Here is a 72089-nt window from a genome sequence, read left to right as displayed (position 1 = left end):
CAACAGGGCTACCTTTCCCTCCATACCACCTGAAGGCCGTGCTTGGGAACTTTCTGCTCTCTGCTCCTTTGTGTTTTTCTTTCATAAACTTGGAAAAACAAACATAGAATGTTACAGTCCTACAAGAACACTGTATACCAGGGGAGCTCTTTTGGTGGCCCTCCTTTTGGGCTATTCACTTCAACTCCTTTTCCACAGTATTTCTGCTGCTATATCAAAAAACCTTTTCTGTACAAACTGAAACACAAATACAAAACCAAATTAACATCTATTAGGTGACCTTAGAGGTCTCCATCTCCATTCCAATGTTTTGTTTTTGTGATAATGCCCTTAACTTTACATAATGAAAGCTTCATTGGGATACACTGAATGTGTTCTTCTGTTCATTCTTTCTGAAATGCCAACTCTTTGCTAAGATGCTATTATTCTTTATTATTGACACAGACAGGAAAACTAACAACTTGAATTTACAACTTAACAGCAACACAGTATTAAGTTAAGAATAAATAACATGAGCAAACAAACAAAACAACAGCAAACAAATGAATTGAAAATGCATTTAAGAAAACAGAACAACAGTGATCCCTTAAGGTGATTTATATTTCATAGTAAGGAGAAAACCCCAGATAATATCTTATAATTGTTTATATGTTATCACAATAGCACGGCATAAAGTCCATGTGGATTATGTGCATCATTATTCAAGTTATTGTTTGTTTTTTGTGTTCAACAAAAATGATATTGGAAACATACCCCTTAGTGAGAGCCATGTGTGTATTGTATGTAAATAGCAGTATAGTATATTTAAAGAAATCTGAATAACAAATACACTAAAAACAATAATTCCTCCTCCCAAACAAATACAATCTCTATCTTAAATATATATTATACATATACTATGCAAAAATAATAGATTTCTATAATATATATCTCAGACAGAGAAAAGACAACTTCTATATTGTGAAACATAATACACACATGAACACAACAGTTAAATTAAACATCACATCTACATTACACCCTTTCAACATGAGCTTTGCCAGATGTTGAGTTTTCCTTCACAGAACAATTTCGTGAGGTGTTTAGAGATTTCTTTCATTTTCAGTCCATAAACAATTGGATTAAAAAGAGGATGATATAAAACTACTTGTAAGGTCAATATAAAACGTGCAACTTTTGGCAAATTCATTTCTAGTCGAGCTACAATTATATCATATGAACACAAACCTGAAAAGCTGACTAATACAAGCAGGTGAGGTAAACAAGTCTGTGCAGCTTTTTTCCTGACCTCCCTGCAGCTCCGATAGCATATTATAAATATTTTTGTGTAAGTAAAAAGTATAAAAAGCAAAGGAAGAAATACGGTGTTAAGTAAAATAAACACACCATATATGATATATGTTGTTCTTGAGGTGTCACAGTAAAGCTTGGAAATTGCATTATTACAAAAGATTCCATTCAAAGTAAAACTGCAAATTTTATAACTCTGACTCATTACAACTGATGGCACAAGCTGACAAGCAGGCAGAAGCCAAGCTAACCCTAGTAAAACTATGATAGTTGTTTTTTTCATGATGGTTGTATATTGCAGGGGTTTGCATATAGACACATACCTGTCATATGCCATAGCTGCTAATAGAAAGAACTCTGATCCTGTTAGAGAATAATAAATAAATGCTTGAAAGCTGCATAGTGAATGAGTTGTGATCTGCTTGTCTGATAAAAAGTCAATCAAAAGTTCTGGGTAGATATTAGTGCTAAACATAACTGAGTTCAGTAACAACCCTGCAATAAAAATATACATAGGCTCATGCAGGTTTTTCTTGATCCATATGAGACACAATATAGTTGAATTGCTGCAAAGTATTAGAGTATATGCTGTAAACATGATGGCAAAATACAGAAATCTGTATTTGTTCAATTCAACATGCCCACCAAAAGTTATATATGTCACATTAAATTTATCATTCATTTGGTCCATAAAAATAAATGGTCACTAAAGCAGGATGGATATAGAAGTCACACTGTGAGGGTTTCCTCAAAATACAGCCACTTTGAGACTAATTTATTTGAGCTGGACACTGCCTTAACCTCAATGGATCTCATTAAACCCTCCATGTGAACAAACAACTTCAAAAACACTGGAGACATGATGTTTTGATTGACAATATCTCAGTTTTCCTTCTGTGTAATGTAAATTTTATCAGCATTTAAAAAATAATTAAAAAACAGTCAAGTTAAGTTGGCGGGGCATGATTGCAGATGCCATGCCTTCCCTGCATGGCACCACATGCTGCGTACCGCCACACCAACGTAGTTAGCTAATCATTAGACTCAGACTCAAAGAGTCAAGAAGTTTATTGTCATTTGTATGGTGTTACCCAGCCTGAAATGAAAAACTGTTTCTCACCAGCCTCTACGGTGCAATAAACAATACAATACAGTTAAAACATTAAATACAGTTTAAAAAGAATACGTTTAAAAAGAGCAGTAAAAAACGCAGTAATGAATTGCAACAACAGTTATGGATAAATAACATAAAATCTAAGTTCTAACACAAACTCAAGTCACATTTGTTCTGGTAGATAGCAGCAGTCCTTTCGCAGAATGGGATGGTTAAATTAGGCAGTGTGTATATCTAGGGAGTATATTGTATGTGTGTATGTGTGCGTGTGTGTAGGTAGGTGGCATTACAGTCCATTTGTTGACCTCACAGTGTAGCTGTGTGAATAGCTAACCAAACCGACTGCAGGGAAGGTAGCAGCGGCGACGAACAGGTCCAGAGGCCGACAGCAGGGAATGGGGAATGCAGCGACGAAATAGATCTTGAGGCCATCTGCGGAGAAGGAAGCACCTGCGACAAAACAGGTCCGAAGGCCATCTGTGCTGGTGAAGAAGTCCAGTCAGAGGCCTGGAAGGTGGCCTCCAACTCTGAGCCTGACAAGGCAGTGGCATGGCAACCACAGGGCCAGACGAGGCACGGCAGCCGCAAATGATTGAGCAGGTGGTGGCCCTGCAGGCTGGATGGATCCCTCGGACCCTCCAGCGTAGACTGAAGATGGCTGAAAAAGCCCCTCAGACCCTCCAGCGGAGATATGTGGCTGAACGTGCCCCTCGGAACCTCCAGTGGAGGAAGGGTGCTGAACAGGCCCCTCGGACCCTCCAGTGGAGGCAGGCTGCTGAACGGGCCCCTCGGACACTCCAACGGAGGCAGGCTCAGGACCAGCAGACACGGAGACCTCTGGCAGTGACAAGACGGAACCAGCAGGCACAGAAACCTCTGGCAGAGACGAGATGGAACCAGCAGGCGCAGAATCCTCTGCCAAAGAAGAAGCTGGTTGGAGCTCTGCAGGACAGTGGCTCTGCTCAGGCAGTAACAGCAGGATGCAGTCCTTAGCTGGTCAAATGAGCTCACTAGAGCTTCCAGCATAGAACAGAGGTGGCAGAGTTAACTCCCCTGAGCTCTCAGCAGGGACAAATCGCTGAGACAGCCTGGTTGAGCTCCCAGGAAAAACAGTTGCGCTGGCTTCTTCGTTTTCAGGGGTCCAGAGTTCACTGTGGACTGAAACTCATTCTCTGGGGAGGCCCTGGAAAGGGTAACCGTCTCTAAGTAGGCCAGGTCTTGAGGAACAACAAAAGTCTTAATATGTGCGTCTCTCTGCTTATAATTAGTGGTTGAAAAACAGTTCTTTACAGGTTGTATAGACATAGCTTGCAGTACCGGTGGAGCAGGTGAAGGTAATGGCTGAAAAGCTGCTGGAGCTAATGTTTGACCTGCAACCAGAGCTGAAGGCAGTAGTGATGGTTGTAAATCAGGTGGTGAAGTAGAAGACTGAACTGAGGTCAGCTGGGCTGCTGACTAAAATTGAGGGCAGTTGGCTGTGGGGTGACGCGCCGGTGGTGCGGCCGTCGCTTCCGCCTCGGTGATGGCTCCGCTGGGCTGGGCAACTCCAAGTCTGGTGGGCTGGGGAGCACATCCTTTGCCGAGCTGGCTAGGGAAGCGGTAGCAGCTGGGGGGTGAAGGTGAAGCTCATTTAGAAAAAAATGAAGGGTGAAGAAAGTCCAGAAGCCAGGGAAGACCGGAAACCATTCGTTGTAGCCGGTTGACTACAGCACGCTGGAACTCCTCCTCTGGATGATCCAGCCACAGATCACATAACTTATTCATTAAATGATGTCCTTCCGAAGCTCATCAGACAGGGCGAGTGCTGCGGGGTCCATGCAGTGGTCGCGCTGTTCTGTCATGATAGGCTGTGTGACAGGCAGGCCAGATCTCCGATGTTATTCCCGGGATCTGCTGGAGCCACTCGCCTAGCTTGGGAGTCACCGCACCTAGTGCTCCGATTACCACTGGGACCACCGTTACCTTCACCCTCCACATCCTCTCGAGCTCTTCTCTTAGCCCTTGGTATTTCTCCAGCTTCTCGTGTTCCTTCTTCCTGATATTGCTGTCATTGGGAACCGCTACATCGATCACTACGGCCGTCTTCTTCTGTTTGGGCCATCCTCCCAATGTATTCTTGGATGTTCGTTGTCTCATCCTGGACTGTGGTGCTGACACTCACCAGTCCCCGGCCCCTTTCCTTCCGCTTAGCGTACAGCCTCAGGGTGCTTGACTTGGGGTGAAACCCTCCATGCATGGTAAGGAGCTTTCTTGTCTTGATGTCAGTGGCTTCTATCTCCTCCTTTGGCCAGCCTATTACCCCAGCAGGGTACCTGATCACGGGCATATATATATGTGTGTATATATATATATATATATATATATATATATATATATATATATATATATATGTATATACTGAGCAGTGCTGATTTTCTAACACTGGAAAATAACTCAAAATGTTAGAAATATTCCAGTGTTAGAAAATCAGCACTGGTCAGCGTTAGCCATTGTTAATCTTCAAAACTGACTAGGTTACTTTTAAACATATAACACTGTCAAAAGTGTTAATTTAACACTCAACAGTGTTGTATTTAACACTCAGAGGTGTGGACCCATATAGACACTCTCTATTGTTAATTTAACACTGGAGATTTTGCTGTGTCTGTTTGTTAAAGACGATGAAAATATACATTTGAGCTATGAAAGACTGGACTCTGTCAGAGGCTCTCACCCATTATACAGTATGATTGTACTCTTAACATTTATAAGCCAGTCATGGACAATTCTTTTCAGGTCATAGAATCAGGATGCGAGCATATGAATAATATTTCTGTGGGAAATCTTGTTAAAAATGTTTCTTGTGTTCTTCTTCTGAAGCAACTCCCTGTGAGGTAGACAGCCTGTCTGAGGCTCAGCTTTGTCCTGCATCCGTACTATCACTTCAGATGAGGACAGCTGACGCCCAGCAGCCATCTGCAAGTGCAGTCACCAAGCATGTTATGATTGGGTGCCCTATGTGGGATTTGGTGTCAAGTTATAAACTTTTTGTGAAGGCTCCCATGAACAATGATTTGACTGTTTTACATGTGGCCAGACTGGCACAAGTCAGGACTGAAACTCCTTCAGAGTCTGGTGGGGAGTCAGAGGGAGTTGAACTTAGCCCCTTAAAAGCAGCATCAAAAGACAACATGGACAATGTCAAAGACGCCGAATTAAAGTCTGTTCCTAGCGTTGCTTCCATATCTGCTGCTCGACAAACTAATGCTCTGGAGTCTATGAGTTTATCAGAGGGCCAGCAGGGAGATTGAGCCTTCTGACTCATTAAATCAGTTGGGGCTGAGAGCAGTAATTATGAACTAACCCCAATTGGTAATGCAGCAACTGTGTATTCTGGGTATGGATACTTAGACCCTGAGTTGCATGATGGCAGGGCTTGTGTTGTCACCTCTGCCTTTAACAATTATCTGCAGGATGTAAAACCATGTCAAAGACCTACAAGCTGTGTTATCTCAGGCAATCTGACTAGAAAGGTTTCTAGTGTATCTGAATCAGTTGCCTTCAAGACTAAGGTTATTTCAGAAATAACCAGAGATGTAGTCAATAGGCCTCATTATGTAATTCTGGAGCCAGTCTCGGGGGCCAATATTAGTGCAGTGTGTGGGAGCTCAAGCTACGACAAGCTTTCTTTGTCATGGTTTCGGCTGTGTGGCAGGCAGGAATTGGACCCAAACGCAAACTCAAGGGGACACAGGGGATAAACTCAAAAAGCACAGCTTTATTGCTGGAAAAACAGTTCACAAGTTATAGAAAACTAAACTGGGAAAAACTAAATATAAAGCTCACCAGAAAACACAGGGAGAATCACACACAGCATGAGGGAGAACGCAATGCGGACCTAAATACACAGAGGGTTAACAAGGGAAGTGGGAGCACACAGGGAACACAGCTGACACAGATAGTCGCAACGAGACAGGGCAGGAGTGAACACAACATGGCCATACTGATGAGAGACTATCAAAGTAAAACAGGAAGTACACAGAGATTCAGACAGGAGAAGAGAGAGAGAGCACAGACATAACGGACTGGGGAAAACATTGAATGAAACACAAGTAGGGGAGACGAGGCCTCACAGATACAGAGGGGCACACAGGGGGTAAAAGTCACAAGGGGAAATCAAAATAAGGAACAACTTAACAGAGCAATCAGGAACCGTGGCCTAAATGAAGAACAAAATACAAGAATACAGGATCATGACATCACCCCCCCTCAAGGGCTGGCTCCCGACAGCCCAAACCCGAGAACCACAAAAACCAAGAAAAAACGAAAACAACCCACCCAGGGCGGGAGGCGGGAGACCAGGATGGAGGGAACGAAACCAAACAAAACACAAGGAGCACCAAGAGTCCAAAACAAAAAATTCACGAGGAACAGAGGAGGTGTCCTGGGGGCTGACCGTGCGGGCGGCAACGGCGGCAGCTACAGAGCGGGTCCGAAGGCCGGCCGCGTGGAAGATGGCGGCGGCTACAGACCGGGGCCAGAGGCCGGCCGCGTTGAAGACGGCGGCGGCTCTCAAGCGTCGGGCATACTGGTCGAGGCTTGGAGGGCACAGGACCAGACGGTGGCGTGGCAGCCACAGGACCAGGCGATGTTGAAGCTGAAGCAGAGGCTGGACCAGGCGAAGCTGAAGCTGGACCAGGCGAGGGCGAAGCTGAAGCTGACGCAGAGGCTGGACCAGGCGTGGGCAAAGCTGAAGCTGATGCAGAGGCTGGACCAAGCGTGGGCGAAGCTGAAGCTGACGCAGAGGCTGGACCAGGCATGGGCGTCTTGGAGCCGCCAGCGGAGACGAGGAGGTGCTGGCCGGGCTGACCGAAGTCGCCAGCGGAGACGAGGAGGTGCTGGCCGGGCTGACCGGAGTCGTCAGCGGAGACGAGGAGGTTCTGGCCGGGCTGACGAGAGCCGCCAGCGGAGACGAGGAGGTGCTGGCCGGGCTGACCGGAGCCGCCAGCGGAGACGGGGGACGGCTGGAGCGGTTCTCCTAAACCCCCAGCGGGAACAGATGCAGAGCCAGCAGGTGTGGAGACCTCTAGCTCAGCGGACGCCAACTGTAGCTGCACAGGGCACGCAGCCGGCTTGGGACGCAACGGTTGGGGCTGTGCAGTGCAAACAGTCTGTCCAAGGTTTGTCACCACGACGCTGTCCTTAACTGGCTGAGTGAGCTCACCAGAGCTTCCAGCAGAGGATGGCAGTGACTGAACGGGTTGCTGCGCTACTAACTGAGCTGGTGACAGAGTTAATGACTGAGCTGATAACTGAATAGGCAATGGAGCAAGAAACTGAGGTGGTAACTGAATGGATGACTGAGCAGGTAATGGAGCTGATGCCTGAGCTAAGAACTGGGCTAATGACTGAACAAAAGACTGTAATACATGTTGTAGTGGCTGTTGTAGTGATGGCAGTAGTGACAGTGGATGAACTAAGTCTTCTGAGGCTTCTGAACATGAAGAATATGGCTGGACAGACTCGCTTGAGTTTACAGTGGACACCGAAACGGGTGCAGGCATCTGCCAGACACAGGCTGCTCCCACCTGAGGAGTAGGTACGGGTGCAGAGGTAGGCTGTGTCTGGCTGGCCTCAACTCAGAGACCGGCATTGGTGATATGGCAGACCGGACACCAGCCACCCCCACCCGAGGAGTAGGTACGGGTGAAGGAGGAAGTTGAGTCACGGCTGCCCTCACCCTTGGGGCCGGAACAGGCACCGGCAATGGCTGAGCAGCTGCTGCCCCCACCCGAGGAGCTGGTACGGGTACAGGGACTGACAGAGCCTCAGCCGGCCTGGGAGCCGGAGTAGGGACCAGCTGGACCTCAGGTTTCCCCACCCGAGGGACTGAAACGGGTGCAGAGAAAAGCCGGGCCCGAGCTGCCCTGGGAGGAGAAACACAGGTAGACGAAGAGGCAGGCTCAGATAAGACAGTTGTTGAATGGGCAGACTCAGGATTAACACACACAGGGTCAGTAAAAACTTTTTTATCAAAAATCGGTGTAGCCCTTCTGCCACCACGATTTACAGTCTTTGACTTAGCCGTCTTTGGAGGTTTTAAAGTGTGGTGATAGTCCTCGATAAATCCCAACTCAGAGGGAGCTGAATAAAAATAGTTTTCCCAGTCTATGTCGTCGTCCAGCAGGGACACATCAACAGGATCAGGAGTGAGTCTATTGTTTTTAATGTCCATAGAAGAGGGAGAGAAATAATCATTGTAACTCACCACCGGGAGTTGCTTAACACTGTCCAATTTATGGCGGCGTGTGCGCCGCTTCCTTCGGGAAGGGGAAGCGGGTGGAGAAAACAGCAGAGCCTCCGGAATGCAGAAGGGTGACGCGGAGGCTGCATGTGAAGAGACACGGAGAATTCCCACCTGAAGCGGCCATGGCTTGGGTGCAGGTGAAGCAGCAGGTGGGGGCTTTCGGCAGCTCCGGGGACCGCCGAGAGCCAGCCGAGTTCCTCAGAAAATTCACCCGTAGTCAGGAGTGCGCCACGGCCTCAAGCAGAGCTCCTCCTTCAGCTGGGTTTCGCACAGCAAATAAGTAATGTAATAAGTAAAACCGATGAAATGAATTGGTTGTTGTGGATAGCGACTGAAAGTGTAAGAATAATTATCCTCCTCTCGGCCTCGAGTGGAGCAACCGTGGAACGGGAACCTGGGAAAGTGAGGGCCCCCGAATAACTAAATCGAGGTGTGGGATCCTCGTCATAGTTGACAGCCTGCACGAGAGCGGGCCCGAGTTCTTCCGCTGGCTAGATTCAGTGCGGAGGTGGGCGAGGCCATTGCAGCGCCTGTAGATTGTATGTGTGAATGTGAAAAGTGTGAAAGGTCACGTCTCGATTGAAATCGAGTAGTTAAATTCGCCACGGTTGACAGTCTGCATGAGAGTGGGCCCAAGTTCTTTAGTCGAGACTGGTAACCCTGCTCCAGAGTTTTTGACCGGGTTTGTGTATAAAAAAGAAAGTTAAAATTTGCTACAGTTGACAGTCTGCATGGCAGCGGGGCCGAGTTCCTTTGCCGGTTAGATTCCGAGCTGGGTTGGCGAGCCCGCTGTAGTGTTTCTAGACTGTAGGGGTCAATTTTGGGTTAGTAAATTAGACTTAAAGTTGAAATTTGCATCTAAAACCATGTTGGGGTTGCAGAATGAGACACGCGCTCTGTATAGTGTATTGAGTGCGAGGGACAAGGAAGTGTCTCCTAGGGCGGAGTGAAGCAGACTGACAGAAGGAGGAGGAGCAGGTAGCCAAGCTCACAAGGGTGGACTTGAGCGCGAGGGCATAACTGAGGAGGAGTGCCGAGGAGGATAGAAAAAGAACAAGGGTGACATCTGGTGGACGGTGGTAAGTATTACAATTGAAAAGTGAAAAATGGCAGATTTTAATGTAATTATTAGAGAAAAGCCTAGGGCTAAAATGGAAAAGGGAAGCAAATGAAATACCATTGGGAAACAGAAAGAAGAACTGGGAAAAGCTTTGAAGAATACTATCACTGGAAACAATACAGGTAAGGATGGGAAAATATTGGAAAAACGGAAAGAAATTAGAGAAATATGTGATGAGCAGGGGGTGAAGGATGATATGTGCCGCCACTGGCCAAAGTGTTGCTGGAAGCAGCACGAGCTTCTAAAGAAAAGGAAAAGAATTTGAGAAAGAAGATGGAAGGAGGTAAAACATTGAAGAAAAGGGGAATTAAGAAACAACTTGAGGAGGAGGAGAGAAGAGCCAAGCTAATGAGATGGGGATTAGCTGCCAGGGGGTGGAGCACTGGATGAGGGAGCCGGTGGAGGAAAAAGGTAAGCAGGGTCTCCATTCTCTACCGCTCCGGCCCACTGCACCCCCTGCTGTCTATCCTATGCCGCTGTATTTCGGAAATTACCCTACTCTAGTGGTAATTGACGGTATCATGGCGGAAGACGGCACAGTGGTGAGGCTCAATTCTGGGACCATCGATTGTGATTCAAGAGTTGGGAATTCGTCTTGTAATTGGAAGGTTGCCGGTTCGAGCCCCGGCTCGGACAGTCTCGGTCATTGTGTCCTTGGACAAGACACTTCACCTACCGCCTACTGGTGTTGGCCAGAGGGGCCGATGGCGCAATATGGCAGCCTCGCCTTTGTCAGTCTGCCCCAGGGCAGCTGTGGCTATAACTGTAGCTTGCCTTCACCAGTGTATAAATGTGAGAGTGAATGAATAGTGGAATGGTAAAGCGCTTTGAGGGGTCCTGAAAAGCGTTATATAAATGCAATCCATTATTATTATTATGAGCTAGCTAAGCAAGCTAGACCCCTGAATAAAACCTCACCGATGACTTTTAATTCGGGCTCCAAAAAGGCCATATCAAGAATGGACACAGAAGGGAGCCTTAAGGGGGCCTCGCTGGAAGAGGAAAGTTGAGAAGGAGAAGAGTTGGTCCAGTTTCAAGAATTACCCATACCAACTCCGACCCTGAAGGAGGACAGAGGGCGAAGTCCAGCCCAGGAGGAAGAAGAGGAAAAGGAAAAGGTGATACTCCTTCGGTGATAGTTATCTTTGGCCCTTGGCGAAGGCGGTCACAGTTTTCTCATCTCCTCTCCTCCCTCCCTTATCTTCCCTGCTTAGCCTCTTGTGTCCTTGTCTAGTCTTGTGTATTTTGTATAACTTCCTTGGAACGCTCTCTCACAGTCTGTTCTCTAAACCCTAAAGAGGAGTTATGGATTTGATTAACTGGTCCCTGAATGCAATTGACACCCTTATCTCAACGAGAAGTCTGAGCTCGGGTGAGCCTAAGTATTGAAGATATCTACCTATTTGGAACCATGATAACAGAGTTCTTGCTGATGGGAGCCGGCTTGGCCCTGGCTTATTTGAAGATTATAGAAAGTGGAATTGACTCTTCAAAAACCCACAAGGCTGCCAGCTGGGATTGAATCGATGGGACGAGTGGTGAGTTCTCAAAATGGGCTCATACAGGGCTGTTTCGAGGTGACTGACTGGGAAACACTCCGTGAGCCTCACGCCGAGGACATCAATGGGCTTACTGAGTGTATCACAGACTACACAACTTTCTGCACCAACTCCATTGTTCCAGCTCAGACTGTTCATTGTTACCCAAATAACAAGCTGTGGGTGACTAAGGACATCAAAGCCCTCCTCAACAACAAGAAGAGGGCTTTCAGAGGGGGCAATAAAGAGGAGGTGTGGAAGGTCCAGGTGTTACTAAAGGACAAGATCAGAGAGGCTAAGGATAATTACAGGAGGAAGCTGGAGTGGAAACTCCAGCAGAACAGCATGAGAGAGGTGTGAAGGGGCACGAAGACCATCACTGGATTCAGGGGAGCTGTGGGAGGTGAGGATGGAGCTAACGAGTTGAATCTGTTTTTCAATAGATTCGACACCACACCCCCACAACCTCACCTGTAGTCAGCCTGGAATCCAGAGCCACACCACTGTGCCAGCCTCTCTCTTCACATGGCGCTGTTGCCTCCTGTGAGATTACTGACATCCCTCCCCCACCCATCACCTTCACTCAATACCAGGTTGAGATGCAAATGAGGAGACTTCACTCAGGCAAGTCTGCTGGACCAGGCGTCCTCAAGGCCTGTGCCCCCCCAGCTGTGTGAAATCTTTCATAAACTGTCTATGCTGAGTCTGTGTCTGCAGAGGGTACCAGTGATGTGAAAGACATCATGCCTCGTCCCTATTCCAAAGATGCCACGTCCCAGTGGCCCCCAGGATTACAGGCCCGTGGCACTGACTTCCCACATCATGAAGACCCTGGAAAGGCTCATCCTGGACCAGCTGCGACCCATTGTCAGACCACATCTGGATCCCCTTCAATTTGTTTATCAGCCTCGTCTCGGAACAGAGGACACCATCATCTACCTGCTCAATCGTGTCTACCCCTATCTGGACCAGCCGGCAAGCACTGTGAGGGTCATGTTTTTTGACTTTTCCAGTGCTTTCAACACCATCAGACCGACCCTCCTAGGTGATAAGTTAATAGCGATGCAGGTGGATGCTTCTCTGGTGTCCTGGATTGTTGATTACCTGACAGGAAGACCACAATATGTACGTCTCCCACAGTGTGTGTCTGACAAGGTAATCGGCAACACAGGGGCACCACAGGGGACTGTCCTCTCCCCCTTCCTCTTCACCCTCTACATCACAGACTTCAGCCACTTCACAGAGACCTGCCATCTTCAGAGGTTTTCTGATGACTCTGCGGTGGTTGGATGTATCAGCAGGGATGATGAGACAGAGTACCGGGCTGTGGTTGACTCTTTTGTCACATGGTGTGAGCAGAATCATCTGCAGCTCAACGTGGCAAAGGCCAAGGAATTGATAGTGGACTTCAGGAAGACCAGGAAACACTTGACCTCTGTTTCAATCCAGGGTGTTAGTGTTGACATTGTGGAGGACTATAAATACCTTGGAGTACACATTGACAATAAACTGGACTGGGCTAAGAACACTACAGCACTTAACAGGAAGGCCAGAGTCGTCTCTATTTTTTGAGAAGACTGAGGTCCTTCAACATCTGCCAGAAAATGCTCAGCATTTTCTACGAGTCTGTTATGGCCAGTGCGATCCTCTATGCTGTTGCATGCTGGGGGAGCAGGCTGAGGGTCGCAGATGCTAACAGACTCGATAAACTGATTCATAAGGCCAGTAATGTTGTGGGGATAGAGCTGGACTCTAAATCCCCTAGGGAACAATAAAGTATTCTGATTCTGATTCTGATGGTTGAGCGCAGCATGGATAAGATCTTGGAGAAGCTTACAGCTGCCGTGAATACTCAGAATGAGACCTCTGAGCGAAAATAGATTACATCTTGGAGAAGCTCACTGCAGTCGTGAGTTCTCAGAATCTGCTCTTTGAGCACAAGAAAGACAACATCACATAAAATTAAACGTAAGATGGCGCAGAGTATGGCAGCCTCGTCGCGAGCTCCCCCAAGCAACAGCTGTTTTTTGTGTTTAATTTTACTTTTATTTTATTTTTACACAAGTAGCACGTCTCCTTGTGTACGACTGACAAACCTTACTGGAAATAAAAGACGGACTTTCTCATCACTTTTCGGAGTTCAAGTTTTGCAACACGGACCCTCCTTTTGCAGACCCCCCATTCTACACACCTGAGACGCCTGTTCTCTGACCCTGGAGGCCGCAAATGCCGACGCAGAGGGAGAAGATCTGGCGTTCTAGTTCGACTGAGACGGCGCACTAACAGACCACCATTACCCAGTTTATTACTGGCTAATGTGCAGTGTCTGGAGAACAAGCTGTGCGAGCTTTGGGCACGGATCTCATTCCAGCAAGAGATGTGGGACTGCTGCGTGATCTGCCTCACAGAAACCTGGCTATCGGATAAGGTACCGGACTCCGCAATACAACTACCGGGGTTCTCTGTGCACCGTGCGGACAGGTCACAGGATCTTACTGGGAAAAGCAGAGGCGGTGGTGTGTGTTTCATGATCAACAACAGCTGGTGTGATTATCCGAACGTGCACCCGGTCAAATCCTTCTGCTCACCGGACCTGGAGTACCTGATGATTAAGTGCCGGTCATTCTGGCCACCGAGGGAATTTACAGTCGTGATTATTACGGCTGTTTACATTCCCCCACAAGCCAAAACTGACCAAGTACTCAGGGAACTGTACAGCACGAGGAAACCGCACACCCAGAGGTGGCATTTATCACGACCGGGGACATTAATAAGGGAAACCTGAAGACAGTTTTACCAAAACTCCACCAACACATCCATTTCAACACTCGTGAAGACCGGCTACTTGACCACTGCTACACCTCTTTCCGGGATGCGTACAAAGCCCTCCCCAGCGCTCCATTCGGCCAATCGGATCACCGCTCCATCCTACTCCTGCCCGCCTACAGGCAGAAGCTGAAACATCTTCAATGCCCTCTACCAACACAGAGCAGAGCAGCTATCTGAACGCTACCCCAACAGAGGACGATTATCTTGTTAATAATTTCACCTCCTCACTACGTACGACTCTGGATACTGTAGCTCCAGTGAAAACTAAGGTCTCTAATCAGAAGTACCTGACTCCGTGGTATAATTCTCAAACACGTACCCTAAAGCAGATGACTCGTAATCTGGAGAGGAAATGGCGTGTCACAAATTTAGAGGATCATCATTTAGCCTGGAGAAATAGTTTGCTGCTTTATAAGAAAACCCTCCGCAAAGCCAGAACATCTTACTATTCGTCACTGATTGAAGAAAATAAGAACAACCCCAGGTTTCTCTTCAGCACTGTAGCCAAGCTGACAAAAAGCCAGAGCTCTGTTGAGCCAACCATCCCTTTAACGCTAACTAGTAATGACTTCATGAACTTCTTCACAAATAACATTTTTATCATTAGAGAAAAAATTACCAATAATCATCCCACAGATGTAATATTATCTACAGCTACTCTTAGTACCATTGATGTTAAGTTAGACTCTTTTTCTCCAATTGATCTTTCTGAGTTAACTTCAATAATTACTTCCTCGAAACAACGAATCAACGTGTCTTTTAGACCCCATTCCTACAAAACTGCTCAAAGAAGTCCTGCCATTAATTAATTCTTTGATCTTAAATATGATCAACCTATCTCTAATAATCGGCTATGTACCACAGGCCTTCAAGCTGGCTGTAGTTAAACCTTTACTCAAAAAGCCATCTCTAGACCCAGCAGTCTTAGCTAATTATAGGCCAATCCCCAACCTTCCTTTCATATCAAAAATCCTTGAAAGAGTAGTTGTCAAACAGCTAACAGATCATCTGCAGAGGAATGGTTTATTTGAAGAGTTTCAGTCAGGTTTCAGAGCTCATCACAGCACAGAAACAGCTTTAGTGAAGGTTACAAATGATCTTCTTATGGCCTCTGACAGTGGACTCATCTCTGTGCTTGTCCTGCTAGACCTTAGTGCAGCATTCGAAAGTGTCGACCATAATATCCTATTAGAGCGATTAGAACATGCTGTAGGTATTACAGATACTGCACTGCAGTGGTTTGTATCATATCTATCTAATAGACTCCAGTTTGTTCATGTAAATGGAGAGTCCTCTTCACACACTGAGGTTAATTATGGAGTTCCACAGGGTTCAGTGCTAGGACCAATTCTGTTTACATTATACATGCTTCTCTTAGGCAGTATCTTTAGAAGACATAGCATACATTTTCACTGCTATGCAGATGACATCCAGCTCTATCTGTCCATGAAGCCAGATAACACACACCAATGAGTTAAACTGCAGGAATGTCTTAAAGACATAAAGACCTGGATGGCTGCTAACTTTCTGCTTCTTAATTCAGATAAAACTGAGGTTATTGTACTCGGCCCTGAAAAGCTTAGAAATATTGTATCTAACCAGATTCTTACTCTGGATGGCATTACCTTGGCCTCCAGTAACGCTGTGAGGAACCTTGTGTCATGGTCCTGGGTCGGTGACCCAGCGCTTTTAGTTATCATTTTCTGGTTTATTATGATGATGATTATTATTATGGTTTGAGTTCTATGTGTTATATTCGGTCTGCCTTTGAGTCTGTGTCTCTGTCTGTCTGTGGTGTCACCCCATCTGTTTGTGAAGCTGTCTGTTTAGATCTGTGTCTTGTTTGGTTCCCCGTGTCTGAGTTTCCTGTTTTATTATGAAGGTCTCTGTCTGATGTGAGTGTGTTCAGTTTACATTTCCCCTGTCCCGTCAGCTCTGATTTCTCCCAGCTGTGTTGCCCTCCTGTCTCTCATCCCCTGATTACTGGTGTGTGTATTTAAGCCCTGTGTGTTCTCCTGCCTGTTGCCGGTTCGTCTGTGTTACTTCGTGTCAGTCTGCGTTACCCTGTGTTCCACAGTGTCCTGTTCCTCGCCTGCGTCTCTCTGCGTCTCATCCCCTTTGTCGTATGCTCCCAGGTCTGTTATTTTTAGTTCTCCCAGTTTAGGTGTCTTCAGTTATTTGTCATGCCCCACTGCTTGTTTGCCACTACACCTTTGTTAATAAACCTCACCAGCGTTTCATCCACTGCCTGCATCTTGGGTCCTTCTTCCAACTCCACACGGCTCGCCTCGGCGGCCGTGACAGTACGAACCGGCCACTATGGACCCAGCAGCAGTCAACCTGCCCGAGGAGGACATTATTTACTCGGTAGACAAATTAATTAACTTATGGCTGGAGCATGAGGGGAGAGAATTCCGCCAAGGCATAGCTGTTCGGCTACAGCGCTTAGTTTCTGGTCTCCCCTGGTTGCTCAGCTCACTTCACCCGCTCACACAGAATTTTGTTCTGAACGAGCTTCATCTTCTCCCCCTTGCTACCACCCACCCTGCAACTCATGCTTCACTCCCTGACCCGACGGAGAGTGTCCTGCCCGGCCCGTTGGTCCAGCCTTCAAATGGGAAACGGCACTCACGCCGTCGACGCCCCTCGCCACAGTCGGACCCCAGGATATCTGTGGTGAGTAAAACGGATAACAGCTCCGATTTGAACTTTAAGACTTTTTCTTCTGGGGTTGTTCGTGGTGTGTCAGTGGGAGCTAATTCGCAAAGCTTACCTACCTTCGTGGTAACCAATCTCTCCCAGGTTGGCATTTTTAAGAATTCAGTGAAAGCAAAGGGCTGTTGTTCTTCTGAACCTGTTAAACCCATGTCAGCTAACCCAGGGTCTGCTAAAACTGTGGCATATATCCCAGAGACAATTAACACCAGCTCTGATAATACCAGGATTGTTTATTCTTTTGAACTGCAACCTGAAGCTCAGTTAGCCGCCCGGCCTCAAGCTCAGGTAGCCGCCCGGCCTCCAGCTCAGTCTCCTATTCCACCACCGTCGTCATCCCAACCATTGTTTCAGTCACCCTCAGTTCAGCCTCCTGTTCAGCAGCCACTAGCCCTGCATCCTGTGTCACTTGCTACTCCGGTACAACAAGCTCAGTCAAATCAATCTGAAAGGAACTGTGTTTCATCCGTTGGTTCTAAGCAGAGAGACAAACCTAATGATAATGTAATCATTCCTAAAAAGCTGGCCAGTTCAGAGACTGTGACGCGCTCCAGGGCCTCCCCAGAGGCTGAGTTTCAGCCCTCAGCCCACTCTGGACCCCTGGAGGCTAGGAACCCAGCTGAGGACTGTACCCGGCTGTCACTGCCTGAGCAGAGTCAATGCTCTGGGCAGCTGAAGTCTGCTATGTGTTTGCCAGGGGCCACTGTGCCTGCTGGTTCTGTTCTGTCCCTGCCAGAGGCCCGTGTGCCTGCTGGTTCTGTTCTGTCCCTTCCAGAGGTCCCCGCACCTGCTGGTTCTGTCCTGTCCCTGCCGCTGGTTCTGTCCTGTCCCTGCCAGAGGTCCCCGCACCCGCTGGTTCTGTCCTGTCCCTGCCAGAGGTCCCCGCACCTGCTGGTTCTGTCCTGTGTGTGCCAGGGGCTCCAGTGCCCACTGGTTCTGAGACTGTTTTTGCTGGAGGGCCCGAGGAGCCCGTCTAGCCTCTTGCCTCGTCAGCTGGAGGGCCCGAGGAGCCCGTCCAGCCTCCTGCCTCGTCAGCTGGAGGGCCCGAGGAGCCCGTCCAGTCGCCAGCTGCAGCCTCATCATCCTTGCCCGCAGCAGCCTCCTCATCAGCTTCAGCTTCACCCACGCCGTCGCCTGGTCATCAGCTTCAGCACCACCCACACCGTCGCCTGGTCCAGCGTCAGCTCCACCCACGCTGTCGCCTGGTCCAGCTTCAGCTCCACCCACTCCGTCGCTGTGTCCAGCTTCAGCATCACCCACGCTGTCGCCGTGTCCAGCTTCAGCATCCTCTTCGGCATCCTCATCAGCGTCGCCGTGTCCAGCTTCAGCATCCTCTTCGGCATCCTCATCAGCGTCGCCTGGTCCAGCTTCAGCATCCTCTTCGGCAGCTTCATCCTCGTCTGGTCCAGCCTCCGCAGCAGCTTCTGCCTCGTCTGGTCCATCCTCCGCAGCTTCATCTTCGCCTGGTCCAGCCTCCGCAGCTTCATCTTCGCCTGGTCCAGCCTCCGCAGCAGCTTCTGCCTCGTCTGGTCCAGCCTCCGCTTTAGCTTCTGCCTCGTCTGGTCCAGCCTCCGCCTCAGCTTCTGCCTCGTCTGGTCCAGCCTCCGCCTCAGCTTCGGCCTCGTCTGGTCCAGCCTCCGCCTCGCCTGGTGCCACAGGGATCACGCCACCTTCACGTCCCAAATTACCGCCTCAACATCATCGAGCATTTGTCAGGCCGCTTGTTGGGCATCATCACCACCGTGGCCGCCCTCCGGACTTCTGTTGCCACCCCCATCTTCCGCGTGGATGACCTGCTACACGCCGCCGTTGCCGTCCGCACGGTCGGCCCCCGGACCTGCATTCGCGCCGCCGTTGCCGTCCGCAAGGTCGGCCCCCGGACCTGCTTCCTCGCCGCCGTTGCCGTTCACATGGTCGGCCTCCGGAACTGAACTGTTTTGGCCTCCTGCGCTGTCGGCCCCCTGAACTTGGCCATCTGCGCCTTTTTGGACTCTGTCCCTCCGTCCTGGGCCCCCTCCGCCCACCCTGGTTGGGTAGTTTTCTGTTTTGGTTTTGGTCCGTTTTTGTGTTTCTGCTGGGCTGTCTGGAGCCAGCCCTTAAGGGGGGGGGGGGGGGGGGGGGTAATGTCATGGTCCTGGGTCGGTGACCCAGCGCTTTTAGTTATCATTTTCTGGTTTATTATGATGATGATTATTATTATGGTTTGAGTTCTATGTGTTATATTTGGTCTGCCTTTGAGTCTGTGTCTCTGTCTGTGGTGTCACCCCATCTGTTTGTGAGGCTGTCTGTTTAGATCTGTATCTTGTTTGGTTCCCCGTGTCTGAGTTTCCTGTTTTATTGTGAAGGTCTCTGTCTGATGTGAGTGTGTTCAGTTTACATGTCCCGTCAGCTCTGATTTCTCCCAGCTGTGTTGCCCTCCTGTCTCTCATCCCCTGATTACTGGTGTGTGTATTTAAGCCCTGTGTGTTCTCCTGCCTGTTGCCGGTTCGTCTGTGTTACTTCGTGTCAGTCTGCGTTACCCTGTGTTCCACAGTGTCCTGTTCCTCGCCTCGTCTCTCTGCTTCTCATCCCCTTTGTCATATGCTCCCAGGTCTGTTATTTTTAGTTTTCCCAGTTTAGGTGTCTTCAGTTATTTGTCATGCCCCACTGCTTGTTTGCCACTACACCTTTGTTAATAAACCTCACCAGCGTTTCATCCACTGCCTGCATCTTGGGTCCTTCTTCTTCATCAGGAAATGCATGGAAAATGTCGTCCCATCCAGAACAGTTAAATCCTTCCCAAATCAAAAACCCTGGAATAACAGAGATGTTCGGACGGCACTGGCGGCACGGAGCACCGCTTTTGCCGAACACATCGGACTACAAACATGCACATTACCAACTCCGGAAGACGATCAAAGCAGCCAAACGTAAGTACAGGGACAGGGTGGAGCAACAGTTTGACAACCCCCAGAGTATGTGGCAGGGACTAAACACAATCGCAGACTTTAGTGGGAAAACCAGCACATCGCACACCATGGCCTCTCTGTGTGAGGATCTAAAGTATTCTTTGCTAGATTTGACCCAGCGAACACCATGAGACCGGACAGTGTGCGCACCGCAGATGACGTCAGCGTGCACACTGTGTCTGAGGAGGATGTGCGGAAGTGCTTCAGGAAGGTGAACGCACGCAAAGCTACTGGTCCGGATGGGATTCCCGACTGCGTCCTCAAGTCATGCGCAGCTCAGCTGGCTGGAGTGTTCACACACATCTTCAACCTTTCCCTCTCTCTGTCTGTAGTCCCAGCCTGCTTCAAAATGGCCACCATCGTCCCTGTACCCAAATCCTCCACCATCTCCTCATTGAACGACTGGCGACCTGTAGCCCTGACCCCCATCGTGAGCAAATGCTTCAAGAAGCTGGTCAGGGACTTTGTTTGCTCTTCACTACCCGACTCACTGGACTCTCTACAATTCGCATACCACCACAACAGGTCCACTGATGATGCCATAGCCCTGACACTACATACTGCCCTGTCACACCTGGAGAAGAGAGACACGTATGTCTGACACGTAAGTCGTCAGACTGGGCAGCATCACCTCATCCCCCATCACACTGAACACTGGTGCTACACAGGGGTGTGTAGTGAGCCCTCTCCTGTACTCACTCTACACCTATGACTGCACGGCGACTAACAACTCCAACATCATTGTGAAGTTTGCGGACGACAGATGGCTTACAGGGAGGAGGTCAGCGCCCTGACCCACTGGTGTCAAGACAACCATCTCACCCTCAACGTCGCAAAGACAAAGGAGTTGATAGTGGACTTCTGGAGGTGCATAGAAGTACACACCCCCATCACCATCTACGGCGCTGCTGTGGAGAGAGTGAGCAGCTTCTGCTTCCTTGGTGTACATCTGGCTGAGGATCTTACGTGGTCAGTACACATAAATAAAACAGTGAAGAAGGCGCAGCAGCGCCTCTTCTTTCTCAGGAGACTGAAAAGACTTAGCATAAGCCCCCGCATCCTCAGGACCTTCTATCGCTGTGCCATTGAGAGCATCCTCACTGGAATCATCACCACCTGGTATGGCAACAGCACCGCTTACAACCGCAAAGCTCTCCAGAGAGTAGTGCGGTGCTCTGAACGGATAATTGGAGGTGAGCTTCCCTCCCTCCAAGACATCTACAGGAAGCGGTGCCTGAGGAAAGCGGGAAGGATCATCAAGGACTCCAGTCACCCCAGCCAGAAACTGTTCAGACTACTTCCATCAGGAAGGAGGTTCTGCAGCATCCGGTCCCGAACCAGCAGACTGAGAGACAGCTTTTTCCACCAGGCCATCAGACTGCTGAACACTTCATAGACACCTCACCCTTACTACTGGAACTTCAACATTATGCACTCCATACTGTATATAAATACCACTTGTTTTGCACATGTTCAACTACCAACCCTGTATATTTTATATATTTTATTTTATTGTTTACTCTATTTAATTTGTAAAATATGTATATACACACACACACGTAGAAAAACACATTTAGTATACACATCCAGTAATGCATATACTCTTATATTGTACATATTGTACAGATTTAGTCATATATTTTGCTTGTTTTATGTTATTGTATTTTTTTTTTTTTTGCACACCTCTGTTGCTTGTGAAGCTCGCACACAAGAATTTCACTCGCATGTACTGTACCAGTGTATCTGCACATGTGATGTGTCAATAAAAAAGTCATTTGATTTGATTTGATCACGGAGCGTGAGTTTGATAACATCATGGAGAAGCTCACGTCTCTCCAACAGGAGATTGAGAGACATGTGTCGGACTGTTAGAACAGCTTTGACATTCACAAGAGTTGTTCGCATTAAAAGTAAAAACCACCATCACTTCATGCGGCTACCACTTTGGCATCAGCTGTGATCTCAAGGCTGGAGCTGAACAAAAAAAAGCACCCTGATAACGACTGTGTTTAGACTGCTCCTTCCCATTCTATGCAAGGCCACCTGGGTTGGCTGGAAGACGGTTTACTTAGCCTGGCAGGGCGAATGACACTGTCTCAGCTGAAATCTGGACACACACACACATACTGTACTGTTCTCTCTATGTGTTAAACTCCCTGAGTGTGAACATAGATAAACAGCCAGCCAAACTCCTTTTCAAGAGCCAGGAAGGTGAGCGTACTTGCTCCTTTAATGACTCCAAACATGGCAATCATCTTGCACTGACATCATAGAACTGGAGTGAAACTAGAAAAACACATAATACAAAACTCTTAATCGATTGACATATAATCAGCAGGTAAATATATTCAGGCACTTACGCAGGAGACCATGAAATAAGTATACTGTAGATATGCAAACTGATATTACTACAAAGAAAAACAAGCAGGTAGTGGGTGAGCGTACACTTGTATCATTAGCTCAGAAGCTACACCCTATAACTGCACTTCAAAGAAGGTACAAAATAATGTCTCAAAACACCCTATTATTAATTGCTTAATATACAAAGAACTGACAAAACTTACAACTATTACTTTCTGAAGGACTCCTTTGAAGGATTGCTTTGGATTGCACATGATATTGTATATTGTATAGCTTTCTTGTTATATGTAAAATTGTATTTATTTAAATTTTTACTTTTTAATTATTTTACTTGCATTTTTAATCACTTTTATATTTAAATATATTTAAATGTTCATTTGCTATTTATCTAGGGATTGAGAGTAACGCAATTTCTATTCTCTGTATGTCCTGTACATGTGGCAGAATCGACAAATAAAGTTGACTTTGACTTTGACTTTGACTTTGAATTATAACAAAGGTGTAGCCATGCTTTTCCCACTGTTCTCTGCATTTTCTGCTTCCTGTCTATGCACATGTCAAAATAAAAGCCTTCTTGTCTATCCAGATGTCAAAATAAAAGATTCACAATTTTCCGATGTATAACAATAGAAAAACACTTTACACTTATTTGTGTCATTAGCATATGAACATATTGAAAACAGAACACATACACTGATATGCACACACTGATCGCCCCTCCCTTTCCAAATGCCTTCAGGGAGATCGTGGCTCAAGAGTTGGCAGTTCGTCTTGTAATCGGAAGGTTGCCAGTTCGAGCCTGGCTTTTGGGGTCCTTAGGGACTAGTAAAGCGCTATACAAATACAGGCCATTTGCCATTTGCCATTTACCATTCGATGCTTGACCCCTCTCGGGGAAGATGGCGGTCGACTGGACCAGCGCAGACATGCTGCAGGACCGGATGTGCTGTCTACACCGGCTACCCTTTACCCGCCCCTGTTGCTCGTCTTGTGTTTCTATGGTGTATTGATAGTCATGTGCTTTTTGTATGCGCTGACGTGTTTTTTTTCTGTTCTTCTGTTCTCCCTGTTGGAGCTCAGTCTGGGGGGAATTCTTTTTTCTCCTCATCTTTCCTCATGTTGTGTATTTTCCATTGTTATACCTCTCTGGCCTGTCTTCCCCATGTGATGTTTGTGTAATGTATGTATGGTCGGATGGGTAAGATGGTGCTGGCATGGCTGGCAGGCTTAACCCAATTTCCCTCGGGATGAATAAAGAATGATCGATCAATCAATCAATCAATCCCGGCCCCTAAGAAACCGGCAAAGAAATTAGAGGGAGATCTGGAGCAAGGGAGTCAGGGAAAAAATCATAAGGGGTCTACCTCACCGGTGGAGTGGAAAATGAAAACAAATGATAAAGAGTGGGATGATGATTCGTGGGGCGGCTGGGTGACGGCTGCATTGCAGGAGGACGAGCATCCTACTAGATGGCGACTGAATTTCAGCGAGACTGAATATTAGTGTTTTTTAGTGCTAACCCTCCTCCACACTGCTCGACTCCAGATAACTTTCGCCAACAGTTGCGCCTCTACCCGACGTCACTTCCACGCACCCAAGAGGCTTCTGCGGCATGCTCGTCCACCTTCACACATAATGTAATCATGTAAGACAGGGTTTCAGGTAAATCTCTTATCACCAGTTAATCACAAACATTGTTCAATAAAGTACTTATCAATGCCAGGTGCGCCCATCCGAGTCCAAAACTCGACGGAGTATTGAGATTCAATAAATGGTGAGCAGCTGTATGGGCTCACCTCTTTCAAACACACTTTTAAATTTCGGCATCGGTTCTAAGAACAGCTTGAGCCCAGTTTAATGCCTGTCCATGTAAACACGAAAGCAATTTTAGCCCCATAAGTTTCATATGTCCTCCGCAACTGTCTAAATTGGAATTGTCACCTAGGTCAGAAATCCCGCAAGTTGTGTAACTCACCCGAGAAGGGCTCTGGTGCCGGTAAGGATCGCTCCGGGGGTTAGGCAGGAGTGGGTAGAGAAGGAGCTGGAAGCTCAGGCGCCGGTAACTGTGGAGAGACAGATGGAGGAGACTCTGCTGGGGGGGACTCGGCTGAGACCCCCAAAAACATATATCCTCACCCGGGGCAAAATAATCCCCTGATCTATTCAACGAACTGAAGGGTGGTCAACTCCTGAAGTTGAAGAAAGAAGACGAGCAGAGAATCACCCGACCCAGAAGATAAAGGTCATTTCTAAGATAATGAATCTCCTTAGACAGAGGTTCTAGTCTAAGTACAATGTAAGGGATTGGAGAAGTGATCAAAATTGGGTTGCGGGGAAATTGGAGAGTAGTGGGAGTTTTAGGGGTCATTATTGTCGTTACTGTAACTGTGATTTTTCTTGCATGTGAGTTGCCCGGAGACAGACTTCAGATTACGCCAGTCCATGGTGAGACGAACCAATCGCAGCACATCAGATAAAACCGACACCTGTTTAAATTATTACGGTGGCCGAGTTGGACTACGTGGCAGGGTCTATGACTTCGTCCATGTTCGATCTCTGTGCAGCCATACATTATGGTGGCCGAAGTTACAGGACACATGATATTTGGGTCTTATTAAATCTCATTCAATCATTTCTGTCAACAGGGGTGGACACGGTTGAGCGGGAGATGTGCCCGGTCGCAGGTTGTGGGTACACCAAAATCAAGGGAGCTGGGGGGACAGGTTTTATATACAGCGAGATTTTAGGACCCCTCAGAATTTAGTGACTTTGTCGTTGGGGAACTGGATGGCTCCGCCACCCACGGGGATCGCCAATAGGCTGGTTTACTTTAGTTAGGAGTAGATGTTATCGGGGATTGTCCATATGGGGTGGTCAAGGTGAATTTTAGAAGTTCACCACAAAATTTGTCCTCAACCCAAGTAAGAAAATTAGTAGAGAATTTTACAGGGATTACACCAAAATGAAACTTAGACAGCTGATCTCTATGGCTACTGGCTATAGGGATAGTAATTTGTGGTTAGATGTGTCTGATTGTGTGGCCTGTGCGGTGGCCAGACCACATTTGTTTACTGAACCGGCACCCCATTATCTGGAGGACCGTTGGGGATTTAAGTGTATGCTCAGATTAATTATGGAGGCGGTTTCGAAGGGCATCTGCACCACATTAGCCAGTCTGTTTCCCCCAATTGATAATAAAACTGTAATAGGGCCATTCACACCGAGAAAAGCAAATTATACCTGTTTTAACTTTACTGTTTCTGAACCTTCCAGCTATAAGCTCGATGCCGTTGAAATTCCAGTTGATTGGTGTGTGGAGGTTTATCCAGTCAGGGGGACCGCCTCACGGGATCAGGACACATATATTGGTCCATGTGCATGATCTGGTTTGTATTATTACTGTGGAGGATATCGCTTGTTTGTGAGAATTCCAAGGGGAACCTCCGGCCTGTGTGCACTAATGCAGTTGGGGGCTCCATTAATTCTAGTGGGTGAAATGGGGGTGTGACTGGGTAAACCCGGCACTGCCCAACCTATGTCGAGACGTCATGTTTTGAGGAAGCGTTCGACAAGCTTGTTTGACCTTTCTGTGGGGTCACCAACGTATTTAAACTGTATTGGCGTGCCTAGAGGAGTGCCAGACGACTAGAAGCTGGCTGACCCAATTGGATTTGAGAATTTGCCTTTGATTGCAGGAATTATCCCAATTACTCCAAATAAGAATGTGGACCGTATTCATTATGTCCACTACAATATGCTTAGATTGACAAATTTAATCCGTGACACTGTAGGAGGGTTTGCGGAACAATTAAGACCCACTTCTCTTATGACTGTGCAGAATCGAATGGCATTAGATATGTTGTTGGCGGAAAAGGGGGGGGGGGTGGGTGCGAAGTTGGATGATATGTGCTGCACTTTTATTCCTAATAATACAGCCCCTGATGGATCTGTGTAGAGCGATGGAAGGCCTGAAGAACTTATATGAGCTCTCAGGAGTCAATAATCTGTTGGGGGAGTGGATGATCTCTGTCTTTGGGCAATGGAAGGGTTTTATTGTGTCTATTATCGTTTCTTTTATCTACTTTTACAGCTATTCTGGTAACTTGCAGTTGTTGTTGTGTGCCTTGTACCACAGCATTATTGGTCAGGTTGATTAATCAGGCTGTTGGTGGATCTGATACTTGGGCAGCCAACATGACGCCATTCTTGGGAACTAGGGAGAATCAATGTGCTGACATTTTGTTTGATGATTTGCAGTAGGGGGGAATGTTAGAATCAAGTTGTGTGACACAGTAAAGGAACACAACACAGCAGCTGACACAGATTTCTTATGGCCACGGGCCGTAACACCCCCCTTCCCAAGATCAAAACATCTCCTCTGTAGATTTTTTGACAGTTATGGGAAAACATCTACATCCACTAAGTTTGGGCAACCTTGTTAATAGTCATTATTTTCCTGTATAAATCATCAGTTGTTACAATAAAAACGTCAGTTAAATATACTGTATCATATAGGAGAAACACACAGTGATATATGAGAAGTGAAATGAAGTTTATTGGATTTACAGAAAGTGTGCAATAATTGTTTAAACAAAATCAGGCAGGTGCATAAATTTGGCCACTGTTGTCATTTTATTGATTTCAAAACCTTTAGAACTAATTATTGGAACTCAAATTGGCTTGGTGAGCTCAGTGACACCTGACCCCATACACTGGTGAGTATTTAAGGGGGTTAATTGTACGTTTCCCTCCTCTTTTAATTTTCTCTGAAGAGTAGCAACATGGGGGTCTCAAAACAACTCTCAAATGACCTGAAGACAAAGATTGTTCACCATCATGGTTTAGGGTAAGGATAAAGGAAGCTGTCTCAGAGATTTAAGCTGTCTGTATCCACAGTTAGGAACATATTGAAAAAATGGAAGACCACAGGCTCAGTTTTCTCTGCCCACAGCACAAACAGAGTCGCTTGAGGTTTGCTAAAGAACATTTGGACAAGCCAGCTTCATTCTGGAATAGGATGCTGTGGACTGATGAAACTAAAATTGAGTTATTTGGGCATTACAAGAGGCGTTATGCATGGAGGAAAAAGAACACAGCATTCCAAGAAAAACACCTGCTACCTACAGTAAAATATAGTGGTGGTTCCATCATGCTGTGGGGCTGTGGGGCAAGTGAAGGGACTGGGAATCTTGTCAAAATTGAGGGATATATAGATTCCACTCAGCAGATTCTGGAGACCAATGTCCAGGAATCAGTGACAAAGCTGAAGCTGCGCCGGGGCTGGATCTTTCAACAAGACAACGACCCGAAACACTGCTCAAAATCCACTAAGGCATTCATGCAGAGGAACAAGTACAACATTCTGGAATGGCCATCTCAGTCCCCAGACCTGAATATTATTGAAAATCTGTGGTGTGAGTTAAAGAGAGCTGTCCATGCTCGGAGGCCATCAAACCTGAATGAACTAGAGATGTTTTGTAAAGAGGAATGATCCAAAATACCTTCAACCACAATACATTGGAACCTACAGGAAGCATTTAGAGGCTGTAATTTCTGTAAAAGGAGGATCTACTAAATATTGATTTCATTTATTTTTTTGTTGTGCCCAAATTTATGCACTTGCCTGATTTTGTTCAAATAATTATTGCACACTTTCTGTAAATCCAATAAACTTCATTTCACTTCTCAAATAACACTGTGTGTCTCTTATATGATATATTTAACTGACATTTTATTGTAACAACCAACAATTTATACAGGAAAATAATGACTATTAACAAGGTTGCACAAACTTTTGCATCCCCGCTGTATATCGTTTTGGGCCCATTGCGATACTAATAACCTTCCTGTGATTTGAAGCCTCCAGAGTTTTTAGGAGTGTCATGAATTATTAACAAGCTCCATTGAGGATTATGCAGTCTCATAAAACCATGGTAAAAATGTTTAACACTTCACTTTCTGAATTCTGATGAATACATACCGAGTGCATTTCAGAGGAAGGGAAAGAGGAATGATTAAGATCTGTTCTTGTTAACTTTCGCTATTTGCAACTTCTGAGGGAGATTTATTTTCATACAGTTTGACTATATAAAACTATATACTTACCTAGTTACATTTTTTAAATAACTTTTTTAATGAACCCTGGATTAAATATGACATATCTAATTCTTGGTGGACATGTGGAAGTGCAGAAATACAGATATCTCTATTTTATGATACTGTTCACAGCATATATTCTAATAATTTGCTGTAATACCTCTATCATATACCTCATTGTTATTCATAAAAGCTTGCATGAGCCCATGTATATTTTCATTGCAGCTTTGTTATTAAATTCCCTTTTTTTCAGCACTAATATTTATCCAAAGCTTTTGGCTGATTTCTTATCTGAAAAACAGATCATATCTTATCAAGTCTGTCTCTTTCAAGTTTTTATATTTTACTCTTTAAGCTGCTCAGAGTTCTTATTGTTGTCAGCCATGGCCTATGACAGATATGTGTCTATATGTAAACCTCTGCAATATCCAACAATAATGAGAAAAATAACTGTCGTTTTTCTGCTTGTATTAGCTTGGCTTTTGCCTGCTTGTCAAGTTGCAGTTGTGATCATACTAAATATTAATAACAAACTCTGTAACTTTACTTTGAAAGGCATTTTTTGTAATAATTCACTCATCCAGCTTTACTGTGTGATGTCAAGAGCTCTCTCTGTATATGGTGCATTTGTTTTATTGAATACCGGACTTTTTCCAATGCTATTCATAATTTTTACATACACCAAGATAATTTTAACTGTTTATCGGAGCTCTGGAGAAGTCAAGAAAAAAGCTGCACAGACCTGTTTACCACACCTGTTTGTTTTAATCAACTATTCCTGTTTGATAACTTATGACATGATTATAGCTAGACTGGAATCAGATTTTTCTAAAACTGCGCGTTTTTTAATGACACTCCAAATAATAACATATAATCCTCTCTTCAATCCAATTATTTATGGACTAAAGATGAAAGAAATTTCTAAACACCTCCAAAGGTTGTTGTGTCAAAGCAAACTCAACTAGTGTGTCAAAACCACTGTTTTGATTCATGTAATTCAAAAATCTGAAATTGTGAAATTATGTGTATACAACTAACACAGATTTAAGCCTTGTGTTGTCATTAATGATTGCATTAATACTAAAAATCTTACTCAAAATCTTGTGTTAAATTATTCTTACAGTTATAGTGTAATATATTATTGTGTTACTTTTACCATAAAATAATAATTTGTTATTGTGTTCATATTTGCAGTATTGAGGTATTCATTTCTATTTTCTACGTATTTATAATACACATATAATATAGTACTGTGTTTCACTGTTTTATTTGTAGTGCTGGAGATTCAAATAATTATGTTTGAAGTAATGTGGTTATAACTGTACAAAAATCTAATTTAATGTTATTCACACGTTATTTAAAATTACAGATCAATCTTCCTGACATAGCTTTAATATGAAAATAGGCTGGCATAATAAATGTGTTATCTTGTTCCAACTAATTGCTAATGTGTCATTTTATAGATAATATTTAGTTAATCTTTTAACTCAGAGTGCACAGATTAAGCCTGTGTGTCACAGCTGGGGCAGCAGTCATGTGGTGTTGTGAAGGAGGATCAAAGTTGCAGACAATGGCAGTGAAGCGAGTGAGTTTATTTACAGTGAGTGAAAATGAACAGAAGTAAGGACAAAACTAAGTGAGAACCTAAATTTTGTAAAACTAGAGAACAAACCTGAAATCGTACAAACACGGGAAAACGTCACGGAGAGTGTAGAGCAGAGAGACACAGAGTTACACAGACAAACTGTTATGTTGTGGCAGGAATTTGTCCACCAGGGGGCAACAGTTGTTGGAGAGGGTAAAAGCCAGGTTTTGCTGTGAAGTTACACCGTGATAAGTGACTTATGAACTGAGGTTGGCAAGTGGTACCGTTCGACAGCGAGCTGCAATCCTGGGAGGAATATTGTGAGATTTTGGATTACTTCGTTGTGGCGAATGATATTAAGGAGGAGGAGAAGAAGCGAGCGGTACTGTTGAGTTGCGTGGGCGCACAGACCTATGCCCTGATTAGGAACCTACTCAGTCCGGTCAAGCCAGGGGATCGTTCTTATGCTGAGTTGGTGGGATTGTTGAACAATCATTTTCACCCTAAGCCGAGTGAAATTGTGCAGCGGTGGAAGTTTAACACATGAAATAGAAGGCCGGAGGAAAGTGTGGGCGATTATGTAGCGGAGCTGAGGAAGCTCGCACAGGACTGTAACTTTGGAGACTCCCTGACGGTGATGCTGCGGGATCGTTTAGTATGTGGAATAAGCGATGACAGAATACAGCGCAGATTGTTAGCAGAGGATTCGCTAACATTTGAAAAGGCGCTGAAGTTTGCTCAAGCAATGGAGGCTGCTAACAGAGACATTGTGGATTTGAAAAGCATGACGGAACAGTCGCGATTCACTAAAGGATTAGGAGCGGTGAACAAGATGGAGGACGGCGGCTCGACGTCACAACAGGTTGTCAGGAAGTGCTAGATGTGGAGGGCTAAATCATGTGGCCAAGGACTGCAGGTTTGTTTCAGAAAAATGCCACAACTGTGGAAAGGTGGGACACATAAAAAGGGTCTGCCGAATGAAAATGCAACAAAAAGGAGGGCGTGGCAGACAAGGTAAACAAGCCCATTTCTTGGAAGAGGAGAATGTGGAGAGTGAGGAAGAAGGAGCTGAAATCCACCACATAAAGGCAAGTGTGACTATGTATAATGTGCATGAGGAGATTAGCATCCCAAGGGAAGAACCCATCAGACAGAAGCTAAAAGTAAATGGACAGAATGTGACATTTGAAGTAGACACAGGCTGTGGTTACACTATCATGTCGAAGGAGTCATTTAAAAAACTTTTTGAAGGCAGTAATGCGCCCAAAGTAAGCAAGTGTGGAATCAAACTGAGAACGTATGGAGGCCACAAGGTACCCGTGTGGGGAGCAGCCCAAGTGCAGGTGGAATTCAGAGAATGTAAAAAAAAAACTGGATGTGGTGGTGGTTGAAGGGGCTGGAACTAGTTTGATGGGTCGGGGATGGATTAAGGCCCTCCAATTAGACTGGCAACCTGTACATAAGATAGAAGGCAGAGATGATGCCTTACAGCGGATACTGGCCAGACATGAAACAGTGTTTAAGGATGAGTTGGGAACGCTGAAGGGGTTTGCAGCAAAGATACATGTAGCCAGTGATGCCAAACCGTGCTTCTATAAGCCCCGATCAGTTCCGTTTGCTATGAAAAAGAAAGTGGAGCAGGAACTGGAGAGACTGTTGGAGGAGAAGATCATCCCACCAGTGAAATTCTCAGAGAGGGCCGCACCCATTTTACCCAGACTCCAGCGCCAGAATTTGTGGTGACTACAAACTGACTGTTAACAAGGTGTCGCCTGTAGAACAATACCCCATAGCGGGGCTGGCGGGAGGAGAAAAATACACCAAGTTAGATATGAGTCACGCATATCAACAGGTTCTACTTGATAAGGAATCTAGAAAGTATGTCACAGTGAACACACACAGGGGTTTGTTTACATACACCAGGTTGCCATTTGGTGTGAGTTCAAGTCCTGCCATTTTTCAGCGCACCATGGAGAGTGTGTTGCAAGGTCTGACCAATGTCGCAGTGTATCTGGATGGCATCATCCTGATGGGAAAGAATGACAAAGAACATCTTCAAACACTGGATGGAGTGCTGCAGCGCTTGGAGGAGGCGGGCCTGCGCTTAAAAAGGAGCAAATGTCAATTCATGGAGAAGGAAGTGACATTTTTAGGACATCGGGTGGATAAGACCGGTTTACATCCAGTGCCAGCAAAAGTGAAAGCAGTGCAGGAGGCGCCACCCCCAAAATCAGTGACAGAGCTCAAAGCTTATTTGGGGTTGTTGAACTTCTATAATAAGTTCTTGCCAAATTTGTCCACACTGTTGGCCCCACTGCACAAGCTTCTGAGAAAGGGGGAACCATGGTGTTGGGGACCAGCACAGGAGAAGGTTTTCTGCAAATCAAAGGAACTGTTGCAGTCAAGCAGTGTATTGGTACACTATGATGAGCAAAAGGATTTAATTCTTTCTTGCGATGCGTCCCCCTATGGAGTGGGAGCAGTACTAGCTCACTGCATGCCAGATGGTCAGGAAAAACCCACTGGGTTTGCATCGCGTACCCTGAATGCAGCAGAAAAGAACTACTCACAGCTGGATAAAGAAGGATTGGCTGTAATATTTGGTGTACAGTATTTTCATAAGTACGTGTACGGCAGGAAGTTCATGATTATCACAGATCATAAGCCATTGATAAGTTTGATCCATGAGCTGAAGGCTGTCCCTCAGATGGCGTCACAGAGGATCATGCAATGGGCGGTGTTATTAAGAGCCTATGAGTATGTCATTAAATACAGAGAAGGCAAAAATAACAGTAATGCTGATGGTCTGAGTCGTCTCCCTCTTCCAGAGAACCTCCCTAAAGAGGTGGCAGCTGAGGACCAAGTGTTGATGGTAGATCAGGACCATGAGGGCGTGATGACATCTGAGCAGCTGCAAAGATGGACAACCAAAGATCCCATACTCTCCAGAGTGCGTGAGTATGCTTTGAGAGGATGGCCCACTACGCAGCATCCTAATTTTCTGCCCTACAAACAGAGACAACAGGAGCTGAGTGTGCAGGATGGGTGTGTGCTGTGGGGGGCGAGGGTGGTGATACCAGAACGAGGTCGACGCCCCCTTTTGGAACAGCTACATCAGTCACACCCAGGAATGAGCCGCATGAAGGGCCTGGCCAGAAGCTACATGTGGTGGCCGCATATGGAGAATGACATTGAAGACAAGGTGAGGTCCTGCAGTACATGTCAAGAACATAGACACAGGCCGGAAGAGGCACCACTACACCCCTGGGAGTGGCCAGAAAAGCCCTGGAGAAGGATACATATCGATTATGCAGGCCCATTTTTGGGTAAAATGTTCTTAGTAATAGTGGACACCCACTCCAAATGGTTAAATGTGTATCCAGTTCCATCCGCTACAGCAGCTGCAACCATAGACTGCCTGAGAAACTGTTTCAGCACGCACGGCCTTCCTGAGATGGTGGTCTCAGATAATGCCCAGTGTTTTGTAAGGGCACAAACTAAAGAGTTCATGGCAAAGAACGGAATCACTCACGTCACCTCCGCTCCATATCACCCAGCATCCAATAGGTTAGCAGAAAGAGCAGTGCAAACGTTCAAAGAACTCATGAAAAAGAGTACTGGAGACACACAGACAACCAAGTTAAACAGGGCTCTGTTTAGTTACAGAATCACATCACAGTCCACAACAGGGAAGTCTCCCGCTGAGTTGATGATGGGCCGGAAGTTGAGGTGTACTCTTGATCTCATACACCCTGACTTGAAACAGAAAGTGACAGCAAAACAAGATAGCCAAAGACTGTATCATGATAGACATGCCAAGGTGCGCATGTTTGTTATTGGAGACACAGTATATACCAAAAACTATGGCAGAGGACCCAAATGGATACCAGGACTTATACAGGAGATGACGGGGCCTGTTTCCTTCTTGGTGATGCTGGGCAATGGGACAGTGGTGAGGCGTCACGTCAATCAGCTGTTTGCCCGCCTGGAGCTGTGCCTGGCAGCAGGAATGCCTGAAGGCCACCCAGGCGAGCCCCCAAAGGCAGCCCCAAACATCAGCGCTGAGACAGGAGACGAGGATGAGAGACACATGGAGGTGCAAGTTACACCAGTGGTGAAGCCACATATGGAGAGTAGTGATTCACTGGAATCACCTGCCACTGGGTTACGGCGATCGCAAAGAACCAAGAGACCGCCGGAGCACCTGAGAGACTTTGTGCCGTGATTACGGTGAACTGTTATAGGTTAACCTAAGACTGTTGGACTAAAGGTTCATTATTACGGAGTGAAATTTAAATAAAGGCTGGGGACGGGGTTGTTGCATTTTTATAAAGGTGAAGTTTTTGTTTATGGGTATTTTCTGTAGTGATTAAAACTACAGAGTAGTTCCAGTTTAAGGGGGGGAGGAATGTTATGTTGTGGCAGGGATTTGTCCACCAGGGGGCAACAGTTGTTGGAGAGCTTTCACTCTGTGGGGCGCATGTCCCGGTTCTCTTATTAATAAAGAAGTAACTGTGAGCTAAACATGGTCTCCGTGGTTCCTTAGTCTTATGATATCACACAAACCATCAAGGAACACAGGAAGACACACACGACAAATACACGCAAGGTAACGAGGGAATGACACACCAGAGGGGAACACAGCTGAACCTAGTTAGACACAACGAGACACAAACCTTCAAAGTAAAACAGGAAACTCACAGACTATTTTACAACACAAATTCAGGGACACAAACAAAGTATTATGAAACGGCTGTTTGCAGGCAGGAAAAGGACCCAAAGTGCAGACTCGGGAGACAGACGTGAACTCAAAGTGCAGACCAAACACAACCTAGAGATCAAAATCAGAATCAGAATCAGAATACTTTATTCATCCCGAGGGAAATTAGGGTTACAGCAGGCAGCACGCTAATGGCGCATGCGCACTTACAAAGGAACCTTCTGACCAACTTTACACAAACATCACATTGGGCAGACATGTCAGAAAGGTAGGCTGATAGGAAAAAACAACGAAAATACACTACATGAGGTAAGAGGAGGAGAAAAAAAAACTCCACTCAGACTGAGCTCCTAGTGGGAGAACAGTTTGATAACAGAAAAAACACCTCAGCACAAAAGCACATGACTATCAATACACCATAGAAACACAAGACAAGCAACAGGGGCGGGTAAAGGCGACCCCGGACCATAACACTGTGCCTGCTCTTAATTACATGAAGAACAAAAACAAAAGTCAGGGGTCAAGAATTGTATTGTTAATAACTGAAAGATAAATAAAACACTGAAGGGAAGTGTAACCACAAGTGCTTCCGAAATAGAAAAACAAAAGGGCCAGAAATATGAAATAGAGCAGGTAGTGTGAGGCCAAAATAAAATATTATAAAAACAGCCTAATAAAGCACAACTATTAAAAATAACATAAAGACAAAGAAAAAAGTATGAATATAAACATAATTATAAATATCGCTTTGTATTATATCTTACTATGTACAGTATATGAAAGAATAGTAATACAATTGCAAGAAAAAAATGTGAATTTACAAAGCACACAGAACAGAAACATAGCATAATGTTCATAAATTCAGGAGGTCATGGAATTTATCCAGAGAATTGCTGATTTATTCCAAATATGTCCACCATATAAATCCACATATTGTGTGCAATCTAACCTGTTAGATATAGAAAGACGTATTTATTAAAATAATATTACTAAAAGTATTGCGACTCCGTTATGAAGAAAAGAATTCTGTAATACTTTGCAGGGTTTCAGCAAACACATAGTTTAATTGAAAGGAACTCTTACTTTTTCAGAATACTAAGACATTTGGACAATTTTATGCTATCCAAATTTGCCATTTCTGCAAGGCCTTCTTGTCCAACATTAGTGTCTGACCTCAACAATAGGCTTCTGCATGAAGGGCAAATAATTCCCATAAACACTTGTGGAAAACGTACAAGAGTTGAAGCTCTAATAGATCCAAATGCTAGGCCAACTAAGAAAGTAAAATGTTAAGAGAACATTTGTACTAACAAGGCCTTCAGGTTATGGCCTCTAGGGTTGCATGGAAATGGTCACATGAGCTAGTAGCTCAGTTGATGTAATGAGATCCACAGAGAAAAAAAAGAAATCATAAGGTCGTTCCACTTACTGTAATAATTCACTTTCTCAGTCCTGAAACAACAGTGGTTCTCATAGTCTGGTATCTTACATTTGTATGAAATGCTGATTTCATCTCATTTGTTCTCCCTGTTGTACAGTCTGACTGTTGCATTTTTAATTCTATCACTGAATGATTGAAGTTAGTCAAATGTAAAATATAACAATCTCAATTGTTGAAGTCGTAAAAGGTTTTCACTGGCTCTGTTTTTGGGTGGGGAGGTGATATTTTGACTTTTTTATTTAGTTTGCTTTATTTGACATTTAGTTTCATGGAGCAAATGCATGATGAATTTAATGTGACATATATAACTTTTGGTGGGCACGTTGAATTGGAAAAATACAAATTTCTGTATTTTGCTATTATGTTTACTGCTTATATTCTAATACTCTGCAGTAATTCAACCATAGTTTGCCTCATCTGGATTAAGAAAAGCCTCCATGAGCCTATGTATGTTTTCATTGCAGCTTTGTTGCTCAACTCTGTTGTGTTCAGTACAAATATCTACCCCAAACTATTAATGGACTTTTTATCTGAGAGGCAGATTACAACTCACTCACTATGCAGGTTTCAGGGAATTATTTATTACTCTTTAACTGGTTCAGAGTTCTTTCTCTTGGCATCCATGGCATATGACAGGTATGTGTCCATATCTAAACCTTTGCAATATCATACTATTATGAGAAAAACAACTGTCACAGTTTTGTTAGTTTTAGCTTGGCTTCTGCCTGCTTGTCAGCTTGTGCCATCTGCTGTATTCAGCAACAACTCACAAATCTGCAGTTTCACTTTGAATGGAATTTTTTGTAACAATGCAATTTCCAAGCTTTATTGTGCAACCCCCAAAACATACTACTTAATGTATGGTGTGTTTATTCTGTTTAACACTGTATTTCTTCCTTTGCTTTTCATAATGTTTACATACACAAAAATATTTATAATATGCTATCGAAGCTGCAGAGAGGTCAGGAAAAAAGCTGCACAGACCTGTTTACCTCACCTGCTCGTTTTGATCAGCTTCACATGTTTATGTTCGTATGATATAATTATAGCTCGACTGGAAATTGATTTATCTCAAAATACACGTTTCATAATGACTTTACAAGTGGTTTTGTATCATCCTCTCTTTAATCCAATTGTATATGGACTGAAAATGAAAGAAATCTCTCAACACCTCAGAAGGTTGTTTTGTCATCGCGTCTTATGTGTCAAAACGGATGTTGGAAGTGCGGTCATTTCCTTTGTGATTCAAGTTCAAAGGCCTGACTTCTCTACAGTCTAGACATTTCCTTGTACAGCAGATAATTTACATGTTAAAAATTATAATTAGCTAATTTTCAAGTTATCGTAGCCATACTAAAAATGTGTATTATAATCTTATTTGACTTTGGTTACTGACTAATGCAAATTTTATAGATTAGTTATTGTATTGTATTGTAATAGTAATATTACTATTTTATTATTACCATAATTAAAAATCATCTAAATCTTAAACAGTATATAAGTAGTTTCTTATATCTATATTACATTCAGATAAAGTTCTCTTATTGTGTGTTTTTAAGTGTATACCATGTACTGTTCAAACAAGATGTTTTATATAACCCTTTTTCCTGTATATGGACATCATATTTCCTTACTCATACTAAGCTGTAATAACCTATGCATTGTGATATTATTCTGTTATCATATGTTACCTTATATATGTAATCAAAGTAGTTGAAGTATGATACTGCTGTAGATCATATTATACCCTTTAATATAGAGTGTGTGATCTGTATGTAGTTTAGTTCTCATTATACTTTTGAGTTAAAAGAACATATTCACTTATTAGTTTATTAGATAAGTGTGCATCACTCTGTATCCTTGATCTGCTGTGAATGTATTACATGCTTAATTGTTGAATCATGAAGAGAAGGTTGTAAGCAGGAGACTCTGTGTCTAAGACAGGGGAGATAGACAGACCACATTCCACACCCCCACCTTACAGAAAGCAGAGAAACAACTGCCGAGGTCATAACTTAGGCGCTGTAACAGAGAAAGAATGTGATGTTTTGGCTTTTACGACTAGATGGGGGCCGCTAGGAGGTATAAAAGGCTGTGTAACCCGTCACCATTTTGAGACTTGCTGTGACCCTCTGCAGGCAGGTCTCCCCATCATGATGGTCCTTATGCTCTTAAGTGTTGAATTGTATGGAAATAAATGATTGTTGATTGAGCATAAATACACCGAGTATTGTCCTTCCTTCAGCCCAAAGTTTCAAAGAATTGGGAGATTTCAACAGCATGTAATATATGTGTGATGGATGCATCCCTCAGTAAGACTCCAGTCTTGTATACCCCAGATTTTGAGAAACCTTTTATTCTTCAAACTGATGCTTCTGACAGGGGTCTGGGGGCTGTTCTTCTACAGGGACCGCCCAATGAGTGACACCCAGTGGCTTTCATTAGCCGTAAAATGTTCCCAAGAGAGACGAGATACTCGACGGTGGAAAAGGAGGCTTTAGCAATCAAGTGGGCACTTGATTCCCTCAAGTATTACCTCCTAGGCCGGGAATTTACACTGGAAACTGACCACAAGGCGCTCCAGTGGTTGGAGAAAATGAAGGATTCGAATGGACGAATTACCAGATGGTACCTTGCGATGCAGCCATTCCGTTTTACCATTCAGCATATCGCAGGCAGGAACAACTGCACAGCGGACTATCTCTCTCGCTGTTCCAGCTCACTGCTGAAGGGGGGGAGTGTGTGATGGGTGCATGCAACCACACAACTGAGACACTTAGGTAATATTCATTTGGTCTTTTGTCTTATGTTTACGTTATGCTTTAAAGTTTCTGTGATCATAAGTTAACTAATTTGATATTTTGAGGTTACCTGTAATGCATGACAGCACTAAACTATAGCCCAAATGGTGGCATAGACTTTGCTTTGCATTGTTTGTTATTTTATATAGGTATGTTATATTGATTATATTTCTGCTCTTTCTGAGTTACCTGACCTCCGCTCCAGTCCTTCCTAGTTTGGCTGAAAGAGGAGGCTGAGGGTGGAGCTGGTTTAACCCTTTAAGACCTACCATAGAACCAAGTCCGCCAGAGCTTATATTATATTTTTACATGCTGTGGAGCCATTTTTGGGAGCATTTCAAGTTGCTGTACATCAATACAACCATTATAGCCCAGATTTTAATAATATGTATTCATTAAGTGTATAGTAATTACATAAATTGCAAAAAAGTGCAATAAACTACAAAAAAATTGAAAATCGTTTTTGCTTTTTTAACATATATTTGTAGTTAGAGAAATTTAAGAGGTTTATCCCTCAAAACTGTAAATACAAAAAAGTTGCTCAAAATAGTTTCCCACCACAGGAAATTTATTTTGAGTGTCTTCATAGTTTTATTTTTGAAATACACCAATTTTTATATACTGCAGGAAAAACGAAAATAAATATTATACTGCAAATTTGCAAAAAAGCAGCATATGCATCAAAATAAACTATTTCCAGCAGTGCAATATGAGTCCTAAGCATCCCAGAAACGACACAGAAAGTCATAAAGTCAAAGATAACTTTTAAAAAGACCAGTATAGGCCCTGAGGCCCTGATGGTAAAAAAGAGTACATTTCCGCGAAAATGACGTCACTTCCGGTTTCGGGCAGGTAATGGCGGAAATGCAAAAGTTCGCGCTGACATTTATTCCAACGTAGGAAGTGTTATGAACAGCTGATCGGATCGGCAAAGCGTGTTTCTGGAATATTATGTTTTTGTTCCTGCAAGCGCTTTTTATGCAGTTTTTGCAAAGCTTTATGTGGAAGGAAACCGTGACCTAGGACAAGCTGATGGCATTAGATGTAAGTACAACTCCTCCGGTTTCATATGCAAAAAAAATTTTTGCGCTAGCTTACGTGGTTGCAGTGCTACCGGGATTTAAAAATAGTTACGCAAAACAGAGCGTGCCCGCTCCGATCGGCTCTAAAGGGTTAAATGCAGAAGCCAATAAAGTGGACTGGACCATCTATTGTGATCATGCAGGGGGAATGGGGTTCTTCTTGAATGATGGTTATCTGTTATCTCTTTAGTTTTCACCTTTGGTGTATATAATGGTTTATTCATTTGCTATATAACTGGAGCTGTTTCTCATTTGGGCAGGTCAGTTTGTTGAGTTATGTTTTTGTTAAGTGATTTTTGAGTAGCGGTCTGTTAAGTTAACCTCTTTTATGGGCCCACTTGGTTCTTAAAAATTTTATTTTTTGTTATTTTGAATTTTTGTAATCATCTTGTCCTTTTTGGGGGTATAATAAACCCATTTTTGAAGATTACATTTGTGTCTGTGTGTTCCTGGCTGCTTGGATCATGACAATATGTAATAGAAAAAAAAAAACCACCCAGCACACCCCTGCGGGCGGTTTATCCTTTAAGCTCGGGTCCTCTACCAGAGGCCTGGGAGCTTGAGGGTCCTGCACAGTATCTTAGCTGTTCCCAGGACTGCGCTCTTCTGGACAGAGATCTCCGATGTTATTCCCGGGATCTGCTGGAGCCACTCGCCTAGCTTGGGAGTCACCGCACCTAGTGCTCCAATTACCACTGGGACCACCGTTACCTTCACCCTCCACATCCTCTCGAGCTCTTCTCTGAGCCCTTGGTATTTCTCCAGCTTCTCGTGTTCCTTCTTCCTGATATTGCTGTTATTCGGAACCGCTACATCGATCACTACGGCCGTCTTCTTCTGTTTGTCTACCACCACTATGTCCGGTTGGTTAGCCACCACCATTTTGTCCGTCTGTATCTGGAAGTCCCACAGGATCTTAGCTCGGTCATTCTCCACCACCCTTGGGGGCATCTCCCATTTTGACCTCGGGACTTCCAGGTTATACTCGGCACAGATGTTCCTGTACACTATGCCGGCCACTTGGTTATGGCGTTCCATGTATGCCTTGCCTGCTAGCATCTTGCACCCTGCTGTTATGTGCTGGATTATCTCTGGGGCATCTTTACACAGCCTGCACCTGGGGTCTTGCCTGGTGTGATAGACCCCAGCCTCTATGGATCTTGTACTCAGAACTTGTTCTTGTGCTGCCATGATTAGTGCCTCTGTGCTGTCTTTCAGTCCAGCTTTGTCCAGCCACTGGTAGGTTTTCTGGATATCAGCCACCTCCTCTATCTGCCGGTGGTACATACCGTGCAGGGGCCTGTCCTTCCATGATGGTTCCTCGTCTCCCTCCTCTTTCTTGGGTTTCTGCTGCCTGAGGTATTAACTGAGCACTCGGTCAGTTGGGGCCATCTTCCCAATGTATTCTTGGATGTTCGTTGTCTCATCCTGGACTGTGGTGCTGACACTCACCAGTCCCCGGCCCCCTTCCTTCCGCTTAGCATACACCCTCAGGGTACTGGACTTGGGGTGAAATCCTCCATGCATGGTAAGGAGCTTTCTTGTCTTTATGTCAGTGGCTTCTATCTCCTCCTTTGGCCAGCCTATTACCCCAGCAGGGTACCTGATCACGGGCAGGGCGTACGTGTTGATGGCCCGGATCTTGTTCTTACCATTCAGCTGACTCCTCAGGACTTGCCTGACCCTCTGCAGTACTTGGTGGTTGCAGCTTTTCTAGCGGCCTCTTCATGGTTCCCATTCGCCTGCGGGATCCCCAGGTACTTGTAACTGTCCTCTATGTCTGCAATGTTGCCTTCTGGTAGTTCAATCCCCTCAGTTCTGACTACCTTCCCTCTCTTTGTTACCATCTGACTACACTTCTCCAGTCCGAACGACATTCCAATGTCATTGCTGTATAGCCTGGTAGTGTGGATCAGTGAATCGATGTCTCGTTCACTCTTGGCATACAGCTTGATGTCATCCATGTACAGGAGGTGGCTGACAACTGCTCCGTTCCGTAGTCGGTATCCGTAGTGTTGAAATCTCCCAATTCTTTTGATCTTTGGGCTGAAGGAAGGACAATACTCGGTGTATAAATGCTCAATCAACAATCATTTATTTCCATACAATTCAACACAAAGAGCATTTAGAACCATCATGATGGGGAGACATGCATGAAGAGGGTCACAGCAGTCTCGAAATGGTGACGTGTTACTCAGCTTCTTATAGCCGCTAGTGGCCCCCACCTAGTCGTAAAAGCCCAAACATTCACATTCTTTCTCCCTTACGGCGCCTAAGTTATGACCTTGGCTCATTGCTCCTCTGCTCTAGACACAAAGTCTCCTTCTGTTTATGATTCAGCAATAAAACATGTCAAGAACACAGTATGAGACATTCACAGAAGATCAAGGATACAGAGTGATGCACACTTATCTAATAAACTAATAAGTGAAAATGTTCTTTTAACTCAAAAGTATAATGAGAACTAAACTACATACAGATCACACACTCTATATTAAAGGGTATAATATGATCTACAGCAGTATTCTAATTCAATTACTTTGATTACATATATAAGGTAACATATAATAACAGAATAATCTCACAGTAGCCAGTCTTGTTAATGATCTCACTGAGGGGGTTCAGGCCTACGCAGAACAGCAGTGGGGACAGAGCATCTCCTTGGTAGATCCCGCACTTGATGGTAACTTGTGCTATGGGCTTGGAGTTGGGCTCTAGTGTTGTACGCCACATCCCCATTGAGTTCCTGATGAAGGCTCTTAGGGTCCCGTTGATCTTGTACAATTCTAGGCATTCCAGTATCCAGCTGTGGGGCATTGAGTCATAGGCCTTCTTGTAATCAATCCAGGCCACGCACACAGAAGAGAAACCGCTTCTGTCCACCGATCCAGGAACTTGAAATCTTTGCATTTCAGGATACTTTTCTTTAATAAACGGTAAGCATTATACATACTGTCCTTGCAGAGGTGGTTTCTCTTCTCGCAAGTGAAGTAAATTTTTTGAAGGCGTTTATTTTTTTCGAGGTCGCGGATGACGTCAGGAGAAGGTGATTGGTCACTTGCAATGTTGAACCTGGAACAACATTATTTATGATGATGAACAACACCAACACGAGGATATCAGATCGTCCGGGAGGGGAATGTCACTTGAGATGCCTTAAGTCTGCCAAGTCCCACAGCCAAGTCTCACTGCCGGAAATAAGTCTCACTCCCCAAAAAGCCTGATCTGTTACATAGTACCTGCAGTCTACCATGACATGGCAGAGGTATTTAGAAAAGGTAGAGTGCTGTCGCTACCTCCGCTCAGACCTTACGACCTCCTCTACGGGGGGCTGCTTCTATCCAGCAGATCATGCAATTTGTCGCAACCCGAAAGGGAGGCCATGGAAAAATATATAACGGGGCTGCCAGCATCATTCGGCTATTCCTCCTCTCCAGTTTCTAGATCTTGGTGGTCCGTGAAGGACAGTGAATGGAAGCAGATCCCGGGACCAGGCCGCCCAACACCTCTTTGTTCCCACTTCCATCCATTCCCAGGTGGTGAATTGGGCGCACACTGCCAAGCTTATCTGTCACCCCGGGGTCCATCACACCAAAACCTTCCTCCAACATTTCTTCTGGTGGCCCCCTCTGCCTAAGGACACTGGGGAGTATGTGACCACCTGCTCCGCCTGCACCAAAAACAAACTGGTGAATAAGTCACCTTCTGGTCTGCTCCAACATTTATCAATCCCTGGCGCCCTCGACTTCATTACAGGACTTCCTCCATCGGCAGGTAACACAGTCATACCAACAATCATAGATTGTTTCTCAAAAGCTGCCCACTTTCTAGCCTTATCCAAACTCCTCACAGATCTAGAGATGGCTCAACCACTCACCACATGCAGTTTTCATCCATAGTTTGGACAAACTGAGCACGCCAACCCAGAACTAAAGGCCACTCTCAGCCTCCAATCAGGTCATCTGGAGTGAGCAACTACCTTGGATAGAGTACGATCATAACATTCTCACCTCCTCTCACGTAGGTGTCGTCAAGTATAGAGGTCAACACGAGCAGCTCTCCTGCATACTTAGGAACAGAATAAACGCCTAGCTGATCAACACAGAAACCCTACTTTCGGCTACTTGGAAGGATAAAAGGTATGCCACAATTTGTTTACCTTTGGGCTGAATGCAAAAAAGTCACTGACTGCTTCATTAGGGTTACATGGTGAGAGAAGGTGGCGCAGGGTTGCAGCTTACCTTGAAGACCAGAGCATTGCAGGAGGACTGCCCCCAGCCCCGGATAACATACAACCACCCCCAAAATGAACTGCAACTTGGTATTTGGATAGACAAGGATTGTCGCTGAAGTAAAAACTTCTTTAAGGTTGGAAAATGTGGCTTCAGGTTCTGAAGATCAGAGGAAGGGAGTTTTTGTGGAGATTACTTTTTTAAGGGGTGTTGTTAACTGGCTGCAGTTTCAGATGAACCCGAGAAGGTGGTGGGAGGAGGGGGTTGGCCATTCCACCACTATCTTAATCTTTACCTTTTCAGTCTCCACTTCCTAGGTTACATTCTCACAGAGGGGTGAGAATGTAACCTAGGAAGGTAATAGATGATGAGCGAAATTCACATTTTTCTGCTTTGACATAAAGGCGGTGTATCCAGTGTTCGGCTTCGGCGACGAATACTAGGCGCGGGCAAAGGCTGCAAGCTCCCGAGCTTGTAACACCTCATGAGCTTCATGCAGCTGGTCCATCAAGCCCATGTATATCCTCTGAGCTGATGCAGATGAGGATTCCCCTCCAGGATCACCTTGATAGCGTTAATCCTGATCGCCATCACCTTAGCGTCCATTGTGTGGGAAATCCGCTTAACCAGACATTGAATGCGGGAGATATCACACTCCCGGGACGAGCCCGCTGGGTCCAGGTTGTGGTCGCGTCGTTCTGTCATGTTTCGGCTGTGTGCAGGCAGGCAGAGAGGAAGGACCCAAAATGCAGGACTCACGGAAGTGAAAGTGAATTCTGAATAAACAGCTTTATTGCAGGGGTTACCGAACAGAAAACGAACTATACTGGAAAACGACTAGACTGGCATGAAGGCAAACAGAACACACAGGGAGTGAGGGCAGAAGACATTAATGACGCGACACCGAGTAGGGGAAGACACAGACACAAGAGGTGAACGGAGCGAAGAGGAAACAGCTGGGAGACACGGCTGACGCTGATTACACTGATGAGACAGGGAGAGCACAAAGCTGAAGGCACTGACATAGGACACAGACCTACAAAATAAAACAGGAAGCACACGACAGACAGAGACACAGACGCAGACTCATAAGCAGGCATACCGAATATAACACATAGAACTCAAACAATAATAATCATCATCATCAACAAAACACCAGAGAAACAAAACGTTCATACAAAAATAGACCAGAACTCAGAATGCTGGGTCAATACTGACCCAGAACTGTGACACTAACAAGGCATACAAGTCATGAACTCTAGAGCTGGATTGTAGTGGTCACATGTCTCAGTTGCTATAATGAGATCCACAGGGGAAAAAGAAAGATACATAAGGTCCTTTCACTGCTGAGACAATATCAGTCTGGTATCTTGCATCTGTTTTTCTCCCTGTTGTACATTCTGGCTGTTGTAGTCAATGGTGCTGGATTTTTATTTCTATTGTTGAATGATGACTTAAAATGTGAAGCTTAATGGTTATGTAGAAGTTCAGAAGAATTTGCAGAGGGTAACCAAGTGTCATAAATGTCCCTGGCCAAATTTTGGTACAAAGTAAAGTTTGGTGCAAAGCTCACATTTAGACATCTTTAATTAGTGTCATTAATTTACCTTTTACTTCGATGGAGCAAATGCATTAAATTTAATGTGACAGATATAACTTTTGGTGGGCATATAGAATTGGAAAAATACAAATTTCTGTATTTTGCTATCATGTTTACTGCTTATATTCTAATACTCTGCAGTAATTCAACCATAGTTTGCCTCATCTGGATTAAGAAAAGCCTCCATGAGCCTATGTATATTTTCATTGCAGCTTTGTTGTTCAACTCTGTTATGTTCAGTACAAATATCTACCCCAAACTTTTGATGGACTTTTTATCTGAGAGGCAGATTACAACTCATTTACTTTGTAGCTTTCAAGGATTTATTTATTACTCTTTAACTGGTTCAGAGTTCTTTCTCTTGGCATCCATGGCTTATGACAGGTATGTGTCCATATCTAAACCTTTGCAATATAATACTATATTATATAGTATTATAAAAGCAGCTGTCAAAATTTTATTGGTTTTAGCTTCTGCCTGCTTGTACCATCAGCTGTAATTATAAACACTTCACAAATCTGCAGTTTCACTTTAAATGGAATTTTTTGTAACAATGCAATTTCCAAGCTTTACTGCGTAACTGTGGAAACACCATATTTAATGTATGGTGTATTAATTCTACTTAACACTCTATTCCTTCCTTTATTTTTCATACTTTTTACTTACACAAAAATATTTATAATATGCTATCGAAGCTGCAGAGAGGTCAGGAAAAAAGCTGCACAGACCTGTTTACCTCACCTGCTCGTTTTGATCAGCTTCTCATGTTTGTGTTCATATGATAGAATTATAACTTGAGTGGAAATTGATTTATCCCAAACTGCACGTTTCATAATTACTTTACAAGTGGTTTTGTGTCATCCTCTCTTTAATCCAATTGTATATGGACTGAAAATGAAAGAAATCTCTCAACACCTCAGGAGGTTGTTTTGTCATTGCGTCTTATGTGTCAAAACGAATGTTGGAAGTGCGGTCATTTCCTTTGTGATTCAAGTTCAAAGGCCTGACTTCTCTCCAGAGTAGAGATTTCTTTGTAGAGCAGATACTGTACATATAAAAGATTATCATTAGCAAATTTTTGAGTTAAATAGTCTAATAAATAATGACATGTGTCTGTGTGGAACTGAGGTACTTTGCAGATATGTTTCTGTATTTATGTAAAATTCATATAAATTTCTGGTATTTATGTATATTGTGCTCTGCAGAAATAGCTCCCAGGCCTCTGGTAGAGGACCCAACTAAACTACAGAGCACAAACCTTAACGAGAACGACCAGAAGAGACTAACGGCGGACAGCAGGGAGAACACACGGGTGAGACATGGTAGAAACGCAGATGAGGCAGGGTGGAATACACAGACGGACCAGCAACTACAATAACGGAGGACATGACTTAAATACACCCAGAGAAACACAGGGGAATTACACACAGGCGGTGGACACAGCTGGGAATGATCAACAAGACGAGACAGAGGTAAAACTGAACACACTCACATGAGACCCAGACCTTCACAATAAAACAGGAAATGAGAACACCACACCAAGACGCAGACCTGACACTGAGAGACAGATAGAATGACACATGGAACCTGAACTAAACTAAACGTGGGATACAACCGAGAACAAATCCTTAAACATGAAACTCAAATAATAAACATAATCATCATCATAAACACAATAAGAGAACAAGAAAACAATACCTGATGCAAACTAAAACATAATAACCTCAAACATGGAATAACAAAAACATGAAACTCCACATACTGGGTCCAACGGACCCAGACCCGTGACAGTACCCCCCCCTCAAAGGGCTGGCTCCCGACAGCCCCAAACAAAAAGCACAAGCACCAAGCCAGGGCGGGCGGAGGGGGCCCAGGAAGGAGGGCCCAAAACACAAAAAACCAGGAGCACGAGAGTCCAGAACCAAAACATGACTGTTCACTAGTCTATAACACAGTCAGGGGGCCGACCACGCACACAGCAATGGCAGCGACGGGCAAACAGTTCTGGGGGCCGACCGTGCACACGGCAACGGCGGCAACGGGCAAACAGTTCTGGGGACCGACCGTGCACACGGCAACGGCGGCGACGGGCAAACAGTTCAGGAGGCCGACCGTGCACACAGCAACGGCGGCAACGGGCAAACAGTTCTGGAGGCTGACCTCTTGGAAGGTAGTGGCGGCCACTGAGCAGGTCCGGAGGACGGCCGCGATGCCAGCGGCGGCTACGAACTCTTTCCGGAGGCCGTCCCCGAAGGCCATGATGCCATCTTAGAGGCCCGGAAAACGGCCGGCAGAGGCGAGGCGGAACGGGTCGAGCTGGCACTGACGGCGGCGTGGCAACCACAGGACCAGACGAGGCCGGACCAGACGAGGCAGGACCAGACGAAGCAGGACCAGACGAGGCAGGACCAGACGAGGGCGGAGCTGAAGCCGGACCAGACGTGGATGAAGACACGGAGGCTGGACCAGGCGCGGATGAAGACACAGAGGCTGGACCAGGCGCGGACGACGGCAGCAGGACGGCTGCGGAACCCAACGGCGGTGATGCTGCAGCAGGTGAAGTGGAGATGTGCTGGCTGGGTCCTCCAGGACCGTCAGCAGGTGTGAGGACGTGCTGGCTGGGTCCTCCAGGACCCTCAGCAGATGTGAGGACGTGCTGGCTAGGTCCTCCTGGACCATCAGCAGATGTGAGGATGTGCTGGCTGTGTCCTCCAGGACCCTCAGCTAACGAGGCGTGGTGCTGGGTGGGCTCCTCGGACCCTCCAGCAGACGTGGCATGAGGCTGGACGGGCTCCTCGGGCCCTCCAGCAGATGTGGCTTGAGGCTGGACGAGCTCCACGGGCCCTCCAGCCGACGAGGCAGGACGCTGGCTGGGTTCACCTGAACCCCCAGCTAACATGACTTGAGACTGGCCGGGCTCCTCAGGCCCTCCAGCCGACGAGGCAGGACGCTGGCTGGGTTCACCTGAACCCCCAGCTAACATGACGTGAGACTGGACGGGCTCCTCAGGCCCTCCAGTGGAACCAGTCTCTGAAGCAGCAGGTACGGAGACCTCTGCCAGTGTGGACACTGGCTGGGACTGAGCAGCACAGTGGCTAGACTCAGGCAGCAACAGTGGGATACAGTCCTCAGAGGGCTGAAAGTGTTCCCCAATACACTCAGCAGAGGACTGAGGCGGACGGGTGAACTCACTTGAACTCTCAGGGGGTGCTGAGAGCTGAAACTGTTCTGGTGAGTTCTCCGGTGAGGCTGCTGGTGCTGGCGTCTTGACCTCTAGGGGTCCAGAGTTGGCTGGTGACTGACACCCAGCCTCTGGGGAGGCCCTAGAGGGAGCAACTGTCTCTGAGATGGCCAGCTTAAATGAACCAGCAAAATTTTGTGTGGAGTGTGTTCCCTGCTTGTAATGAGGCTGTGAGGATAAAGGCTGGGTAAATGAGTGGACAGGCTGCTGAACTGGTGGCAACTGAGCTACAGGTAGCGAAGTAGTAACAGGTGGTGGAGTGGCTGGCTGAACTGATAATAAGGCTGATGAATCTCTTGCCAACTGAGCTATTGACTGGGCTATGGACTGTAACATGGTGTCTACTGGGTCTGACTGTGACTGTAATGGAGGTGATGATTGAGCGGCTGACTGAGTTAGCGACTGCTGGGCAGCTAACCGAGCTACCGGCTGAGCAGCTGACTCAACGAACACAGCCCCAGTATAAACAGTCATATGAACTGGTGAAACAGACGGAGCGTCTTTTCCACTCACCACAGCTGGCAGTTCCGAAGTCCTAATCTCCGGCTGTGGGGCGACGCGCCGACGGTGCGATCGTCGCTTCCTCCCGGGCAAAACCTCCGGCGGGCCGGGCAAAACCTCCGGCGTCCGGCTGGGTTGGGAAGCGGTAGCGGCTGGTGGGTGTAGGTGAAGTTCGTGAAGGATGAAGTCTTGCACGAGTGGGTGTAGTGAGTCCAATAGCCAGGGATAATCCGTGAGCAGCTGTTGCAGTCTGGCTTCCAGAACATGGAGGAATGCTTCTCCCTCATGCTCTAGCCACAGGTTGATTATTTTTGAAGCGGAGTTCGTGATGAGGTCCCGAAGCTCCGTGGGTGGGGTGAATGCCGCTGGATCCATATCTGGCTGGTCCGTACTGTCACGGCGAGTGAGGTGAGCCGTGTGGAGGAAATGAAGGAGGATCCAAATGCAGGCAGTCGTGAAGGTGTAAAGGTGGTTTATTGAATATGAAAGTAAATACAAACGGCAAATGGAGCTAGAACTAAACTATACTGGGATCAACTAAACTACAGAGCACAAACCTTAATGAGAACGACCAGAAGAGACTAACGGCGGACAGCAGGGAGAACACACGGGTGAGACATGGTAGAAACGCAGATGAGGCAGGGTGGAATACACAGACGGACCAGCAACTACAATAACGGAGGACATGACTTAAATACACCCAGAGAAACACAGGGGAATTACACACAGGTGGTGGACACAGCTGGGAATGATCAACAAGACGAGACAGAGGTAAAACTGAACACACTCACATGAGACCCAGACCTTCACAATAAAACAGGAAATGAGAACACCACACCAAGACGCAGACCTGACACTGAGAGACAGACAGAATGACACATGGAACCTGAACTAAACTAAACGTGAGATACAACCGAGAACAAATCCTTAAACATGAAACTCAAATAATAAACATCATAATCATCATCATAAACACAACAAGAGAACAAGAAAACAATCCCCGATGCAAACTAAAACATAATAACCTCAAACATGGAATAACAAAAACATGAAACTCCACATACTGGGTCCAACGGACCCAGACCCGTGACACTAACAGGCTGCAGGCTTGGGGTGCATTCCAGGAATGCACCCCCACACCCTGGGAGCATGAGAGAGTTCGTACCTTGTCTTATTGTAGGATTAACGTAGCTATGTCTGTTTCAGTTTAAGTGCTTCTTTACATATAGTTTAATAATAGTTTAATAGTTTAATTATTTATATAGCACATTTAATTACAACAGGAGCGTTGACCAAAGTGCTGTACAAGAATACAACATACATAATAAAACAACTTAGAGTATTAAAAGCAAACACCAAATATGAATTAACAAATAACAAATAACTCTCATGCTGTATTAAAAGCCAGTAAATAAAAATGCGTTTTAAGATAAGATTTAAAAAGATTGACAGTAGGAGCCTGTCTGATGTGTAGGGGTAAATTATTCCACAGCTTAGGCGCTACGACTGCAAATGCTCGATCACCTCTATGAACCAGCCTCGACCTTGGTACAACTAAAAGCAAAAGATCACTTGATCTAAGAGATCTAAGGGGAGTATAAGTCTGCAAGAGGTCAGACAAATACCCGGGAGCCTGTCCATTCAGGGCTTTGTAAGTATATAGATGAACTGTTGGATTTTCCAGACCAGCAGGTTAAGGGAAGTTGTTTATGGGGTCACACTCTGACCCTTTGATCACACACACACACACACACACACACACACACACACACACACACACACACACACACACACACGCACACACACGCACGCACACACACGCACGCACGCCTGAAGTATAAATAAAGACCAGGGCAAAGCTCAGGGCGAGTCTCTGAGACTGCCCTTGCTAGCAAGAATTCTGTGTCTTTCTCTTCTCTGAGTCTTTACTGAAGAAGTGTTTTAGAATATTTTCCCTAACATTTATTTGGTCCTTCGTAGCTGGATCAGAAAATATCAGAATTGTTATCTGTTACTCTGTTCCAAGATCCAGCACTGATTCCTGACGCCGTGGGGAGCCAGCACCGAAGCCTGTGCACAGCCCTCTTGGACGAGGAGAGAGCCCCAGGACGTTAAATTCGGGTCTGGGCCGGTGTTATAATCTGGTCCACGGTGGTGGGATTCAGTCCGATGATCCAAATCACCAGTGAGACGTCGGAGAGTGAGAAACACTATTTTGGTATATAAGACGGCCGCAAAGGTTTTAAGAAACGTGATAAATTAGGTTGGGTTCGCCGAAAGGAGCTGAATTAGACTTAGGTTTTAGAGGTAGCCGAAATTACTTCGTGACAAATTCAAATGAAAACACGTTGAGACAGAGGAATTAAAATATGTTGGGTTCGACGGAAAGAGCTGAATTAGACTTGAGTTTTAGAGATAGCTGAAATTATCTCGGGACAAATTGGCGCGCAAATGTCTATGTGTGTGTATGTGTCTGGAAGTAAGTTGATTTTATAGCACAATACGCTGCTGAACTACTTCCATTTTTGTTTTCTTTGCTGAGGCTCATGTGCTGGTGACAAAGGAGAACGGTTGAGTTTCATCTCATAAAACTGATACCGCTTCACCGTTAGGGTGAAGTCGAAGGCCGTATCAGTAAACCACTCTGAAGTCAAGCGTGCCAGCGACGGCCCAGCAAAATCTTTGAAAATGGGTGATAAACAAGTAAAATTAACACCTGATGAGAAATGTCTAGAAAAACAGCAAGCCGGAGCAGGACTAATCCAAAAGAAAGAGAGAGGAATGCATAGTGGAAGAGCAAGAGGTAGAGGCAGAGCTACACACACCAAACAGTGACTTTAACACTACATGCTGGAGGTGTGGAAAAGAGGGACATTTTGTACGTGACTGTAAGAAACAAAGAAGACAGTAACTCAGAATAGGATAGCAGCTCAGCTGAAGAGAGCAGTTCAGACTAGGAAGAACATAATAATCCCTCACCCAGTGAAGATTAGAGATCACAGTAGTTTGAAGTAGTTTAAAAAAGGGTTGGAACCGAATAGATATAAATGCAAGAGGAATAAAGTGAAATAAACAAAAAGCTAAATTACAACTTAATTTTAATGCATTCAAACTAATAATAAAAAGGATAACAACCTATAAACTGGTATTAATAATGAAAGCAGATAATTCACACAAACAGAACTATGATAACTGTGATAACTGGAGTGTGCAGCGTTTCCGTGAGCAGTTTTCCTGCATCTTGACTTGTGTGTAGAGTGTTCATAACATCAGCATTATGTTTTGTTTATTTGTTTTGTTGGGTTGAAAAATAGTTAAATAAACTGGTGATCATATTTATGGATCACCATGGTACATATCATCAGCCATGTGATTTATTTACGCAGATGAAAAAGTGAGTGTGAATGTGTCTGACGTCACAGTGTTTTTGTGCGCTGTGTAAAAATAATTGTTTTTGATTGTGAGAGTGGTGATTCTGCAGGTCACCAGCTATTTTTAAAAAAAAATACAAACAAAAAAAGAGTGAAAAAGAGACAAAATTTACATTGTAGATGAAAAATAATTATAGGAAAAAGGTTTTGTGTTGATCAACCAAGAACAACTACAATCTTATTTTCTGCTTTTAAGAAAGGACGGTTCACAAAAACAGAGAGAGAGAGAGAGATGTGTGTTGATTAAGCAGTGATGATAATAATGAAAGTCTCTCAGTCTGTCGTTTACAGGTGGGGAACGGACCTGGATCAATCCTCCACGGGCAGCAGTTGGAAGAAAATTATAGGTTGAAATCATTAGAAAAAATTAGAAACATCCAGCCAGAATTTTTTGGCTGAATTGTTTTGCAGCTCCCCATCCTCATCCTGAACAAGCAAGCTCCAAGGAAACTAATCTCTCCCTGAAGACACCGAGTGCAGTTTCAGAAGCACGAGCATGAACATCAACAGTGGACAGGAGTCCAAGAGACAATACCAGAGTTCTGAGCAGAGAGGTCCAGCAGCGCTGTGGGCAAACGGCATCAGAAAGAGAAGAACCACCATCTAGATTGGATGGATGGAGATGCGTTTCCAGCCAGCTGCAACCTCACTGTGTGTGAAGGACTTTTGAGAAGACTGTCTGAGTTTGACATTTGCCATGTTTGGAGTGAGATGGCAATAAGAGAGACACGGGACAAAGCTGAAAAAAACTGACTGCCATTGGACTGAAAAGTGGGAGAGAAGGAAAGGAGCAGAAGAGGGCTGAGGCTGCTGTTTTAGTGTGGGGAATCAAATTAGGTTAAGGAATCCGGGGAGACAAGCGACTGCCTGGAAGTGGAGGATTGACACAGTGTCCAGACCACCACAAAAGGGGGAGGAAGACAAGCACTGAGGTATGCAAGTGTACTGTTAGAAAAATGGAAAGTGACACGACACATACAGATAATATGCACCAGAGATAAAAAATCATACACAAAGTGTTACACATTAAAAGGGGGCATTTGTAGAAGGGATTAACAACACACAGTGTGGTTGCCGATGGTAACCTGCAAGCATTTTGGGGTTTAGCTGTGCCTGACTATGACAGAGTTTTTCATTTAGATGTTTCTGAAACAAAAATTTGGAGTGAACGGAGTTTTGTTTCAGAAAGAAAAAGGGGGGGGAAGGTACATGAAAGGATACCAGAGGTGTGGACTCGAGTCACATGACTTGGACTCGAGTCAGACTCGAGTCATTAATTTTATGACTTTAGACTTGACTTGAAAAAATGTTCTAAGACTTGTGACTTGACTTGGACTTTTACACCAATGACTTGGGACTTGAATTGGACTTGAACCGGTTTACTTGAAAAGACTTGATATTTTACCCCAAATACAAAATTTAACATGCATATTATATAGAGATTGAAAATGTGACGTCATTCACGGGTAGAACCGCAAAGGATTCTGGGAACTCGTGGCAAGCGGTACTAGCGCACGCAGGCTTTCAATTAAAATCAGTTACACAGCGATAAAAAGAAACACAAAAATGTCAAGAAGCTGTTGTATTATTAACTGCAATAGCCGGTCGCATGACAGCCATGGGAAGCCGACGGGTAAAGAGATCGGTTGTTATCGGATTACGTCGTTGAAGAGAAATTGTTCGAGCCATGTTTCCGAAGTAACAAAGACGCGACTGGATTGCAGCCATTCAAAGGTCAAATATAACGTCCCAGAACACTCCAGCTCACAGGTTAGTCTGCTCCAAGCATTTACACAAAGGTCAGTCTGCTGTTGTAGTTAATACGTCACTTTCATAACATAACTGGTGATATAGGTTACAAGCAAGTCTGGCGCTGAACAGAAATTGTGGCGCTATGCTCCTTTATTTATTGTGCATAAATAGTGAATTGTCCTGACACAATATTGCGTTTCGCCTCTGTTATTATGGTACATTGACAAAAACACATACTTTTATTCACAGGATAAAACAGGTTTTTTGTATCACTAATTGCCCAGTACGATTACAGCATACAGTATTATTGTCACTGCTACATTTCTGTGATGCTACCAGAAATTATTTCCACTACTAATTAATTACCGTTGAGCTCAAAGGTCCTATTAATAAACGGTTAACGAATGTGTATTTATGAAGACGATTTGTGAGACTGGTAAACTTACCTTTGTTCGTACGATGGTCTTTCGTTCTACACGGTGCATTTCAAGGTCCTGTACCCATCCGTCGGTAAACTGTACCTGGGCTTGTTGCAGTGACCTGAAGTTACTAAACTTCATGAGTGTATGCACTCACTCCAAGAACCGTATAATTATAAATATGCATATAAATATGCTACGATGAGATAGCTGACTTCATCTAACTAGCAAATGTTGTCCAGGCTACGTTGGTGATACAGTTTTTTTAATGTGTATGATATTTTTGTCATGCGATTTTAAAGCCGGTCCTACAACCGCATCCAAGAATAACATGCAGCTTATCTCAGAACTGTCGGTGAAAATTATTCTTGGAGCTAGGTTTAATTGAGCTGCATTTTAAAGAGGTGCAATTTCACAATTTGTGTATATTTTCTAAGTTAACTATTTTGTCATGTGTTGAGAAAAACACAGATTTTAAAATTACATGGTCTAATATTTACATTTAGCATAACTGCAACATTATTTTTTCGTTTTTTTTTTTTTTTAAAGACTCGAAAGGACTTGAAATTCAAAGTTTCAGACTTGTGACTTGACTCGGACTTTTACACCAGTGACTTGAGACTCGACTCTGACTTGCCTGACATTGAGACATTGAGACTTGACTTGAGACTTGAGGATAAAGACTTGAGACTTACTTGAGACTTGCAAAACAATGACTTGGTCCCACCTCTGAAGGATACATAAAAACAGAAAATGTATTAACCCTACTAACACAAACACAAGAGAGCTTATGAAGATTAGACAACATCTTAAGCGTGTGAGTCTGTTTATCATCTTGTCCAAGTCTCTTAGTGTGATGCAAAGACCAGTGGACTCATAGCACATTAGTTAAGAAATGATCAAATAATAGCAGAGAAGTGTGTAGGAAAGGCAGCTTTAAGAACATGCCCTGCTGGAGATGCAGCTCCACAGACATGCATTAAACCTGCCTAATAACACAAACACACATGCAATGAAGATTAGCTTGTTAGCTTTCATCAGTGTTAAAATAGTGTCAATTTAGCAGACACTTGTTATCAAATACTGAATTTATCCAATGCAAAAAATTGACTCTCTAGGTTGCAGGACAACAGTTTAACTTTTGTGGGAAAAAAGATCCTGGTTTGACCGACCAGTGATCAGATAATAAATTTAGTTGTTAAAATGGTAAATTGGGAGAAGCTTCCTGCTTGATTGAGGCAGCACATGTAATTTACTGTATGAGGGAAATTGTCTTTTGTGATACTATTTTGAACATGCTTTTCTGTTGTCCTGTCATCTTAGTGGGTTAATAGCTGATATGCAAATTAGTTGATTGGTTTTAGATTAATGAAAGGTGACTGAATTCTAGCACGAGTGAATGAGGTGTGTTGGAGTTGTTGTGTGTTGAGTGGAGACTCTAAAACACTGAGTTTCCTGTTTTGATGTGCGAGTGAATCCTGTACCTAGATACACAACTCTGAATACGTCAGAACAAACTTTTTTTGTGAAGTGCATGACACATGTCACATGTTTTATGATGAAGGGAAAAAGGAAAACTGAATAGATCTGTGGCCTAAATGAGTGAAGAGCACAGACCTGGTGTTTAAACTCATAGCTAATAAGACATTAGGCTTATGTTGTGTGTTGTGCAGCTGATGGTTGGTTTGGAGTGAATCTAGCTGATGATTGTTTTGTTGTGAAGTTGAGCCTGCCACTTAGTATGATGGTATGATGAACCATGCTAATGGTATTTACCCTCCTGAGATGAGGATCTTGTGTCATGACTTAACAAGGCCTTTTTATTTTGATACTTTCACAGTGAACTAAAAGTTTTGTTTGATAACCTCTGTTATTTTTTCATTTTTCATTTTTTGAACAGCCACTGATTCTGTTTTTTCTTTAAGCAGATCTGCACGTCGGGAATTAAAAGCGCCACACGTCGTCAAGAAAATTGTTGCAAGTGAGTTTCTCCACATTAAAATGGGCTCAGGAGAAAGCCACTTATTTGGGACAATTATTAAAATGAGCATCCCTGCCTAAAAAGGATTCAGCGAGGTAATCCGATCTAAAGTTTTTCTTTTTCTTTTGAAATGACGTCATTTTGCTGAAAGTGGAAACTAAATGCGACGACAGGTTCCACTATCAGCAAAGAAAGAATGAATGAATGAATGGAAATAAAAAACAAACTGACTGACTGGTAAAAGCTGACAGGACTTGACCACGACTCAAGGTTAACCTCCACCTAGACAGGACAAAAGGGTGGATGAATTTATGTGTTTTTTGTTACAGGAGCAGAAAGATGACAGCAACATTCGAGGTTGCATGACGATTTAACCTTTTAAATGCCATTTTCTCTGTCTGTGAATTTACCATGTGTGTGTCATTCACTACCTTGTGTTGCTCACAGCGATTACTGTGAGAAAGAGTGTATACACCTGCGCAGCACTAACATTTCTTTTTACAGCAGATGGTTAATCATGTGTTTGATCATGTGATTTATAAGAGGATTAGTTAATGTTTTTCTACTATAGGATTCCTGGGTTTATATGTGAATGACATTTTTTCCACAGCTAGGGATGGCTAACTTTATGGTGTTTTTATGGCACCTCTGGAATGTGGATGGCCGACGCCTGCCCACCAGGATAATCCATGTGTGTTGCTAATGTTTGTTTTTCTAAAAGTGCATGTGGAAGATTCAGCAGAAGTGGACAAGTGACATGAGAAAAACAAATAAGGGATGCAGTGTTTATGGAATAGTTGAAGATGGGCTATTGAGCTCATAGTGATTGATGAGTTGAGTGACTTTGCTTAAGAGAAGTCACTGATTACATTAATGTTAACTGAGCACATGGGATGATCCATGTTTGAGGCAAATTATGGTAATAATTGTAGTTTACTGATTTGAGAAAACCTGCACATGACACTTGTCTTGCTAGTGCTGAATGCTTATTACTTTTATGATATAATTGTTTATAGGTGTGAAGTTTGACTTCACTTCCAGATTTTGCTTTCCAGACCATGATGGTGTGTATGCAGGCGGAGCCAGTTTTAAAGCAAATTTAATATGCAAAACACACTAACATTTTTGTTGCAAGATTATAGGTCCAGGGTGGTGCTGCTCCAGGGGAGGAGATACCCTGATGTTGCCTGGGATATGATCTAGCTGACCTTTTTCTTCAAGACAGGAATTTGATTTTGATGAGTTGACTCATGGGAGTGTCCATGTGTCAAAAGTAGGGATCCAGGATTAATATGAAACAATGAATTAACATTAAATTTTGTTTTATATGATTTTTGCAACGATTTGTGTGATTAACAGTTTATTTACAGGTATTAAACCTATGCAAGTGGTGCATCCATGTTCAGATGAGGCTTTGATGGCCTATAAGTGAAGTTCACTGAACTAAAGAATGTGGTTTGATGATTGTTGACATGCTCTCCAAATAGAAGTTTTTCTTCCTAGCAAGGCAATAAAGGTGCAGCAGTAATCTCCTGAGAAATCTTCAGAGGCCCAGTGAGAAGCGAGAACCATTCCAGGCATAGCTGACAGCCCAGGCAGTGGTTGAGGTCAAAGGTCAAGCTGGTTGGGGCCCATCATGAGATCAGACTTTGGAGCCACAGCAAGGACCATGAAACTGCATTGGAATGAGAGTTGTGCCATGGGGTTTTCCAGAGGCCAACAGAGGAGATTGTGGACAACAGACGGCACCTGAAGGATGAGGGGAGCGTGCCAAGCTCCATCGACAGCGCAGAGGGAGTCTAAGGATGGCATCATGATTCTGTGAAAGCACAGGAACCAGAAGCTATGGTGGTGATGACAGCAGTTTCCTATGAACATCACCTAATGCTGTGTCACTATACTGTGCATACGCTGGCACATTGAAGACTGCTGGGATCATAACGCCAGTAAGATAACTGGACCCTGCACCTTTTCCACAGAGGGGTTTTTCTGCAGAGGATGGACAGTAGAAGAGTCATAAGTATTTCCTACCGCAGGACAAAGGCCTGAAGTGAGGCGATGGGGGGTTGATAGAGGCCAATTCAAGTGCTTCTGACCATTTCAACTGCCTGCAAAATAGCGGAGAGACCCTCCTGGATTTATCAGAGCCACTGCAAAGAGGTCGAGGTCCCAGGAAACCCTGGCACCCTCAAGACAGCACAATAGAGAAATCTCACACTTGGTTGTTTCAGTGGTGAGGGGGGGGGGTGCTGATTGAGCCCCCGTAGGGTAAGCTCGCACTTCAACCTCCAGCCTCTGATCAACTCTAGGGCAACCAAGTGTGAGGTGTGACGGACCTGTGTGCAACCATGGGAAGGTGGACCCTCTTGGTTACCTTGACTACGACGCTCACTTTTACAGGACCCCAGCTGGTGCCGGAAACAGCTGAACCAGGAGGAAGGCAGAGAAGATGGACACACGACAACTCTCACCTAAGGGATATGACGCAAGACCGCATCCCTCCGTGGATGAACAATGCCTGGTACCGTTATATCCACGACAGAACAAAAGCAGAATCGGCAAATACAGACTATTATGTCTGTTCCCATCTACCCAGCACAGCAACATACCCCACACTATATATGTTCCTGGACTAACTCTCAGGGAAGAATTACTCTATGATACTAGCAGAGAAAGGGGACTTTGTGTCCTCTTCAACAACACATGCTGCATTTACATAAAGAAGACGCACATTCATCAAATATGACTGACGCCCTGAACGTTTTGAGACAGATCCAGCAGGCCCAAAATCAGGACTATGTAAGTCATACAAGTGACTGGTTTTTTTGGCTATACACTGGCTCCTGGTTACAGGTGCTAAAAAGACTACTCATCGGAGTTGGGATATTTTTACTTTTATTTTGTGTCTTTGTAACGTGTATATTGCCATGTATAAAACTCATGATTAACCGCGTAATATTTTCTACTGTTGCTGCATAAATAGCCATGACAAGTGATGATGATGATGATAATGACCCCGACCTGTTGGAACATGAAGTCTTTGTGTGATTAATGACGATGTGACAGAAAATGTACAACAAGATGTTACAAACCGGTATCTCACTTTAAGTTTTACTGACAACAGGAGGGAATGTCAAGAGGAAATTGTATTTAGTAGTCAGTATAATCTTTTAGTGATATAAGTTTGCATATGGTACAATACTGCATGTAGTTATTTGTATTAGGAAATATTCAACCATGTATACTTAGAGGCATATAATTAATTGTGTGTGATCTCTAACAGGCTGCAGGCTTGGGGTGCATTCCAGGAATGCACCCCCACACCCTGAGAGCATGAGAGAGTTTGTACCGTGTTTTATTGTTTTATGGTAGGATTAACGTAGCTATGTCTGTTTTAGTTTAAGTGCTTCTTTACATATAGATGAACTGTTGGATTTTCCAGACCAGCAGGTTAAGGGAAGTTGTTTATGGGGTCACACTCTGACCCTTTGATCACACACACACACACACACACACACACACACACACACGCACCACTGAAGTATAAATAAAGACCAGGGCAAAGCTCAGGGCGAGTCTCTGAGACTGCCCTTGCTAGCAAGAATTCTGTGCCTTTCTCTTCTCTGAGTCTTTACTGAAGAAGTGTTTTAGAATATTTTCCCTAACAGTACACACTGATATCCTCCCTTCATTGTAGATAGGATCAAGAACAAAGCGTTTTCAATGGAAGAAACATTCAGTCAGAAATAGGTCACCACACCCATCAACAGATCTTTTTTTTCTGGGACCTTGTCAAAGCTATCACACCCCCCACTGCTGTACAGATACAATATTATCTGTATGGCTGTCATACAGGCCTCATAAGTCAACATGGAGGCTTGTTTGTAACATATACAATCTCTTCTGTACCATGTTTGAACAGGACATTTTTTACCCCAAAAGTCCAGTGTGATTACTGCTTTCCATACTCAACTATGGTAAATGGAAGCTATTCAATTTTATATAGCGCTTTTCTAGGTAACCATGCAGAAGTTTACATTTAAACTACTTTTTTTTTTTACCTCACCTGCATGACTACCTTAGAATCACCATGCATGACTTTAGGCCTGTGATATGAAAGAGTACCCCAAGAAGACACATACTGTACAGGCACAGAAAGAACATGCGTGCACTCTACACAAAACAAAGAAATATCTTACTGTGAGGCAAAAGTGCTAAACAAACAGTACACCACCAAGCAGCCCATTAAGAATACAGTGCCCTGCATATTTGAAAAACTGAGCTTCACAGCAATTTCACTGAACTCAGAACAATATACTTCTGATGTGACTATGCCGACTATCAGAATCAGAATCAGAATACTTTATTGATGCGTAGGGGAAATTATGTTGGTTACAGTGCTCCAGTACAAACAGTAACAAAAAAAGACAATACAAGAAGTAAGAAATAGCACAATATATACAATATATATATGCATATAAGTCACTTACTAATAAATATCTGAATAAGAAAAAAGAGCATGTGCAAAAAGCGTGTAGCTATTGGCGTATACAGTATTTTAGGATGAGTTGTACAGGGAGATTGCTACAGGCAGAAATGATTTCCTGTGTCATTCAGAGGTGCTTTTTGGTAATCTCAGACTATGATCAATCTTAAATTTAATAGCATCCTCAATGACAGCCGCCTTTGTGCAGCACAACTGAAAGTCACTGCCTTAAATAATCAACTTATATAACAGACAGTTAACTTATTCATTACTAAAGCCACTGAAAATAATCTCCAGAGTTGATCAAATCAGACTTTTATCTGCTTTTCAACAGTGCACTCTTGAAAAAATAAAGTGTTAGATTGTAATGAGGTACGAAAGATTAAAAGCGAGCCAGCCAACTGTGATAACAAAACTTACAGCACTTCTATGTTGCTGGTAATTTTTCTTGAAGTGAAATAGCCTATATCGTTAATTTTGTGAATTATCTCAGTTTTATTTATGAGATCTGAGAATAGATGAATAGAGAATCGATGTTCTCCTGGTTTAATAAATAACTCTTTCCACAACATTAGCGTGTAACCAACACTCCAGCCCACCATGTCCATTTCCTGCTTTGGATAAACAAAGCGTGCAATGAGCACGCATGCAGAAGTTGCAATACCACCATGGTGAGATAATATATACATAATTAAATCCATAAAGTCACTACTCAAAAATGAAGGTGTAAAATACATTCCAGGGTCCTTCTATGGCAGAAGCATTTAAGCAAGATGGCTCATATGTATTTGCATGTAAATGTGTTAGTGATGTCTGTTTAAACATGTTCCTTTGATTATTTTCATGTTGGCTTGAAATAAAAAATCTCCCCCTGCTGTTACTGCAGCTTAGTGCAACTTAATGCAACTTGTGTGTCCATGTCATGCTTTGGGGAGGCAAAGCGTAAAAAATTGGAAGCCATGGGCAGTAGTTGGATTGAGTAGGTGGAAGTAAAGGAGAAAGAATATGGAAAAGCAAGTTTTCACATTTCTCTGCAGAGAAACCGAGTAGACCATTATTGCTGTGATAGGAATTATGAGGACAACTAGTATCAGTAAGTAGTATTTTTTTTTATCCCAAGTGGGACTATAAAACTTCACATCCACCTTCCATCCTGTTACTCCAACCATCAGATTTTTAGCTGCACATGGAAACAATCTAAAAACAAAAGTAAATCAAAAACTGACTTTCATTTTCAGCTCTCAAAATCACTGACAAATGAAACTACTGGTAACAGCAGATCTTGTTCATCAAGTTTTCATTAAGCCACTAAATACCACTGTTATAGAGTGAAAGCTACAATTATCTAAATAAAAAAGAAATGAACCAGATTTAGAGCATTGGTAGACTAACAGAAAAACTGAGTACACCGAGTGTATCAACTATTTGACTGATTGTTAACTTCAGCCTTTCCAGCAAAGCTGAGTTATGCACCCCCTTTTTCAACTTATTAAATTACAGCTAGACACCAAGACTGTTGTCTGCCACATCCTGCAGTCACAAAGGATCTCCATGAAGTCATTATGCAGAGTTTGTTGGTTGTGCAGCTGACGGTACTATTTCAGTCATAACCAAAATATTGATTTAAATGTAACATATATAGCAACATATCAAAAATTGAATTGGAGGAAGAAATTTTTCAAGACAACATTTGCACAAACATTAATAAGGCCTACAGGTCAGGGCCTCTAGGGCTTGGAGGAACTGGTCACATTGCAGTCACTCTCTTGACGTAATGAGATCCACAGAGAGAGAGAAAAATGATTCATAAGGTCCTTCCACTAACTTCCACTACATTTCACTGTCATGTTTTCACATGTCAAGATGACGGTGGATCATTGAAGACACACCTGGTGTCTTGTGTTTCTATGAAATTCTGATCTCATCTTGTTCTTTCTGCCTGTAATATAGTCTGACTGATGTACTAATGTTAGACATTTGGTTTTATTAGTCAATGATGAACTGAATTTAACAAATATAACACTTGATGGTTATGCAAAAGGGTAAACAAGTGGTACAAAATTTCTTTCACTGTATTGTGTGTGTTGCTTACATTTAGATTTCAGTCTGCTTACAAACCATTTAACTTCATGGCAATTGATAATGAATTTAATGTGACATATATAACTTTTGGTGGGCACATTGAATTGGAAAAATACAAATTTCTGTATTTTGCTATCATGTTTACTGCTTATATTCTAATACTCTGCAGTAATTCAACCATAGTTTGCCTCATCAGGATTAAGAAAAGCCTCCATGAGCCTATGTATATTTTCATTGCAGCTTTGTTGTTCAACTCTGTTATGTTCAGTACAAATATCTACCCCAAACTTTTGATGGACTTTTTATCTGAGAAGCAGATTACAACTCATTCACAGTGCAGTTTTCAAGGATTTATTTATTACTCTTTAACTGGTTCAGAGTTCTTTCTCTTGGCATCCATGGCTTATGACAGGTATGTGTCCATATCTAAACCTTTGCAATATCATACTATTATGAGAAAAACAACAGTCACAGTTTTGCTGGTTTTAACTTGGCTTCTGCCTGCTTGTCAGCTTGTGCCATCAGCTGTAATTATAAACACTTCACAAATCTGCAGTTTCACTTTAAATGGAATTTTTTGTAACAATGCAATTTCCAAGCTTTACTGTGCAACCCCGAAAATATCATATTTAATATATGGTGTTTTTATACTACTTAACACTGTATTTCTTCCTTTGCTTTTCATACTTTTTACTTACACAAAAATATTTATAATATGCTATCGAAGCTGCAGAGAGGTCAGGAAAAAAGCTGCACAGACCTGTTTACCTCACCTGCTCGTTTTGATCAGCTTCTCATGTTTGTGTTCATATGATATAATTATAACTCGAGTGGAAATTAATTTATCCCAAACTGCACGTTTCATAATGACTTTACAAGTGGTTTTGTATCATCCTCTCTTTAATCCAATTGTATATGGACTGAAAATGAAAGAAATCTCTCAACACCTCAGGAGGTTGTTTTGTCAGAGCAAATTTAAATTATCTGTCAGAGCTGATGCTGGAAGTGCAATAATTTCCTTTGCAATCTAAGTTTAAAGATCTGACTTCTCTTCAGTGCAGTTTTTTGTTTTTACAGGTGATATACATTACACCTGTTGTTGTTTTTATTATTATCATTATTGTTTATATAAATATTACACTATAATATTATACTGTAGAGTACTGATGTACCTTTATTAATTTGCATTGCATTTATATATGTCTGTATTCTTTTATATACTTGTGTGTCTACTGTATACTGTACAAAGAGAGGGTTATAGTTAGTATACCAATAGTACATAATACTTAAACTGATTAACCTACTTATCCTGCTTGCTGAACATATGATATGCATTAAAATAATGCAATAGCTTTACCCTTTTCACAACAATAGCTATTCCTAGCAGCTGTGATCATATTTAGTTTCTGATTTTGTTCTTTTTCAGTAATTTCTAGATACACAGATGATATCTAAAATATGATATTATATATGATTATAATATACTATAAACAGACACTATCTCTGTTGTCATGATTTTATAGGTTATTCACTTAAATTTTTTCTGCACCCTGTGTAGTCTTTCGTACCATCAAATCTTATTGGCACTGACCATTTTTAATGTCTGTCACCATCAGAGATGGGCAGTAACGCATTACTGTAATCTGGTTACTTTTTTCAAGTAACAAGTAAAGTAAGATATTACTATTGCAAAAACGGTTTTAGTAACGCTGTGTTACTAAAACTGTGATTTTTGTGCGAGAATGTCTCATGACAGTGACATAAGCGAGTGCGACATTCGTGACAACAGCTGTGTGCAGATCAACAATGGATCATATATCGAGTGCGGGAGAGAGTATGAGCGTGGAGCGTTTAAAGCGTGGAAGTACTGACCTTACTTTGAGTTTGATTCCATAAAAAGTGACAAAAACATTAGTGTCCATTGTGCGTGAGAAGAAAACTTCTCTTTACAGCGAAAAAAACTCCTAAACTTCCAAGCAAGCACTGAGTGTGCTACGACGTAATGGGAAATTCACAGTAATTCAGTTGAAGAATCACTTGCGGATTCTTCAACTGACCGCCGCGGCACACCTGCACCAGGGTAAACCTCCGCCTACCCTACTCCGTGAGAATAGAGCAACAGGACCGCTAGTCTTTGATTTTATTTATTTCCTGTTGTGTTTTACTTGCATCTATTTGAAAGAGTGAGTGTAAACACAAAAAATATTTTATTTTATGTGCTGGAATGTGCAGAAAATAGGTTTAAATGTTAAACAAATTTCTTCCAGTCAGAGAATGTTGCATATAATAAAATCTTTGCTTGATGCATACAGGGAGTGCAGAATTATTAGGCAAGTTGTATTTTTGAGGAATAATTTTATTATTGAACAACAACCATGTTCTCAATGAACCCAAAAAACTCATTAACATCAAAGCTGAATGTTTTTGGAAGTAGTTTTTAGTTTTAGCTATTTTAGGGGGATATCTGTGTGTGCAGGTGACTATTACTGTGCATAATTATTAGGCAACTTAACAAAAAACAAATATATACCCATTTCAATTATTTAGTTTCACCAGTGACACCAATATAACATCTCCACATTCACAAATATACATTTCTGACATTCAAAAACAAAACAAAAACAAATCGGCGACCAATATAGCCACCTTTCTTTGCAAGGACACTCAAAAGCCTGCCATCCATGGATTCTGTCAGTGTTTTGATCTGTTCACCATCAACATTGCGTGCAGCAGCAACCACAGCCTCCCAGACACTGTTCAGAGAGGTGTACTGTTTTCCCTCCTTGTAAATCTCACATTTGATGATGGACCACATGTTACGATTCGATGTTGTCAGTGTTTTGTTTTAGGCGTGACTGTTATGTGTTTTCTGTTTTACTTTGAAGGTCTGTCTTATCTCAGTGTGTTCAGTTTAAGCTTCCTTGTCTCGTCAGTTCTGATTTGCCCCAGCTGTGTTTCCCTCCTGTTATCCATTCCCTGATTGCTCCCTCTGTGTATTTAAGCCCTGTGTTTCAGTTTGTCATGGTCGTGATCTCCCCCCGTGTTGTAAATAGTTTATTGTATATAGATGTAAATAGTTGTCGAACCATGGCCTCAGATTTGGAGGTGCTGATCCTCATTCCCGCTGCGTTACACTCGGCTGCGAGGCCCTCACCCGATGAAGCCAACAGAACCACATCATCCGCAAAAATCAGAGATGAGATTCTGAGGCCACCAAAGCGAAAGCCCTCCGCCACTTGGCTGCGCCTAGAAATCCTGTCCATAAAAATTATGAACAGAACCGGAGACAAAGGGCAGCCCTGGCGGAGCCCATCACCCACCGGGAACGAGTCCGACTTATTGCCGGCAATGCGAACCAAGCTCTTGCAACGGTTGTATAGGGATTGAATGGCCCGTAGCAATGGGCCAGACACCCCATACTCGCGCAACACCTCCCACAGGACGCCCCGAGGGACACGGTCGAATGCCTTCTCCAGGTCCACAAAACACATGTAGACTGGTTGGGCAAACTCCCATGCACCCTCAAGTATCCTGGAGAGGACAAAGAGCTGGTCCAGTGTTCCGCGACCAGGACGAAAACCGCATTGTTCCTCCTGTATCCGAGGTTCGACTAGCGGACGAACCCTCCTCTCCAGCACCCTGGCATAGACTTTCCCGGGGAGGCTGAGGAGTGTGATCCCCCTGTAGTTGGAACACACCCTCCGGTCCCCCTTCTTGAAGATGGGGACCACCACCCCGGTCTGCCAGTCCACAGGTACTGCCCCTGATCTCCACGCAACATTGCAGAGACGTGTCAACCAAGACAGCCCTACAACGTCCAGAGCCTTCAGGAACTCGGGGCGGACCTCATCGACACCAGGGGCTCTGCCACCAAGGAGTTGTTTAACTGCCTCAGTGACCTCGCCCCCGGAAATTGGTGGGTCACACCCCTCATCCCCAGACTCTGCTTCCTCCCCGGAAGACGTGTCAGTGGGATTAAGGAGGTCCTCGAAGTATTCCTTCCACCGCCCGACAATTTTCTCAGTCGACGTCAACAGCGCTCCGCCAGCACTATACACAGTGCAGGTAGAGCACCGCTTTCCCCTCCTGAGACGCCTGACGGTTTGCCAGAATCTCTTCGAGGCAGTCCGAAAGTCTTTTTCCATGGCCTCTCCGAACTCCTCCCACACCCGAGTTTTTGCTTCAGCCACTGCCCGAGCCGCATTCCGCTTGGCCTGTCGATACCTGTCGGCTGCCTCCGGAGTCCCACAGGCTAACCAAGCCCGATAGGCCTCCTTCTTCAGCCTGGTGGCTCCCTTCACCTCTGGTGTCCACCATTTGGTTCGGGGATTACCACCACGGCAGGCACCAACCACCTTGCGGCCGCAGCTCAATGCACCAGCTTCGGCAATGGAGACGCTGAACATGGTCCATTCGGACTCAATGTCTCCAGTCTCCCTCGGAATGCTGTTGAAGCTCTGCCGGAGGTGTGCGTTGAAGATCTCGCGGACTGGGGCCTCTGCTAGACGTTCCCAGCACACCCTCACTACGCGTTTAGGTGCACCAGGTCTGTCCAGCGTCCTCCCCCGCCACCTGATCCAACTCACCACCAGGTGGTGATCAGTTGACAGCTCAGCCCCTCTCTTTACCCGAGTGTCCAGAACATATGGTCGCAGGTCTGGTGATACGATTACAAAATCGATCATCGACCTACGGCCTAGAGCATCCTGGTGCCACGTGCACTTATGGACACTCTTATGTTCGAACAGGGTGTTCGTTATGGCCAAACTGTGATTAGCACAGAAGTCCAATAACAAAGCACCGCTCGGGTTCAGATCAGGGAGGCCGTTCCTCCCAATCACGCCCCTCCAGGTCTCGCTGTCGTTACCCACGTGAGCATTGAAGTCTCCCAGCAGGACAACAGAGTCTCCAGGTGGAGCACCTTCCAGCACCCCCCCAGGGACTCTAAGAAGGCTGGGTACTCCGAACTGCCACTCGGCGCATAAGCGCAGATGACAGTCAGGACCCGTTCCCCGACCCTAAGGCGCAGGGAACAAACCCTCTCGTCCACCGGGAAAAACCCCAACGTACCGGCAGCAAGCCGAGGGGATATAAGAATACCCACCCCAGCCCGCCGCCTCTCACCAGGGGCAACTCCAGACTGAGACAGAGTCCAGCCCCTCTCCAGGAGACTGGTTCCAGAGCCCAGACAATGCGTAGAGGTGAGCCCAACTATATCTAGCCGGTACCTCTCAACCTCACGCACCAACTCAGGCTCCTTCCCCACCAGAGAGGTGACATTCCATGTCCCTATTGCCAGTCTTGGCAGCCGGGGGTCGGTCCGCCAGGGCCTCCGCTCCTGGCCGCCACCCGGCTCACAATGCACCCGACCCCTATGGCGCCTCCTGCGGGTGGTGGGCCTGCGGGAGGATGGGCCCATGTCTCCTCTTCGGGCTGTGCCCGGCCGGGCCCCATGGACTAAGGCCCGGCCACCAGACGCTCGCCCTCGGGCACCCTCCCCGGGCCTGGCTCCAGGGCGGGGCCCCGGTAACCCTATCCCGGGCAGGGTAAACTGTTCCCTCGATATTCTTTTCATGGGGGTCTTCTGAATCGCTCTTTGTCTGGTCCCTCACCCAGGACCAGTTTGCCATGGGAGACCCTACCAGGGGGCAAAAGCCCCCAGACAACATAGCCCCTGGGATCCCTGGGACACACAAACCCCTCCACCACGATAAGGTAGCGATTCAAGGAGGAGAGTATCGGCTGGTTCTCAGCCGGAAAAGGGTGGAGTGCCCACTCCGGGTCGGGGATGAGTTCCTGCCCCAAGTGGAGGAGTTCAAGTATCTCGGGGTCTTGTTCGCGAGTGATGGGAGAAGGGAGCTGGAGATCGACAGACGGATTGGGGCTGCGGCTGCAGTAATGCGGACGCTGCACCGGTCAGTCGTGGTGAAGAGGGAGCTGAGTGTAAAAGCGAAGCTCTCAATTTACCGGTCGATCTACGTCCCTACCCTCACCTATGGCCACGAGCTGTGGGTAGTGACCGAAAGAACGAGATCGCGGATACAAGCGGCGGAAATGAGCTTCCTCCGAAGGGTGGCTGGCCTCTCCCTTAGAGATAGGGTGAGAAGTTCGGCCATCCGGGAGGGGCTTAGAGTAGAGCAGCTGCTGCTCCACATCGAAAGGAGCCAGCTGAGGTGGTTCGGGCATCTGGCAAGGATGCCCCCTGGGCGCCTCCTGGGCGAGGTGTTCCAGGCATGTCCCACCGGGAGGAGGCCCCGGGGCAGACCCAGGACACGCTGGAGAGATTATATCTCTCGGCTGGCCTGGGAACGCCTTGGTATTCCCCCGGACAAGCTGGAGGAGGTGGCTGGGGAGAGGGAGGTCTGGACCTCTTTGCTTAGGCTGCTACCCCCGCGACCCGACCTCGGATAAGCGGATGAAGATGGATGGATGGATGGATAGTTGTCGATACTTTTTTAACTCGTTAGCTGTAGGCGTTAGAAGCCATTTTTCTTTGGGAACCTTTTCTCCTGTTTTTGGTTAGGGAGGCAGGTAAGACACCTGTAATTTTCATTTGGGGTTTTCTGTGAAAGTAAACCAGCTGCATTTCATTTCTAGAGTTTTTGTTTGTTTTGGTCATGCTCACCCTGATGCCTGCTACCTTTTGGGACTCAATAAACTGACTGGCTGTTGTGAAATCCGTGGTAGCTGTTTTTTGTTGGTTCGTCCTCCTTGAGAGCAGGGAGTGTGGGGGGCATTTTTTCCTTATTTTTATTTTCCTTATGTCGCACGCCGGTTCCCTGGGCTGGGGTGTAACACACAGGTTCTCAATGGGGTTCAGATCAGGTGAACAAGGAGGCCATGTCATTAGTTTTTCTTCTTTTATACCCTTTCTTGCCAGCCACGTTGTGGAGTACTTGGACGCGTGTGCTGGAGCATTGTCCTGCATGAAAATCATGTTTTTCTTGAAGGATGCAGACTTCTTCCTGTACCACTGCTTGAAGAAGGTGTCTTCCAGAAACTGGCAGTAGGACTGGGAGTTGAGCTTGACTCCATCCTCAACCCGAAAAGGCCCCACAAGCTCATCTTTGATGATACCAGCCCAAACCAGTACTCCACCTCCACCTTGCTGGCGCCTAATAATTCTGCACTCCCTGTAAAGTTAAAAGATTAAAACTAATAAAAACAAGTTTTAAAAAGAGACTTTTCCATTTGATTACATTTTGTATGATGGATTATGTAGAGAAAGTAGAATTGGGCAGAAAGATCTATTGCTTTATCACCTATTCAGGTTGTAAATCGTGTTTTTAAAAAGTAACTAAGTAATTAATTACTTTTGAAAATAAGTAATCAGTAAAGTAACAGGATTACTTTTTGGGGGAAGTAGTAAGTAATTAGTTACTGATTACTTTTTTCAAGTAACTTGACCAACACTGTGTTAAGTGACGGCTGTGTGCAGACAGGAATAGGACCCAAGGTGCAGACTCCAGAGACAAACTTAAACCGAAACAGCTTTAATGCTGAACTCAAACATAACATAACTGGAAAAAAATCAAAATAAACTAACACCGGCGGACTGACAAGATAAGATAAGATAGAACTTTATTAATCCCTCGGGTGGGTTCCTCTGGGAAATTCGACTTCCGAAAAAAAAAAAAGCACAGCAACGACCGAAGTTACAGTTACAGAATTGTTATATATATATATACACACACACACACACACACACACACACACACACACACACACACACATACATATATATATATATATATATATAAATACAGAGACAAATATAAATAAAATATACAAAGGGGATAAATAGAATAAATAGGAATAAAAAATAAAAATACAAGTGAATTGCACATTTCAAGTATTGAGTCTATTGCACTGTTGACTATTTACAAAAAGTATTGCACAAGGTATTGTACAGTGAGGTGAAGAGGCACTACAGCTTAGTTGTTCCCCCCTCCTTTGTCCTCCTGTTTCCCCTCCCTCTCCCCTCCAGAGAGGAGTTAAACAGTTTGATGGCGTGTGGGACAAAGGAGGTGGGACAAAACACAAAGCAAAATAAACAGTAGCTGTTTTTTGTTGGCTCATCAAGGGGAAGCGAAACCAGATACATTAACATCAGACATGGACTTTCAAAATAAAACAGGAAACATGACACAGACTGAACTAAAGACACAGACTCGCACGCACTGCAACAGAGGGAACAGAGACGTGGGACTAGGGCAGACACTGACACTGACTGGACACGGGGATATAGCAACTAAGGATACACAGAGACGCGAACTAGACAAGGGAATACAGCTGACAGGGGAGACAGAGCAACTAGAAAAGACAGACATAAACCATAAGACAGAACTCAAAGAAACCAAAGACTAGAAATTATAAATAATTTAATAAACTCAAAAACCATGGGTCAACGACCCAGGCATCCTAACACACTGGTCACT

The 72089-nt window shown here is 44.5% G+C and overlaps 4 protein-coding genes and 2 pseudogenes across 4 annotated transcripts; 5 read left to right on the top strand and 1 right to left on the bottom strand.

Annotated features, from left to right (window-relative positions):
* Positions 1-1024: 1024 nt before the first annotated feature.
* On the bottom strand, positions 1025-1981 carry LOC113007301 (olfactory receptor 2M3-like). The gene has a single exon (XM_026143717.1). It carries the CDS (start codon positions 1979-1981, stop codon positions 1025-1027), a length of 957 nt encoding a protein of 318 aa, XP_025999502.1.
* Positions 1982-28335: 26354 nt separating this feature from the next.
* LOC113008086 (olfactory receptor 6N2-like) lies at positions 28336-29262 on the top strand. The gene has a single exon (XM_026145240.1). It carries the CDS (start codon positions 28336-28338, stop codon positions 29260-29262), a length of 927 nt encoding a protein of 308 aa, XP_026001025.1.
* Positions 29263-31181: 1919 nt separating this feature from the next.
* LOC113007298 (uncharacterized protein K02A2.6-like) lies at positions 31182-34107 on the top strand (annotated as a pseudogene).
* Positions 34108-36311: 2204 nt separating this feature from the next.
* On the top strand, positions 36312-37322 carry LOC113007297 (olfactory receptor 13C2-like). The gene has a single exon (XM_026143714.1). It carries the CDS (start codon positions 36312-36314, stop codon positions 37320-37322), a length of 1011 nt encoding a protein of 336 aa, XP_025999499.1.
* Positions 37323-45681: 8359 nt separating this feature from the next.
* LOC113007292 (olfactory receptor-like protein COR2) lies at positions 45682-46781 on the top strand (annotated as a pseudogene).
* Positions 46782-63698: 16917 nt separating this feature from the next.
* LOC113008108 (olfactory receptor 51E1-like) lies at positions 63699-64682 on the top strand. The gene has a single exon (XM_026145268.1). It carries the CDS (start codon positions 63699-63701, stop codon positions 64680-64682), a length of 984 nt encoding a protein of 327 aa, XP_026001053.1.
* Positions 64683-72089: the final 7407 nt, after the last annotated feature.

The sequence above is a fragment of the Astatotilapia calliptera genome, chromosome 16 (assembly GCF_900246225.1).
Source record: "Astatotilapia calliptera chromosome 16, fAstCal1.2, whole genome shotgun sequence".
Classification (NCBI taxonomy): Eukaryota; Metazoa; Chordata; class Actinopteri; order Cichliformes; family Cichlidae; genus Astatotilapia; species Astatotilapia calliptera.
This window is presented reverse-complemented; position numbering and strand designations above follow the sequence as displayed.

Bases quoted from the DNA above. Each gene is read 5' to 3' on its own strand.
- LOC113007301 (XM_026143717.1), bottom strand. From the start codon at position 1,981: ATGGACCAAATGAATGATAAATTTAATGTGACATATATAACTTTTGGT.
- LOC113008086 (XM_026145240.1), top strand. From the start codon at position 28,336: ATGAACCCTGGATTAAATATGACATATCTAATTCTTGGTGGACATGTG.
- LOC113007297 (XM_026143714.1), top strand. From the start codon at position 36,312: ATGGAGCAAATGCATGATGAATTTAATGTGACATATATAACTTTTGGT.
- LOC113008108 (XM_026145268.1), top strand. From the start codon at position 63,699: ATGGCAATTGATAATGAATTTAATGTGACATATATAACTTTTGGTGGG.